At 40.0% G+C, this 72,089-nt stretch overlaps 3 protein-coding genes and 1 pseudogene across 6 annotated transcripts; 1 reads left to right on the forward strand and 3 right to left on the reverse strand.

Annotated features, from left to right (window-relative positions):
* Nucleotides 1–9,465: 9,465 nt before the first annotated feature.
* Nucleotides 9,466–13,189, reverse strand: LOC137258442 (uncharacterized; annotated as a pseudogene).
* Nucleotides 12,846–18,854, reverse strand: LOC137258441 (uncharacterized). Its single transcript, XM_067796125.1, has 2 exons — nt 18,816–18,854; nt 12,846–13,930 (listed from the first exon to the last, which is right to left on the reverse strand). Exon 2 carries the CDS (start codon nt 13,918–13,920, stop codon nt 13,180–13,182), a length of 741 nt encoding a protein of 246 aa, XP_067652226.1. The 5' UTR covers nt 13,921–13,930; nt 18,816–18,854; the 3' UTR covers nt 12,846–13,179.
* Nucleotides 18,196–48,520, forward strand: LOC137258439 (nuclear factor of activated T-cells, cytoplasmic 3-like). Of its 4 annotated transcripts, none has more exons than XM_067796117.1 (15): nt 18,196–18,406; nt 24,006–24,136; nt 24,736–24,858; nt 25,438–25,527; nt 25,888–26,355; nt 27,749–28,571; nt 28,948–29,191; nt 29,436–29,626; nt 30,450–30,631; nt 31,378–31,571; nt 32,705–32,828; nt 38,153–38,230; nt 38,561–38,932; nt 39,211–39,426; nt 40,304–48,520. In XM_067796117.1, the coding sequence occupies exons 2-15, from the start codon at nt 24,007–24,009 to the stop codon at nt 40,351–40,353; spliced, it is 3,285 nt and encodes a 1,094-aa protein (XP_067652218.1). In that variant the 5' UTR covers nt 18,196–18,406; nt 24,006; the 3' UTR covers nt 40,354–48,520. The 4 variants fall into 4 exon arrangements, with proteins under 4 accessions (XP_067652218.1, XP_067652221.1, XP_067652220.1 ...); XM_067796120.1 differs by having other exon boundaries at nt 18,207–18,406; nt 28,951–29,191; XM_067796119.1 differs by lacking the exon at nt 18,196–18,406 and adding an exon at nt 18,433–18,455.
* Nucleotides 48,521–58,389: 9,869 nt separating this feature from the next.
* LOC137258473 (sodium-dependent proline transporter-like) lies at nt 58,390–71,007 on the reverse strand. Its single transcript, XM_067796159.1, has 14 exons — nt 70,912–71,007; nt 70,604–70,778; nt 70,333–70,464; nt 69,846–70,125; nt 66,310–66,442; nt 65,794–65,928; nt 65,088–65,191; nt 64,207–64,331; nt 63,564–63,676; nt 63,042–63,173; nt 62,656–62,755; nt 61,704–61,804; nt 60,772–60,939; nt 58,390–59,775 (listed from the first exon to the last, which is right to left on the reverse strand). Exons 2-14 carry the CDS (start codon nt 70,755–70,757, stop codon nt 59,407–59,409), a joined length of 2,046 nt encoding a protein of 681 aa, XP_067652260.1. The 5' UTR covers nt 70,758–70,778; nt 70,912–71,007; the 3' UTR covers nt 58,390–59,406.
* Between the last annotated feature and the right edge of the window lie 1,082 nt (nt 71,008–72,089).

Consider the following 72,089-nt stretch of genomic DNA (forward strand, 5'->3'; position numbering starts at 1 on the left):
TGCAACATTACGCTCCTTCTCACCCTTGCAAACACGCGGTACAGCGTGCTCTGTTGTACAGCGAGCTCTGACAAACGGAAATCTGGAAATCGTGGAAATCTCAAAATGAGGCTCTGCCGCTAGAAAAGTTTGGCGGTCTGATGCGGAATTTATGTTATATCAGTCACATTGCACGTTACAGAACTACACTGAACAGGTTTAACAAGTGAACCAGATGCATTGTGAATCATGTTGCGACCTCATCAAACAAGATAAGTCTGTGGTTTCTTCGTTAAAGTATGCTGCCTAACCTCGACATTACATATAGAAATACGATGTTATTAAAATTGTAAAGTAAAATTCATGTGTAAATACCATTTTATTATGAAACAAAGATTTGGAATTCAGTGTAACCAGGGTTGTTTGTGGTGTCTACTTTCACTTTCACGGGAGAAAATTCGGATCGGCTGAAAAGTAGGTCATTGTCTGAATAGGTTAATGAGACTCACGTTTCGGTATGCAAAACGTAGCTGAAAACGAGTGTTCAATATTATTTCTGCCACTTATTCCTGTCATTTTATTAGAAAATGTCGAATATAAATTGTGTTTTAAAAAAACAACATTCAGGTATCAATGAATTTGATAGTTGATCAGTTTAAGAAACATGTGTTTTCTTCTTTGAGAAATATTTTACAAGAGACATCAGGAATATTTCAGACATTGGTTACGTGAAGTATTAAACAGTCAAGAACAACTGACAGGAAAACCCTGGGCAATTGTTACTGTAACATATTATCATTAAACATTTTCCGGAATATCCTCGATTTTTACTTATGATATTACTGAAGCGTGACTTTCATGAACTTTGGGCATTTACATCAAACACGGAATCTAAACTCTTTTTCCTTTTAGAAAAAGAATGAATAGTTATACTACCTTCAGAAACTATCCGAAATCGCTAAAAGAATAGACCCTACGATAACCGCCTGGTGGTTCGGATGGGAAACTAAATTCACAGTAAACAAAAACAAATGACCAAAATGTATACAGGTTTGTCAGAATGTGTATCGATGATCGTGTTATCAACCACTGGTTGGCCGAGGGCAGACTTGATTATTTCCAGGCAGGTATATAGTTGGAAAACTGTCGACTGAGACACAACACAGCATCGTCTTATCATTGTCATACGAAACTCACAAAACATGTGAATCATATAGTGAATATACAATTACCTGACATGGCAAAGGCAGTAGTATTACGTGTGTCTGTTGGAAAGGTCCGTGAAAGTGTTTTGTTCTGTTTCAACCTCCGAAGCATGCAATCAGCACATAACATTTACAAAATTATCTTTCCTGGCAATGCACCTCTCAACTACGGTATCTTTTGATAACCGTATGTTTTATTTCCAGACTAAATTAAGCCCATACCACTTCTCCAAACTGCAGAACATAGCAGTTGACGTGGCGAACGAGGTACACAGCAGCCTTATTCATTCGGAACCACTCGTAATATTTCGACAGGTCGAAATATTGCGGACAGATACGAGTGATACCGACTATTCATTCCGACCCGGGTCGACCAATGCATGATGAGTGAGAGCTGCTGGGCATTCTGACATCCCACCTCCCGTGTTCTCTTTCCCCGATGTCTGTGCAAATGTTTAGCCACAACTGTCCCTGGATTTAAGGCGCCAGTGTCAACATGATAAGTATTGTTAAATGTCATGCCTCGCCTAAGCCTGTGATGAGTTGTATAGAAAGGCAGTAGTCACTGGGTACATGGCGAGCCCGAGTGTAAGAAGGTTATACGGCTGAAAAACTGTTTATGGAGTCATTTGGATGAATGTTAGTTTTGAGGTTACCCAGCCAAGTCGCGCGTTGGTGAGAGACAGGCATACCTGCAAATTTATAACACAAAACTTACATGAAAAGAACGTCAATTATTACAAGAGAGAATTGCAGGTTGCATTTTAATACATTGGAAATGCTTTAAATTGCATGAGGAGCAGTTGAATTAGTGGTTAATTTGCGTTTTTCTTCGTTTTTTGTTCAGTACCTGCCAGTTGGTGAAAAAAGGTTGTGGGCTGTAAAGTGTTTGTGCGATGTATATGTGAGAGGTTAGGGTAGGGGAGTAGAAGGGAGGAAGTATGTGTATATGAGTGTGGGGCGGAGGTTGAACGTGTGTACGCGGTGTGTGTGTTGTTGTTGAGGGTCAACGTGCATACTATCAAAGGAACTCACGGTGTTTACGGTAAAAACGTTCATTGTCGACCCAATTGTCAGACAAGTGATATTTGTGGTGGCCCACCAGTTCGACAGTTTGACGCTGATCCTATCACAGATGGAGATTTGCAGGGTTCTGAACCAGTCTGTGTTTGTGGTTAAGTTGTGATCTGGTATTCAACTCCAACTGTGATTTCCTGATTTCTTTGTTTTTAAAGCCGCACTAAGCTGTATTCCAGCCACATGATGACAGCCTGTAAATAAATAAATAAATCTGGGTTCGACAGTCAGGTGATCGATATTGCAAGTATTAATCTCCGCGGTCAGGGTACCACGACATCATCAGCTAAATGCAAGTCACCAATCCTAACGACCCGACCACAGGTTTGCTTTGAAATCAAATCAAGTATAAAGGTGTACACCCTAGGTCAAGGTTTTCGAAGTTGTCTAAGCGCTAAGGTAGTCGTAAGCTAATCTAAAAGTATGGCAGTTACGACTAACTTAGCGCTGATTTGACCTTCGAAAATCTGAATCGTTACTAAGAAAGTCTGCTTTTGTTTTATCATGTGCCTCTGTTGTGGCGCTTCGCCGATTATGTACTATAGATGAGAGTTCGGATTTGCCCCAACCGAGATACCCACATAAGGATGTTGAGACAGCTCCACTGAGAACCTTGAGGTTTTGATTGCATCCCAACTGCGTAGATTGATGCTCATGGCGTCAGTCACTTGGTTGTCTGGTCCATACTCGATTATTTACAGACCGCCGCCATATAGCTGGAACATTGCTGAGTGCGACGTAAAACTAAACTCATTCACTCACCCATTCAGATGTCATCAGTCGACAATGGCCACTGGACATCGGTCAATCCTAGAGGCTGCCAGTGTGGAACTGGACATCGGTCAGCTGTGTAAGTACGTACCCGTTGTGTGTCATGTCGAAACTGCAGCAAGCTATGTTACGGAGGCCTGAATACAGCCTTCGGTTACAGATAATCTTATGTTAAATAATTAAGCACACTGCATTCCAGTTGTATGCACGTTACAACAGTGCACACTGCATCATTACAATCGACGTCACAAAACAGCGGCATATGTAAACTGCCACATGACGTTGCCACATTTCATGTTTGTCTTTTCATGTAATGTGTATGTGAAAAAGGACGTGATTGCGTTTAACATGAAAATCGATAACCTAGTGACATGACAGTGTGTATTTTTCCAGTTAATGGTGTTTAGTTGCCTAAGAATAAGCCGCATGATTCTTTGAACAGAACTAAGTCTGTCGTAACACCTAAACACTGTCTAACCACTGTCCTTACATAATATATGACTTGGAATAATGATTCTTTCATGAAAGCAAACATAACCAGGCGTCTGTGAGACCGACAGTATCTAAGGTAGGACGTGATGGTTGAGGGGATGAGAGTGTTACTTGTCAACAGACGCTTGGTCCGGTTTGTAAAAGCCAGCATTGCGCCACAACTGTTATAATAGCAACGTTTCGGATACTTCGGATATCACTTGAACGGTGCCCCCTTTTCGCTTCTAGAGGTCAAATGATCTATATCACTTGACACGAATGTGCATGCGATCGGAACTGTAGTTGCTATTCAGCAGTCATGGTATCGATCTTAGAAAACGCCGACTGGCATAACTGTCAACGCGTGCAGATGGCATCCAGACATGATTAACGTCTGGTGGTGACGCCAACTTATGATACAGGCTGTGTAACCTTAACAGAATACACGTTATATCTCACGGGGATATTCCATGTCAAGGACAGGACACATCAGCCTATCGCAGATAACGTGATTCAATAAACACAGTTGTCGACACATTATGAAAATGGGTATCATTACAGCCTGTCATGGGGGTCGCCGACAATGACGCGCTTCCAACCCAGTACAACAGGGTCAGGCGGCTTCAAGCTTTTTCAGTGTGAAGACTTGCATCAAGACAATGAACGCCAATGCCGTGTGTTTGCTCACGACCTCATGGGAGTTGTATGATGATTTTCCGTTTTATTCAAACAACAAACCCCTTGAAAGCACTGATCAATATGTAGCTTTGTAGTATGTCCGTTGAAGTGACTTCGAGTGTTAGGTTCCTTGGGGGATGTTTCAATACGATCCGTATGTAGACATCTCTGAAGATCCTGAATAAAATTGGTCTTCAGTAACCCATGCTTGTGATGAAAGGTAACTAACATGGTCGGGTGGTCAGGCTGGCTGGCAAATCAGTGCTAATGATGTCTGTCACTGGATTATCTGGTCCATCCTCGATTATTGATTGGTAGGCATCATATAGCTGGAAAATATCTGAGTTCGGCGTTCAACAACAAATAAGTATACATATTCGTATCTTGATCCTGTCAACTTGAAGTTATTTCAACAGAAGCTCGGTTAAATCCTAACTCGTCAATCCTAACTCCCCATACGTAGCGTTAGACAGCTTGCTGCAGACGTACGGGAGAAAGCGCTACGAGGAACAGAACCAGTACTATTCCCTTTAACAAAGCGATCGCAGCGCTAAGACTGTCGTAAGTCTATGGTAACGTATGGGAAATACGATGACCTTACCGCTAAAATTGGTTTGAACAACGGTACCCAGATGTCTGATTCAACACAGCACTAGATTGAACAGCACATTTCTTACCGGTATGCTATTTCCTTGTAGCTAGGTGGGCACGATGTGCGAAGCGTGATATTGCTGAATTATTTGATAAATCTAAACTCACTCACTCCATGATTTAACATAGCTGACTGCGGCATTAAGCAAGCTGAACTCAGTCAACGACAGAGGTTGTGAAAGGACACGTCAGTGACGTCCAACGCTGACGTGAATACCGATCAGCAACTGGGTCGGTGTCCTGGGGCTCTGCACTGTCTCACTACACTGATGGACCACTGATAACACGTCAGGCATCCGTAACCACTCGTACTAAGTTAAAACAGGTATGTTGCAATGCCGTATGTTGAAACAGAGATGTCGACATAAGGAGACGTGGGAAAATATTTACATGAATAATGCCCAAAACACTTACACACAATACAATTAGCCTTGAGCACCTTATGTATCCTTTCGAATGGGGTTCTCAATGTTTCTGTAGACATCTTTACTTCCTATTCGAATACAGACCTAACTATGAAACCTCAGATGCAAAACGAAACACTTTTGTAACGGTGTGAATGAGTGAGTGTTTGGCATCTTTGAGAAGAATTTAGAAGTGGGAGCCACACTATCAGCAATATTACACCAGTATCACGGAGAGAACACCAGAGATAGGCTTCACAAGATATATAATGGCCATTAAAGGGAATAGAACCCAGGCCCGTCAGGCTGACGAACCATTACGTGTGTATGGTTAAGTGAGGCTTTTCATCACTGGGTTATACTTATTAAAACGTAATCCTTTCAGACTGTTAATGCTAAGGTGACCGTAGCTCACATACATTGACGCAGGCTTACAGTAGGCTTGGCGCTAAGGTGACCGTAGCTCACATACATTGACGCAGGCTTACGGTAGGTTTGGCGCTAAGGTGACCGTAGCTCACATACATTGACGCAGGCTTACAGTAGGCTTGGCGCGAAGGTGACCGTAGCTCACATACCTTGACGCAGGCTTACGGTAGGTTTGGCGCTAAGGTGACCGTAGCTCCCATACCTTAACGCAGGCTTACGGTAGGTTTGGCGCGAAGGTGACCGTAGCTCACATACATTGACGCAGGCTTACAGTAGGCTTGGCGCTAAGGTGACCGTAGCTCACATACATTGACGCAGGCTTACAGTAGGCTTGGCGCTAAGGTGACCGTAGCTCACATACCTTGACGCAGGCTTACAGTAGGCTTGGCGCTAAGGTGACCGTAGCTCCCATACATTAACGCAGACTTACAGTAGGCTTGGCGCGAAGGTGACCGTAGCTCCCATACATTAACGCAGACTTACAGTAGGCTTGGCGCTAAGGTGACCGTAGCTCCCATACATTAACGCAGACTTACAGTAGGCTTGGCGCTAAGGTGACCGTAGCTCACATACATTGACGCAGGCTTACAGTAGGCTTGGCGCTAAGGTGACCGTAGCTCCCATACATTAACGCAGACTTACAGTAGGCTTGGCGCTAAGGTGACCGTAGCTCCCATACATTAACGCAGGCTTACGGTAGGCTTGGCGCTAAGGTTGTGTTGAACAAACACTGACAGCACGCTGGTCCAAGCCACCAGTAAGGCAAGAAAGTTGAATAGTGTCCAGAGAGTTTTCGAGTCCATGCAGGTGATCCTACCAGCAACGTGCACGTGTGTTCAGATTTAATGGATGTGTTAATTTAATGTGAAAATACTAAGAGAAATCCCCAAAATATGTTACTACTACTTAAGGGGAGCTTAGGGAACAATCAACAGACGCAACATATGAAATTCACAACCATGTGAGAAGGTTCTGTAACACGGTAAAAGAACGAGGTATGATAGGAAGTCTTTTCGACCCTGTGGAAATGTCAGATAGTATGTATGTATGACTATTAATAATATGAAACTGTTTACACATGTTCTAAAGGCTGAAAACTGACCTTTCTCCCTTATTACCCAAAGAGCCTCAGCTGTTTTGACATCCGGAGTAGTCGTAGAAGTAAAGGGGTGTTTTGAAAGATGTCTGAAATTAACTACAACTGTCTACAAGAAATACCCTCTAACTATTCATTATCGCTTTCTCCTTTTGTTCAGTTGCTAACGAAATCCACAGTGATCCCCTCCGATACTTAGGACCATAGTTTACAATACACATTTCCAGAACATATGCCCCCTGATCCAAGTCCCTTTTCAATTGTCACAAGAGCAGTTCTTTGAACGCTGGCCAAATGTGGTCCACTTACACGTGCAAAACATTGGAGTGTTGAAATGAATTAAATCTGATTCGTATTCCCATAAACACATAACTCGCTAGCCTTAGGTCAGTTTGGCAAAGTTTCCAAGAGTGTCAAGATTAGTGCTGTTAATGCTGTCATATCTCGTTTTTTCCCACGTAGAGACCTGGAAAAGGGTTAATGTCGCCCGTGTTCTTGAGAACCAAAACCTATGAAAACAAAACATTATTAAAGATCATCACATGTAATCTCGTCTGTATGTAATAAACAGAAACGTGGTGAAGTAGAACAGAGGGGATTTGTTTTATGCAAATCAAACTACTGAACATTATGGAATCACAGCGATCAGATGTCACTGATTATGATGTAATTCTCAACGAGTACGTACTTTGTTTATTGATGGTTGCAACCACCTGGAGTCCGCTTCACAAAGCTGTTGTAGAGCTACGACTGTGATACCTCCTACGACACATTTCCGCAACGAGGTGGTGACCCATGTTCATGAAAAGAATAATAATCAACAATCTACAAATGGTGAACATAGTCCGAAGAGCAATTATGAATTTGTTGTGCCCTACAACATGCTGTGATATATGACCCAAGTGACTATATACATGTCAGTACCATTGCCCAACATGCAACATTACACCGCGGAACCCCGTACTGCACTATAGTTTGCAGCTGTACTAAGTACCCTGTAAGTCAAACCTCCACCTCACGACATGCTGACATGCAATGGGCCAAACATGTCAGCGTCTATCCATTGTCGGTGGCTACACACAAAACTAATTATATATTTGACCTTGTGTCTGATATAAATAAACCTACCGACTAAATTTTATCAGCGGAACAACGATTCGCTCTGGGGAGCATTTGGCCACCAAATGTTACTTGGCAAAACGACCGTCGCGGAATGTCGGTGAGGCTTAAAATACTTCCCCCAACTGGTATAGTTCTCAAAAACATTTACCGGTAATTGGCTATGTCTGCCAGTGAACAAAAAGTTCATTTTCCCATAAATTGCGTCAATAAAACCGCACAAACAGACCGTGTTGTTTTACAAGCACGATGTTTTACTTCCAGAGATGAATGGATAAACCATCACATGGATATACTATAGGCCTGCCATCCGTCAGTCGACTGGCTTCGTCATAGGTAGGGCAGTCTGGTAGTGTTCTTGTTTATAGAGACGCAGACATGCCACACAGAGAAATCATTACATAAACTAAAACGACACACGAACAAGGGAAGTTTAATCATGCAGAGATGAAAATACGTAGGCTTTGTTACCTGTAATTAATACTTACTTATGTTCCTGAAATCTCTTCGTCATAGCCTAGCGTGTATTTCTTATTAAATATCACGGTATATACGATGGAGCTGCTCTTTACGTGCGAGGTTCGGAACCAAGTGAAGTACGACACAATAGGTTCAGTATATACCTGTATATGTACACATTAACTTCGTTTTATCAGCCGACCAATATGGCGTATTAAGTGGTATTATGCTGATAATGTTTTAAATACTGCACAGACACGGAGGAGAGATGAAGATCAGGAAGAAACGTGCGAAAGGTAAGAGGTAACGGTACTGATGTTATACCCGATCCACAAAGCATTCGTAACGTTACGACCTGTCGTAACTCTATAGTTTATCATAGACTCGCGAATGTCGTAGCCCTACTGGTGAACTGAAACTTCACATAAACTCTAAAGTCATTTACGCGGTGGATCTTAGATCACGAGCTGATTTTAGATCTGTACAGTACAGAGGTGCTCCTCCTACCAAATCAGCCATGTTTCATAAGACATCTGGATGCTCCTTGTACTGATGGAGTATTCATAGTCGCAAGTCGTGACGAACTCAAATCAAGGTCGTGTCGAGCACAGACGGGTGACTGTTGGCCAGGGGTTGGATGGGAGTGTGTCACCTTTATGGAGACGATCATTCTTTTTCAACTACAGCTGCTGAAGAAGATATTTTAAATTTAAAGTGTAATTCAATATTTATTTGAAACAAATCAGTGACTATCAAATATTAATCGGTGTAATTTCGCAAGGTTTTTTCTTGTTTTTTGTTTTGTTTTAGTTTTTGTTTTTTTGTTGTTGTTTGTTTTTTGTTTTGTTTTGGTTTGGTTTTTTTGTTTGTTTGGTTTTGGTTTTTTTGTTGTTGTTTTTTATTAATACAATCTATTCTTTCAGTAAAATCCCCGTCACCAATCCGAATCGACACTGCTGAGCTGTCACTAGTTGAGCAAAGTCTTCTTGAATTCAGATAGTTGAGGTGATCATCCCCAGTCAGCTTTTGGCTTATTCCAGACAGCTGGGCAGATTATGAACCATCTGTGGTTGCCCCCAGTCACTCCAGACAGTAATGAACAATAGATCTCCGTGTGACTGATGCCTCAGATTTTAAATGGTGACCGTCAGTCACCTTCCAGTTTATTTCAGAGTATTTGTCAATATCCGCTGGGAGAGATGTAGAAACAAGGCTCTACAATTTCCATAAACATACTAAGTATAGAAACGTTATGAATATAATCAAGTGAAGAGTTCGTTATCCAGGGAAAGATTCCTGCGCCTAAACCTTACGTAGTCTATTTGCAACCAGCTTTTGTTATTCAAAACAGTCCTAACTTTCCATAGTATTTCATTTAAATCAGCTTGTAACTCTCGAGAATACCAATGAATATGAAAAAACTTGTGACACACAAGTGATCATAAGTGATAATTACATTCCAAACAATCAGAAGCTCGTGGCAGCTGGCTAGGGGATACAACGAAGTGCAAACCTTGCTCCCAATCATTACGTGGCGTAATATTCTTGGATAAGCAAAGTCATTTCACTTCCTAAAAATCAAAGTGTGTGTTGAGGCTTTGTGTTTTCACACGTGTATGAAGAAATATTGTAGTTCCTCCGCCATGTCCTCTGTCTATCTGCATTGAGACACTGAATGTTACTTGGTAAACGATCGCAGCCACAAATACACATATCCATGCTGTTGCTCCACATACAGAAACATCCCCGCTCTCAATCTAGCACGGGAAATGGTAAACCAGCAATTCTAGGCCTGACAATGTCGTTTCAGCGGTCGCGAAGTCTTTTTGTAGAAACCTCGCAAAAGGAACAGAGAACACAAACTCAACTTCATCGGTATTGGGAACCGGCTTGAAACCATCTGGTATAAAACCGACTACTGGGAATACGGAATAATATTGTTGGTAGAAGGTTGGGCCCAAGCAGCTGACCAACTACTTCTGACGGGAGAAGTCCTATTTCTTCCTCAGCTTCTCGCAGCGCTGTTGCAACGTCATCAACATCGTCTTCGTTTTTCCTCTCGCACGTACGAGCACGCTGCTCAAGCGGAGATGAGCATGCACTGAGTCAGGGGTGGTTTGAGAGGCCCGGATGTCGTACCTTTCCAAACGTGCTCTTACTTGACTAACAGTCGGTGAACTCAACGTGTAACTCGCCATCTACTTCCAGCAGCATCAGAGCAATCCTGCAATATGTTAAAAACACATTAGATCGCCCAACTGCTATCTCGGTATTTATAAACTGTAACAGACAATGACTGTTATCGGTTCAAATACACAATCTTTATCAACATGTCAATATGACTATCTAAATAATGCAGCTGATAAAGATGACGAATGAGTCACCCATCGACATATTCCATACTGGAGCCTCACAACACATTGACTTCCTATTGTAATAAACTCACGGTTGAAAGACATCGCTTTTTAATATCATAAATAACTTTGTCAAGTACTTAGAACATGTATATTCTGCTCCTGTTAGCGTTGTTTCATGAAACTGGTAACCAAAATCACTATTGTACCATCTTGTTCTATGGGTCATATGGCCTTTATACAAATACAAATAAACCCTTCTGCTTTTTAAGATGTCACAAAATATCAAACTCAGATTTTGGAAATGAAACAATCATATTTGGAATGTTAACGGTTTTACAACATTCTGAAAGAAAAGTGTGAACAGCAGTGTATAACGGAATCAAAGACAGCTGACTGTTCGGTATTTGAGCACCATCTGTTTCACCATAACCGACTCGAAAGTGAAGACATACATTTTAATACAGCCAGTATCTTGTGTGACCAGCCCTGGCTTGCATGTCAGCACAAACACGACGTCCATCGAATACCGTCAGTCCTCTGAACACATGTATCAGGATTCCCCGCCACTCTTCATGTAGCGCTAACGCCCTCTATTCTGTACGGATTGCTGTCATTTGCTGATTTGTTGTCCAAGGTGACCCCACATGTGTTCAATCGAGGACAAGTCGGGAGATCCAGCTGGCCAAGGTAGCGTCGTCACATTCTGGGCATTAAGGACGTCCATTCTGATGCGTGCCCAAACAGTACGTGGGTGATTCTGGATGAACGACACTCCAACTGGTCTTAACAATTCATTGGTGTACTGTGCAGCTGATAGATTACCGTGAATCACAAAAAGATCATTCTTCATTTCGCCACAAATCCCTCTCCAGACCATCACTCTTCCTCCGCTATAGTGGTTGTCACTTGTACGAAGCAACGTCGTGTACGTTCTCTCCATATGCGGTATACGCGTTGTCTACCGTCAGGTTTAAACACTTGGAAATGCCTCCCGTCGGTAAAGGGCACTCTGGACCAGTTTCTAGCTTGCCATAGCTCAACAGGTCTCGCCCATCTCAGTCTATGACGACGATGCTCAGGCATCAACTTCACAGCCTTCAGCGGTCGATACGCACTGGTGGCGTATGCGTCTGACAACGGTCCTTCTGTTGACTGGATGGCCAAGAGCAGTTCAGGCTGATGACGTAACAGTTAAAAGAAGCGGTTCCTCAAGTGAAGCAGTCGTAAACAACGGTCCCCCTCGGGGTCGTGACTCTTGAATTGTTACACCCATATCTTGAAATGTTAGAAACCATTATGTTATCATTGGTAGGACAAGTTGACATCTATAAAGAAGGTGGAACAATGCAAAGATGATGATGGATGATTACAAAGATCTGAGCTGACGATCCCCGGTCACCTTTTGGCTTATTCCAGACAGTTTGGCAGATCACGGAAGCATTTTCGTACGGCTTAGTCCAGAGTCTTGATGACCCTCAGTCACTTTCTGGCTAAATTCCAGACGGATGGGCAGATTATGAACCATCGTCGTATGGATAAGTCCAGAGATCTGAGCGACCCTTTGTCAACATCTGACTTATTGCAGATGGATGGGTAGATCACTAACCATCTTCGTATGACTGATTCAGAGATCCGACCACATGACCATTATTCACCTTCTGGCAGCTGGGCAGATCTAGAACCATACTTGCATGGCTGATTTCGGCGATCCGAGGTGACGACCCTCAGTCACCGTCTGGCATATTCCAGATAGTTGGGTAGATCATGAACCATCTCCGTATGCTGATTCCAGAGATCTGAGCTCATGACCCTCAGTCACGTTCTGGCTTTTTCCAGAGAGATGGGCAGATCATGAACCATCTTCGTATGGCTGATTAAAGAGATCAGAGCGGGGGGCCCCTAGTCACCTGGCTATTGCAGACATATGAACAACGATCAGCAACCTGGATCGTCTTAGACAATCGTCTTAATTGTCTGGCACAGGTCGTTACTTAAAGTCGCCCTTTAAAGCTTCAGTGGTGCTTCATCAAACATCAAACATTATCTGACTGTCCACCTGCATATCAGTCCACCCACAACGTGTAACATTCATGAAACAGTGTCGACGCGATATGTAAACCAACTTCGAATAAACATGTAGAAAAAGCTCTGCATGAAAACATGCTGCAGTGCACACACACATACGCATATATTTATTTCAGAAACAACCACATTTCTCAATACCCATATATATACAGAAAGAAGTGTTGAAACAAGGCTCTACAATTTTCATAAACACACTAATGAAAGAAACGTTAAAAATACAATGATTATCAAATGAGTTAATTGTCCAGGGAAGGATACCTTCGACCAAACCTTACATAGTCAATTCGCAACTAGCTTCACTTGTTCAAAACGGTTAAGGAATACATATTGCAAACCTTGCTCCTGACCATAATTTGGCGAAATATTCCTGGATGCCCAGTCATTTCACTTCTTAAAATTCAAAGTTTGTGTTGAGACTTTGTGTTTTCACTCATATATACGAAGAAATCTTCTAAATACTTCGCTAGGTCACTGCTCGAGGCACTGTTGTTGTAAAGGGGGATACTTAATGTTTCCTGGTAAACAATAGCAGCCAGCAATACACATATCCATGCTGTTCCCCCCCATACGGAAATCTCCCCCCTCTCAGTCTCGCACGGAAAATGCCAAATAAACATCTTTCGGCCTAACAGCGCCGTTTCAGTGGTCGCGAAGTCTTTCTGTAGAAACCTCGCTAAAGGAACAGAGAACACAAACTCAACTTCATCGGTGTTTGGAACCGGCTTGAAACCATCTGGTATAAAGCCGACTACTGGGAATGCGGAATAATTTGGTCTGAAGAAGGTTGGGCCCAGGCAGCTGACCACCTCTACTTGCGAAGGGGGAAGTCCTATTTCTTCCTCAGCTTCTCGCAGCGCTGTTGCAACGTCATCAACATCGTCTTCGTTTTTTCTCCCGCCCGGAAATGCTACAGTCGAGGCATGATGACGTAATGAGGCTGAACGAAGCGTCAGTAATACATGTAGGGTGTCGTTCCGGAAAAACAAAGGTACGAGCACGCTACTCCGACAAAGATGAGCATGCACTGAGTCCGGGATGGTTTGAGAGGCCCGGATGTCGTACTTTTCCAAACGTGCTCTTATTTGCTCGACAGTCGGTGAACTCCAAGTGTAACTCGCCATCATCGACTCTAGCGGCATCAGAGGGATCCTGCAGTAATATCAACATGTTAGGGTGGATATCTCATCATACATAAACAGTAACAGACAATGACTGGTGTCGGTACAGACACACGGTCTTTATCAATATGTCAACATAACTATCTACTAGCAGCGACTGATAAAGATGAGGATGTCATCTATCGACATCATGCATGCAACACCTTGACTTCGTGTGCACATATTATTATACAATACAATACAACTAGATATTTGTATAGCGCCGATATCCAGTTAGTTCAACTGCTCAAGGGCGCTTTTTCCAGTCGATCACTGGATGTCCATAACAACGACTCGTCGTATCTGCAATCTCAACTCCCTGGGGACCATACATCTCTTGCAGCCTTAACAGGCGCACCGAGTTAATGTGGCTTTGCCATCCTTACGAGGTACCCATTCACAGCTGGGTGGACTGGAACACATAGTCACAGTACTTTGTCCATCTTTACTGAACGTTGCTCTGCCCGCAACTAGGTGTTTGTACGTATTCGTGTGGCCACCATCTGGTCATCTACCAACGGATTCGTGGGTTCTTTTAAGTGCACAGGGTTGTGTACTGCACACTAGGGATTTGTGACAACACTGAAAGAGTCTACACACAAAGTTGACTCTAAGGTTTTTACACCCGGTCACAGGTGGGCTCGATCCCGGCACCTCCAGGCTCGCTGGATTAGTAGCCTGGCGCCTTAGACAACTCGCCCAACGCAATTCGCTAGATAGAGATTCGACAGATCTAATGAAATAAATCGGATGAACACCCCCGGCTATTGTGTACATGACAGGCACATTCTGTTTGTTTCCAAATGAGTACGATAAATTTGAAAATAACTCAAAATTAGGAGCAGTCTCTTAAATATATACGGCAATGAATCTTTTAGTGGTTATTTTCATACCCATCACTTGAAATGTTATTGTGTGTTCAAGTATACATCTTCAGACAAACCGGTACTGGGATTGACATTCGTCTCATGAACATAGTTTTCTGAAGCTGACTCGCTCGTCACCTTTATCGTCGGAATTGCTTGAGCCATCGATGATGTTACAACTGTAGGTGGGACTGTGGCTTACTGAAGTCTTCCATATGACCATAATTTAAAATTTACTCTCGTAACACTGCCACGTCTTCACTGTTACCCGACGAAGGGAGTCATCCACTTTCAGTTCCGCAACGTGGACAGTCCAAATGATCTCAATTAGACTCAGGTCGAAACTGTATGATCCAAGCTTGATTATTTACAGTTCGCCGGAATATAGCTGGAACATTGGTAGGTGCAGCGTAAAACTAAACTCACATACTCATTACTTATCTGTGTCTATACCCGAATGCGTGCAAAGGTTGCCATAATATTTTGTAACAAATGAATCATGTTCAGTTTCAGGTTATTTTTAATAGTCTAGTATCCATTGCCATGTAGCGTATTCACTTTTAATATGCTATGCCCGGTTTTGAGTTGCATTGCAATTGATCGTTCTCATTTCGAGACAAACCGACGGCGGGTCTTGTCTGTCCCTGTAAGCACTACTTTCGCTCATTATGTTTTATCAGACATGTATCAGTGCTATCTTCCTTAACTCCAGAACAACTTCCTTAGCAATCTGATAAAACACAGAACAGACTGGCCGCTTTAAGCTTTGAGGTCATAACAAGTGAGGGACTTTGCCATGTGGGTAGAAGGTAAGAACCCGTTCTCAGTCGTCAGATCATCTAGTATGTGATACCTATAACTCATTTTATTTAATGGGTTGTTCGAAGTAAACAACATAAGTGAACTGTTTTGACTATCATTCCTTGCCAGTTTGTGTGGTGACCCCCCGGATTGGAGTGCGAAAGTAAATCAATCAAAGAAATATCCTTTCTCATTTTCCTCGACACACTGGACTGAATCTCATTTGGAAAGAGTGATATCAGAACAAATGAGTCACCCACCGACGGCCTTTAAACAGCATTGATCAAATTTTATGAATAGCAACGTTTTTTTTCATATTTCTTTCAGTAACAGAGGTTGTTATCCATAACGTTTGTGCAATAGTGTACGAGCCAAGTCTAAACTGCCATAATCGAATACGGGCTTGACAACCGATGAATACAGACATACGGCATCGGTCCCTTAATCCTGAACCCTGATTCTTGTTCAGTCCGGTCTTCTGACAAGCACTGAGGCGGGCGGATTCAGAGAGTGAGACGCCGTAAGTCTCCATATACCTGGCCTAATTGTCCCACCATAAAATGTCAGACTAACATACACATATCCTTACCAGTTCATTAGGCACATCTGACCCGAGTGAATATCTGGGTTAGAAATAATCTTTAGTAACCCATGCTTGTCGTGAGAGGTGGCTAACGGATCCAGGTGGACAGGTATTCTGACCTGGTTGACAAATTGTGTAGATCGATGCTCATGCTGTTGATCGCTGGATTGTGTGGTCCAGACTGGATTATTTTCAAAATGCTGCCATATAGCAGGAATATTTCTGAGTGCGTTAAACTACAATCAACAGTCACTGGGCATACCTAAAACTGATGCATCTGTCACTAACCTTACTCATCTAATTGACTTCACTTTGCATGTGTTTGTGACGGATGAAGGAGGTCACAGGTCAAGCTCATCTTCCACTTCCGTTTACAACTGTCATCACAGCTGATTCAGAGAAACTCCAACATTGGGAACATTGGTGGGGAGCCGGGGGGGTCCGCAATCAAAGTCACACATCACATTAATTGTGTCGACAATACCTTGTGCGAATCCTGTTCACCCGTGAGCGTTGTAGCCGTGCGTTGGTTTCACTAATGTGATACACAGAAAGACATTAGTCTTTCATATGGTGTAATGTACATGAGCGGTAGTTAATCCATGACTCGGGAGCTCACTACGTGAACTGCACGTTTTTCACTGACGTAACACGTGTAGGTCTAGGTTACTTGGCGACCTTTGACACACTTTGTCCCGTTCAAATAACGGTGAAGTTCTGCCACACGATTGTCACTCGATAAGATATGAGTATCAACTGCTGAATAATTAGATAACACGGTGCAATGCCAGATTAGTCCTTATAATTATCACATCGGCTCGGCATATTATGTCATAAGCCGGTTGTATGTTCGGGTGAGCGGAGGGGGGATGGGGTGTAGTATAGACAGGGAAGGTTGGGAAAGGCTAAAATCCCTATCCACGTTTCAAACTAGCACTTGACAGAAGTCTCAAAAACTTATTATTCTGAGTATCTGTTAATATCAACTGCCATGCTGGTTCCCCCGATGACGTACGATGTAAGAAAAAGTCTGGACTCGATCCTACGTAGACCAGGAAGTTGTTCTTCCAGGTTACCACCATGAAAACAACTGATCGTATTGCGAAACGGTAGTCATTCACGACTCAAGGTCGCCAATATGCTGTCAATGTTTACATGAAACATCACCCATACGCCGTGCGACAAAAACGTGTCATTCATTTCGGTGTCCTGTCATTTGTACTCTATTTCTCAGTGAAATATATGTGAATTTAACGTGCATCGGAGATAAAACTTGTTTGAAGCCCCATGCACTAAGCAGCTTTCTAAATATATGACGGTTGTCTGAAACGAATTGAGCCAGGACCAGATAATCCAGTGACTGACATCATGAGCATTGATCTGGGTTATAGTGACATGTATCAACCATGTGCGCGAGTCTGACAACCCGATTCCGTTCGTCACTTCTAACGACGAGCATATAAAGTTTGCTTGGCACGAGTTATATATAACTGTACGAACATATGTTTACTTCAAGGACTGTTGACATGTTAATTTCAGTTCGGGGGATGGGGGTGGGGTGGGGGAATCAGTCATGGTCCACGTATCGATTTACACAGTCCTCGTTATTTATGCATGTCCAGATCACAATTATGTGAAATGGTTCGGCGTTTATACTTTGCTGTTTGAAAAGGTATAGCGTTGATTTAGAAACGTATGTGTAATTCAGATTCACCAACGATGAATAACATTTTCGTTCTAACAAATTAAAGGAACAGGATAAAATATCACTGCATAACAATTCGGAAAGATTGCGAATTATCTACTTAAATGTTCAGCGTAAAGCTCCCCCAACTTAACTGTGCTTCCATATACAGAGACAGTTCCACAGAATGTCGCTATAAATAAAGAGTGACGTCATGGTTACATTATTAGTGCCAACTGAGTATCCACCAGTAGGATATAGGGTATAACAACACGGGAATATTTCAACCAATGAAAATGCTGGTTACTTGTAGTTAGGTCGCTGTGTTCGTGATAGCGTATTCAGAAACGACTTGACGAACAACAGCTCACATGACCCTCCGCAATAGGGAAAAGGATTTTCAATTGGACAATTAAAATTTGGAAAGACAGTATTGGATTTAATCATCCTGGATTAAAGGAATGTTAGTGGAACGTTTACAACAATAGGAAATTGTACAAATGCAAAATAAGAACCCTTTTCTCCCAAAACAAGGTACGTGAAAATATTCAACATGGCGGCTGCTCATGAATTAGACTCTACGGTACGGCCTCGACCTACTGACTGACTTTTACCGAAGCAGACGATTTTGTCTTCTGTCTTTCAAATAACATTGTCATCGGTATTGTGTGATTTGAGTAAATAAGAAAGGGACATTAGATACGGAAATGCCAGTAAGTAAGTAGCTGAATTTTACTGCACGATGGAGTCACTGTCTGCGAGTGCGATTGGTAGATCTCGCCACATCCACTTAACGATGTCTGGTGCCTGTAAATGTAGTACACTGATACATGGAGGCATGACAGCTCTGATTAGTAACAGAAGTGTTCTTTGCTTTAGTAATGTGACATGTTTTATGCTGTTTCATTGACAGTTAATCATACAGAATGCTCGTATATCTTACCGATATGTGGCCCTTTCGGGAGGTGCGACGGGTCACAGGTCAAGGCTGTCATAGTGCTTCGTCTATTAATAGAAACACGTAAACAAGAGACAGTGAACGATCTTTTCTTGACCAAAATCTGACAGTGTGTTCGAAGAATTTAAACGTAGCATTTATTTTTTATTTAAAAATATACTACTGCAATCATGTGAGACAGTTTTAATTTTTTGTGAAGATAAGGTGTGTAATGTGTAACTAGATCTCTCGTACACACCTTGTCACTGTATAGATGTAATTTACTTTTAAGTTCCAGTGACATACACGGTAGTCCTGATTTACAGGTTGAATAATGCATCAGTCTCACAGATCGTTGATGAATATACATCTCTAATATAAGCACATTCACCAGAGGAAAAATAATGTAATTATTTTAATTTGTTTATGCTTGTTTTTCAAAAAAAAACAGTTTGTAAAAGCATATTACTTTTGATGCGAAAGAAATGAAGTTTGATTCAGAAATGAGTATCTTATATGATAGGACATGAGTGGTACTTAGAAATTCATGGGTATCCGAACCTTTTATGCATATGTAATGAATATAGTTAGTTGTTTACATTTCAGTGACATTAAATTTTAACTCACTCACCCACTGTTTCCATTTCATGTTGTCTGGCAGGGTTGTTTCAAATAGGGCCGATGCAATCAGAAGCAACTGATGAATGTGGTGGTCATACTGATTGATTTGGTTTAGTCCATTGATTTTGAATGTTGTTCTGAACAACAGTCACTGGATTCTGTTTGTGATTGCTATATTTAGCGTGATGTTTTCAGTGAGTTTACTTTTACATGACACTCAGCAGTATTGCAGCTATATGGCAGCCGTCTGTAAATAATCTAGTTTGGACCACATGGATCTACAGCCTGACCATTGATCTATCCAAATGCGATGACATGCAAGCCAAGTCAGCAAGCCTGATCACCCAGTCATGTTAGTCAGTCACGACAAGCGTGGATTACTGAAGATGAATTTTTCACATCCTGTAGATCATGGTAATTGGTGTGTGAATAGTAGAGTCGTATGACCTGTGTTTGTCTTGATAAGTCATTGAATTGATTGATTGTCTTGGTTGTTTACCTCTCAATATGTACGTGAATTGCAAACATAGATTCTCATGTTGTTAATCAACTGATTGTTGGATTCTGATCTGATATTTTACCACCATCCCATAGGTAGAGCATTGCTGAGTGCAGCTTTAAACAAATTATAATGTGCAACTTAAATAGGCATACCACAGGACATGCCATTAGGCTGTGTTGACTGCACAGAATTTGAATAGCAGTACATGTATTGTTTCACAGCTTGTATGTGGCCTACCACTGAATTATGAATGTTGAAATTACTTTGTTATGTGAAATAGTTGAAATTTTGATATTTGCCCTACACAAGACCAATATGACTCCATGGTGACCTACCCCCAGCCTAATAACCTTCTGAACAAGAAACAACATCTGTCTTTTCTGCAAGTCATGATTAGTGTTACAGGTTCCTGTGAAGTGTCACCAGCTGTGATACTGCTGGAATATTGCTAAAAGTGGCATAAAAGTATACTCATTCACTCTTGTGTTGAGGTTTGATTGGTTAAATGTTGATCAGTTTTCATGCAGTTCCTGCTGCTCTTCACAACTACATGATCATAGATTACTAATTGTCATGTGCACATGTACTGTCTTGTCATCATAAAATACACTCGTTTGGGGCATTTTTATGGAGTCTACTACAGGGCTTGTCAGACTATTGACTTGCAAGTAATTTTATTCCTTGTTTTACATATCTGCCATTCAATTTTTGTTTCAATTTTTGTAATTTTATTTCTTGTTTTACATGTCTGCCATTCAATTCTTTTTCAATTTTGCTAATTTTATTCCTTGTTTTACGTATATGCCATGTAATTTTTTTCAGTTTTTGTAATTTCACTTCTTATTTTATGTATCCACTGTTCAAATTTTTATCAAGAATAAGGCTAAAAAAACATTTGTCCCATATACAGCCTGACTCTGACCTGTACAATTAGAGCTGTAGTATAGGTATAAGGCCAGGTTACTTCAGAACTTTATACAGATTATGTTTTGGAAATGATCAGACTTTATAGAAGGAAACCCAAATTGTACTTTGTGTATTGCATAATCAGGTGTAAACATGCATCATTCATATCCATCTGCACATCCCTTAAATATAACAGTTACTTGGAATTAATGGTCAGGGGAACTTAGGAGAGTTATGTCCTTTCAGACAATAAGGATCTGCTGATCATTTATTGGTGTTGTGCTAGGATATTGGATTTACAAAAGCTTTCTTCCTGTACTCCTAAAATTGACATTTAAGATTATTGCACCTTTCGTAATGTGTATAGTTGACATCTTTGGATGCAGTTGAAATCCTGTTTTAAGTTACTTTAATCCCTGGTGGAGTACTTAAACCTATCTAATATAAAATGTGATGACTTCATTTAACAGCGCTTGTCTTTAGCTCTTCCTTATTTCAATCATGTTGAGCAATTATCCCTCCTTTGATATTAAGTCAGACATGAAGGGATGGTAGATTAAATTGAATGTCAGAATTTTGTGTTACCTTTTGTTAAATATGTGAAATTCCTTGGAAACTTGGTTTTATTCGACTTCATAAGTAATTTCAATCTAGTAGCAGCCATTCCTGACAAAACTTTATCTGTTTTGTCCACACCCAAATGTATGAGACAGGTGACGTTCATGTCCTACTTTGTGTGGACAGATATTCGTGTAATGATGGCACAACTAGTCTGTGAACATGTATGCTGGAGAAATAAGATAATGGCGCTCTTTACCAGCCTAGGTAACTGGGACCAGGTGTTCGCCATGGCTGTCACATTCTTCCAGTGAGGGTATCTCATCAGCTGATCATGATGCCCTACATCCAGACTAAGATAAGACTTGTCATGACAGCTGACCCCAGCTTCATGAATGGTGACCTCCACACAACTGGTTAAAACATGCTCTCTGCTCCCAGCAGAAAATGGGTACCTGGTGGGATAAGTAATGTGTCTATAACCTTCTATTGCCTAACAGGCAGCTTAGATTATCTGGGGTAATGATATGGCAGCTTTGAATGTTAGCGCTATGAGCATTCACCTTGTGAGTGGAGTTTGGTGCAATATAAATGCACATATCATTATTATTATGTTTAACAATAATGCTATGTAGTTTCACAGTGCAGGTGTTTGGTAGGTAATCAAACTGATAATTGTTCATGGTCTGTTAGTATACTTAGGTATACTTTCAAAACACAGATCCGTTAAAACGACACTTGTTACAGTCGGTTGCATTCATAATTAGTAGACTGCACCCTTGATTAAGGAAAATATTATCACCCATGTAAAGAGTTTTGACAATGTAACAAGTGATCATTTATTTCATCAATATTTATTTAATCAATAATATTTTCACGATGTAAAAAAATATTCATCTTGGCGATCTGATAAGAACATTATTTTACGAGAAACATGGCATACATATTTTAGAGATTCATAAATCCTGTATTACGTGATGACTTGACCTGGGATGCTTATGTTGGAAACTACATTACCAAATATAGTTACCAGCATTATACTGATTGTGTAAATGATGAACTGTCATGTGCTAAAACAATTGAAGAAATTGTATCTGCAACAGACAACGCTGAACTGAATGAGTCATCAGGACACGACAGTATTACAACAAAATTTTTAAAGAAAATTAAGGATATGATTGCACCCTATCCTACGTGGACTGCTGCTACTATAATACCTATATGAAGTAATAATGAACCTGATAACTATGGGCTGTGTGTAAATTATTTACATGTATCATTAACCAGATAATTAATACCTTTGTCGAGAATGAAGGTGTAATTGGTGAATACCAAGGGGATGGTTAGAAAACATTCAGCAGTGATAACGTATTCATTCTTCAATTTGTTGTTCAAACTCGAAGGAAATGCATATTCTCCTGTGCTTTTGTGTATTTCCAGAAAGCGTTCGAGGTGGTTAACTGGAATAGATTACTTTATCATTTTGGAAATGGTATTCATGGAAATATATTTCATGTTTTTCAACATTTATGTTACAACGTGAAGTTGGAGAAGGGAAAAAAACGATTAATTTTAATTGTTCCAGTGGTGTTAGACAAGGATGTTGTCTCAGTCCTTTGTTGTTCTCCATATTCATCAAAGTGGGGACCGGGCCATTCATTATGTAAGGGTGACCATCCTGGCTGAATTAATTACTGAGCTACTTTTATCTGCATTTTTGAAGGTCTGTGTTAAGGGAGAAAAACCCAATTACATGAAGTGCTGACTAAATAATAGGAATCTATTATTTCAATGTAGTATACTTTTATACCACATGCAAAATTAAATGATATCAGATAGCATGAAAATGTCACTCAGACTATGTAGCAGAGGTCACTAGATAACTGAAGTGATCAGGAAGTGTGAAGTTGGGTTTATCGTCATGCTTAAGAATATTTCACTGAAATGACTTGCATGCATGTGTATGTGTGACGGCTTGTACCAGCCCAGACTTCAGCTGTTTTCTCAGCGCTAGTTCACTGAGTCACCACGCCACAGTTAAGCATGAATACCCTACTCAGACACATTATACTGACTTCATGCCGACTAGTCCCAGTCATACCCATTAATGCCAAGCATCGGGCAGGGACCATCAAGTAACACGCTAACCACTACTCCACAGAGGAGGTTTGAAGACATGACACCAGATATGAGAATGATACACATGCACTTGTAGTACTGCCATCAAAACAGCAGTTTAGTTATTGTCATAAATTTATTTTGTCATAAATTCCAGAATCATAAACATATACATGAGTCTTTGTTAACAGAATGATAATAGCCATTGTTTTCTCATGAGATGTATATTTCAGCCTGAGTTGTATTTATATGGTGGTTGGTAGTGATGCTGTGTGTGTGACTCAGATAGCAGGTCAACATGTATCATGTTATACATGTATGGCTGTGAGGACTCCATACTGATTGTGTGACTGTGGTCAGTATCATTTTTCTTTCACATGAGCAAGTCTTTTCTTGTTTGTGAAATATCACATGAATATGGGAATGTTTCTAATTATATATGTTTCGACTGAATATGTGATGACTGGCTAGCATAATGTTTTCATTTCCAGAATGACAATGACACCTATATCAAACAGTGAAATGCTTAATCAGTTCCTGGAGGACCAAGTGCAGAATGGAAGCATCAACCAAAGTGACAACAACCCCCTGCCCACAAACCTACCATCACCCATACAACCAGGTATGTTGTTTATGTTGTGTATGTTGTATCCCAAGTCCTAGTATCAGGGAAGTACAATACAGATTACCACAAGCTAAAACCCTAGTGATATGGTGTTGTCAGTGTCACGCTTGACCTGAGTACAGGGAACGTAGGATACATAGTACCCGAGCACTTGCGAGTACAAGGAAGATAGGGTACGTAGTACCCCACCACATGACCCCAGTGCAGTGAAGGTAGTATACGTTGTACCCCATCACATGACCTGAGTACAGAGAAAATAAGATGGGTAGTACCAACATATGAAATAAGTCCCAAATCCGGCCAGACATCAGGACTGGTTACTTCAAAATGTTGCCCGCCCAAAATGGAATTTACCAGACCAGACAATCCAAAGAATATTATTTGAACTTGTTTTCTAAAGTTATGACCGTACAATCTGGCTGGCTAGTTGTAACATTAGACCATCCATCAGAAATCAAGCTCATCTTGGGCGTTCACAGGGCACCTTATTTCATATACTGATAAAACCCCAAAACTGGGAAAGTGGGCTGTATACATCCATGAACTATGTAATGTCGTGTGCACTGATGTTATGTTTGTTGTTTTTGTTTTTACAGCTGCCCCTCAGACTCTCCTCGAGCAGGACCTCATCACAAATCTACTTCAGCAGTCTAACGGTGACCAGCTGCCCCAGTCACTCGACACCCAAGTCCTCAACGCACTGCCCACAAACTGTGCAGGTACAGTGATGATACTATGAACCCAGTAGTAGCCACACTTGTTGCATACATGTTGTATTCTTGTTTGCAGATAGTTTATTTTTTTAAATAATTGTTAATCCTGAGACCCATGAAGATCCAGGTTGTTGTAAGAGGCAACTAACAGGATAGGTTTCTCAGGCTTGCTGATTTGGTTGACACATGTCATCACATCCCAGTTGCGTAGACCAATGCTCATGATTTTGATCACGGGATTGTCTGAGTCGGACTAGATTATTTGCAGACCCCACCATATAGCTAGAATATTGCTGAGTGTGCCAACAGACTAACAAAAGTTTAGCATGATTCTTTCTTCACATTTTTTTTGCTAGTTTCCACTTCAAATGAATTATTGCATATATATATCTTTATATTCACTCTCTACACCTGTTGTAGAAAGTTCTGTTGATTAATAATGTACATGCATTCTTCTCTGTTGAAAATTTTGCTTTATCTGCAGGAAATTATGTATAAGGCTGTAGTTATCAGGTGTGCTGTATTTGACAAGTTCTTGAAGTTAACTTTATGTTAAACTAACAGAATCTGTTACGTTATTTTAAGGTTTACAAGGAGGAAGTCAGCTGTTCAGTAACCTGTTGAAGCCTCCAGATGGTAGTGCTTCACCCAGTAACACACCCATACAGTCAGTCAGTGAGTACCACATTCAGTCCATTAGTTGCTGAAATCCCCGGACGGTGGGGTAGCCTAGTGGTTACACCTGTTGCTTGTCACACCGAAGACCTGGTTCAATTCGCCACATAGATATAATGTGTGAAGCCTATTTCCAGTGTCCTCTGCCATGGTATTGCTGGAATATTGGTAAAAGAGGCGTAAAACTAAACTCACACTATCACTACTGAAGACCCCTGAGGTTACTTACTACTCCACACAGTAAAACCTATGCAGTGAGTCCACTTCATGCTGAAGTAAAATTTAAGATATTAGATGTAACATGTTACTACTGTGCAGCATTTTGTGTCATCCTCATCCATGCGTGACCATGTGTTTCAGATCTCTCTGACCGGAGTATAACTGAAGTGCTGCAGCAGATGTTGTCCTCCAGTCAGCCCAAGATGCCCCAGGAGACAGCCCAGGCAGAAACTGTACCAATGATAGCCACCACCTATTCTTGTACCAATACAAGCAATTCAGGCTTGGTAAATAATGGGTTTTCTACAGAAACTGTCACCATGGTGACAACAAACAGCATCACATCTGGAACTTTTACGGCCAATCCACCAACATCTGTGCCAATGACAAATACATGTATGGTTAATGTTCTTTCTGGGCATGATAACTTGATTCCGGTGAAAACTGAGCCTAGTCCAACAGGATGCCAGGTTGCCTGTGATTTTCCTGTGAAAACTTGTAAGGCTTCTCTTTCATCAGCAACTGAACCTGTGAACCAGAGTCAGCAGACGGCTATTACTACCGGAATTGGTAACAATGTGTCTTCAAACAACATGAAAGTGGTTACCAGTAAGTGAATGTGTTTGAATTCATGTTCTACCTCAAATGTATTCCATCTCATTGTCATTCAAGAAGGTGTTGATTCATTTTTATCCCCCCGGCATGTAATGTCTGTCCGTTCGTCCATCCATAATCATTTTGTTTCCGGAGCATAACTCAGAAACCATTCGATATTTTTAGACCAAACTTGATAGATATAATGATCTCAACCTATAGTTGTGCCTTTTGCTATTTACAGAGTTTTGGCATTTTTAGTTTTTTTTGTTTTTCCGTGGAACATTTTGGTGTTAGTCTAATGGTGGGGTGGGCTTCGTTTCTGAAGCAGAACTAAAAAACCATGCAATATTTTTCTGCAGAACTTGGTGCCTTTTGCTGTTTAGAGGTTTTTGTGATTTATCATTTTCTCGGTTTCCATGGAAACGTTTCGGACTTAGTCTCAAAATGGAGGGATGGGCTTTGTTTCCAGAGCAGAACTCAAAAAACGTTCAATATTTTTCTGCAAAGCTTGGTAGATGTGGGTGGCAGAGCCCAAAGTGGTGCCTTTTGGTATTTACAGGTTTTTGTGATTTATTATTTTCTCGGTTCCTCTTGAAATGTTTCGGACTTTGTCTCAAAATGGAGGGATGAGCTTCGCTTCCAGAGCACAACTCAAAAACTTCTAAATGTCTTTCTGCAAAACTTGGCAGATATGTAGGGGAGACCCTAAAGTTGTGCCTTTTCTTATTTACATACTTGATTTATGATTTTCTTGGTTTCCATGGAAACGTTTCGGACTTCGTCTCAAAATGGAGGGATGGGCTTTGTTGCCGGAGCAGACCTTAAAATCCGTTCTTTGTTTTTCCTCAAAACTTGGTAGATATACCAATCAAAAGCTAAAATGGTGCCTTTTGCTACTTACAGGTTTTGGCATTTTTATTTTTCCTGGTTTCCATTGAAACAATTCTGACTTAGTCTCAAAATGGAGGTATGGGCTTCATTTCCAGAGGACAACTCGAAAACCATTTGTTATCTTTCAACAGATCTTGGCAGATATATGAGACAGATCTTGAAGTGGTGCCCTTTGCTGTTTACAGATATATGGCATTTATATTTTTCATGACCTCCTTGGAAACGATTCAAACTTAATCTAAGAAAACATCAAGTAACTCTCAGATGATTTGTCCAAATATGTGGGGGCCGGGTGATGTGTTATCTTCTGATGATTCTTTTGTGCATTTGCTGTAAATCAAGATGGCGGCAGTATGTGTTTTTACAACAATTCAACATCCCAATCTCAGGCTATTTGTTCAATTATATCAGTAAATATAACAGAAGAAATTAGCATTGTGAGATAGCAATAACTTGCTAATCAGTTTTAGATTCTGAGATAGGAGGACTGAAACTTTTATTGTCTTCTTCCTAGGTCCGATGTCAGGGCAACACCCACGTATGGACCTTCCTGCTGACCTGGCGAACGTGAAACTACAAATGTTCTCACCTGTCTCCTCCTTGGCATCAGGTAATATAGGTCCACAATCTGTCCTTGAGTCCATCACAAACAGACAAACCAATACGGAGGCACCGGCATCAGATCCACCTGCCTCCTTCAACCAGAGTCCTTTTACAACCAACACCAACCTAGTCACAACTAACACCACTAACTTTCTTAATGTGGAGATCCCAGACCAGCAACAAGCTGCTGTGTCAAGTGAGATTCGGGAGATTCTGATGATGGACACAAGTAAACAAGATATACCACACCAAGTGAATCCTGGCCGCAGTGAACATTCAATGTTGAGGCAAATGTTGACTAATAATGAAGTTGACAACAGTAGTCTGAGCCCAAGCCCTGTGTCAAGCCCTGAAGAAAATGTCCCAGAATCGGCTTCTTCAATATCTTCTCCCAATAGTGTTTTCCACGACCCTACAAGTCAGCTGACACTCATCAACAGGTCAGCAGAACTGCATCTCCAAGACGACGATGCTGCCAATGACTTGTGGAGTGCGGTGACTTTCAAGCAGGACCCTGTTGAAGCAGATGTCCCCAACAAGGTCCAGAAGTCCACTCACAACTCTGATGCGCACACGAATCTACAGTCTGAGATATCCGTTGAGAAGTTGTTTGATGCAGGAGGGGCAGAATCCACGATGAACTTTAAGTTTACTAAGTTTGGGCAGGAAAACCAAGCTTTGTTTACTTTCGGTTCGAACAATCAGACTGTTAGCTCGAGTCCTGCAGACCCCAGGTACTATAGGATTGGACATTGTTCAGGCATTTGTTAGTGTAGAGTTATGTAGTGTAGGGACTGCAATGGCACCACCTCAGGTTGTATTAACTTAGTAGTAGTGTTATAAAGCTATTGAATATATTCATTTGTTCTGTTATTGTGTTGTTAGCTGATGTAGTGAATGGGTTAGCAAGTAACAGATAGATATAGGTTTGTGACTAATTCAATATGTAAATTGATGTTCTCAACTATATGGAAGACCGATGTGATTGTTTGGTTTGGTTATTTCTGACAGCATCTTTGCCTCATATAAGTCTGATAGAGTACAAAAATTAAGTGATGTTACAGATGGCTGGTTCCTCATCACTATCCTTTTGCTCCTCTTTTGTCTCAGTAGGCCTGCTCAGCACCTCCCCCCTGCTGCAGAAACTGGGTCCCTCAAGTCCATGGCCCCGCCCATACAGAGACCTCGCAAGGTGAAGGACACAGGGTTGGGGGCTCAATTCCCCGCTCGTACCCAACAGTATGAACTGCGGATTGTATCGCAGCCAGAGGAGCAGCACCGAGCACGTTACTTGACAGAGGGCAGTCGTGGGGCCGTCAAGGATCGTTCCCAACAGGCGCATCCTGTTATAAAGGTTTGGTTTATGGGTTATGATGGCAACTTTGGCATGGATTTGTTCAGATTTGTGGCCAAAGGGTATTCAGGGTGTTTGCAAGACAGAATCATAGTGATCATTACCAAATGTTTGATAACAACTTTAATGTTGACAAAGACAAATGCCAGTGATACAACATTATTGTAAAAGAAGTAATATGTTTATGAGGTCTTAGTGATTTGTCCTTGGTCTTTTACATAAATCTTGAACTTTGACTTTTCAGCTTATTGGCCACAACGAGACCGTGTGTCTACAGGTGTTTGTAGGTAATGAGACTGGACGAGTGAAGCCCCATGGCTTCTACCAGGCCTGCAAAGTGTGTGGCAAGAACTCCACCCCGTCCAAGGAGAAGGAAATAGATGGCACTGTCGTCATAGAGACGGAAATGACACCAGCTAGTGAAATGACAGTCAGGTAATAAGTTTGTTTTGTGTTCAATAAGAAGACTTTTTGGGTATATCAGGGAATAGACATATAAATCTAGATACACCTTTGCACACTTGTGCTGTTTGTAATAAGTGACTGTGCTAGAGCCAGTTGTCATGCTCAGTGACGTGTTGACTGAGGGGCATTTCTACCCCATTGAAGTGGGGTGATATTCATAGTATCAACCACTGGTTTGTTGGACCCAGCCTTATGTAACATCAACCACTGGTTTGTTGGACCCAGCCTTATGTAATATCAACCACTGGTTTGTTGGACCCAGCCTTATGTAACATCAACCACTGGTTTGTTGGACCCAGCCTTATGTAACAGTTGAACATTATTCAATACAGTGTGCCAAATAGTTCCAAATTTCCGTGCCAGTTGGGCTAGCTGTGTCTTTAAGTTACTAGCCCACAAAATTTACACACAATTTTAATGTAGAAGCGACAAGGGATTACAAAAATATATGAGGATTAGATCTTGTCATGATACAGGTTTCAGCGTAAACCTGCAAATGTGATGAATATTTTTATCAGATTATTGCATGATTTAAAAGGGTATTATAACTTAACAAGTCATGAATATTGATACACTTACAATACGACCCCATGAAAATTCCCTAGCCTTTCGGGCCATTGACTGTGGCGATTTACTGGCCATTAACTATTTCGCACACTTATACAATATATAGCTGATAAGCCTTTTTACCAAAACAAAAACACATTATCAGGCATAGTTAAACTGAAAGTAACTTCCTCATGTTGTGAATAGTTGTAATGGATATCTACAAATCCAACTCTCTTCTCTTAAGTGTTGATTGTGTTGGCATCCTTAAACTGCGTAATGCTGATGTGGAGAAGAGAATTGGGGTTGCCAAAGCTCGAGCAAAGAAGAAAAACAGTACAAGAGCACGGCTGATATTCAGAGTTACCTTCCAAAAACCTGATGGCAACTTCCAGACGCTGCAAGTGGCTTCATCGCCCATCATCTGCAGTAAGTACTTACTTGACTGTTCACTACTGTGAACACAAAGGTTGGAATTGTTCTACAGTAACCCATGCTTGTCGAAAGAGGCAACTAACAGGATCGTGACTTTATTGACACTGACATATTCTGTTGATCTGTGATGTGATCATTTTAGCAGCCAGGTGTTGCACCAACTGAGTATAAATTTGGAACCAACTGCATGTGGATTACTTACACTTTCAAGGGACTAGAGTGAGAGTAAATAAAGCATATGCCATAATCAGCAGCTAATGCAATGTGTTGTTTGTGTGTTCAGCACAATTTTGGACAGTCTTAGTCCTAGTGAGCTTCAAGTGATTACCCTTCCTGAACTGGTGAACATCTAAACCTTTTATCACTTTGATCTTTATTCCAACACTAAGCTCAGGTGCTGTTGTGCTGAGCTGAGTAAATACTTCTAGTTCAGCTTAGTCACTCTGCAAGTCTTCGAGTCAGATTGTTTAGATCAGTCTCCTTTTACATTGATGCTGTCTGAGATATCTATGAGAGTTATGTGAGAAGCTTTGATGAGTCTTCATGTTCTATATGAGATGTTCATGTGAATGATGTTTGATCTACATGTGAGAGTTCTGTGTGAAGCTTTGCTGAATGTTCATGTTCTATATGAGATATTCATGTGAATGATATATGATCTACATATGATAGTTCTGTGTGAAGCTTTGCTTAATGTTCATGTTCTATATGAGATGTTCATGTGAATGATATTTGTTCAGCTCAGCCAGTGGGTCAGCCAGAAATCAGCCGGATGAGTCTGGAAGAGGCACCTGCAACTGGTGGGCAGGACCTGTTCATCATCGGGAAGAACTTCCTGAAGGGCACCCAGGTAAAGTTCCAGGAGATCTCGGTTGAGAATGGCAAGACGCTGTGGGAGAAGGAGGCTGACATTGACCAGGAATATTTCCAGCAGGTAGGCACAGGAAAAACAGATTATGTGTCACTATGTTACATGGTCCTTGTTGACAAGAACGTATTAGGAGCATCTTGCATAATAATTGCACTGTTTTGACACAATACAGCTGAAGGCTGTTACCTGTGAATCAAACCATAGAACATGCATGTGATGCAGCTGAACAGCATGATGCAAGTGTTTCTGTGACGTTTCGTCATATCCATGGGTCATGGATGTGGTAGAATCTTTTAAGAACATGGGTGGATTTTCGGTCTATGTCCCCCACGGTCATTACACGTCATAACAGGACAGATGGTCAGGCACAGTGAGTTTATTGTAACCTGTGAGGATCTGTATTAAAATTTGTCTTCAGTAACCCATGTTTGTTGTAAGATGTGACAAATGGGATCATGTAGTCATGCTTTGCTGACCTTGTTGACAAGCTGCATCGTATCCCTTGACCAATGCTCATGATGTTGATTATTATAGGATATTTAGGATATTGATATAGCGCACATAGTAGCAACTAGTGCTCGCTGACGGCGCAGACAAATATTTCCCACGATCATTGAATGTCAATATCAACGGCCCATCATATTATCAGTCTCAACTCCCTTGGGAGTATGCAACACTTGCTGCTTCTAGGTGCACCAGGTATTTTTGTGTAGCTGTCGCGTCCTATCGAGGTACCCATTGACAGCTCGGTGGACTAGAACACAGTCACAGTATTTTTCCAAGTTCACTGCACGTTGCTGTACCTGCAACTAGGTGTTTGCACATATTGTCACCATCTGGTCATATACCAACCTATTCGTAGGTTCTCTTAAGGGCACAGGGTGCTATATTGTACACTAGGGGTTGTGGCAACACAGAAATAGTTACACACAAAGTTGACTCCAAGGTTTTCATGCCCGGTCACAGGTGGGTTCGATCCCGACACCTCAGACCTCGCTGGATCGCCAGCCTGGCATATTAGCCAGTTCGCCGACCATGCCACCGGTGATCACTGGACTTGATTAATTACTGACCACAGTCTTGTAGCTGAAATAATGCAGAGTGTGACATTAACAAAACCATGTTTCTAATAAACCTTAGTCGTGGTTTTGATCTCATCAACATGCTCTTACTTTTACTCCAAAATCTACTTGCAGACACATTTAATCTGCAAGATTCCTGAGTATCAAGAGAAGAGCATCTCGAAACCCATCCTAGTGCAGATCGTCATCCACTGTCGAGGGAAGATCAGCGACCCCCAGGAGTTCTATTACAACCCAGGTAAGTACAGCAGTTACCTCCCCTTGTTCTTCCCAGCCCCCACTGGCCATAACCTCCTTCATACTGTGAGCGGCTTGTTGTCTTACCTTTTAAAATAGATCTAAAACATATCTATCTATCCACAGTAAATCTAAATGTAGTGCTGATCATCCATCCACTCAGCTCTATTCACCATTCAACAATGAGCATATGTGATAACTTGCATATGTATACTATCCTAGCTATGTGACAACCTTACCCCACTGACTTTTCAATGAATTGATTTTCAAATGGTAATTTGTAAATTATGGGGTTTGAAATTGGAATGAATTCATGTTGGTATCTATGTGCTGTGAAATTCCCCCTTCTATATCTGTGTGTGGGGTAGGATCGGTTGTCAACACTTCCACTGCTACCCGAATTACAGGCGTTGTCCATAGCAACAAGCTCCTTTTGCCATACAAGCACTTGATGCCAAGATGAATCCATTCCGAGACAGCTTCTTTTAGACACATCTATGCCCTTACAGTATTAATGAGGGATGCTTGCCATCACAGCATTACAGTATACAAGCATGAGCTTTTGCCCTATGGCGCTGAATACCGCCATTCTTTGGCTCTAAAGTAATCCTTCTGCAATGTTTTCCTGCATAAGGACAACAGTTTGGCATCGGAATTGGTAAGATTATGCGTGTGTCGGCAAGGTCAGTCAGTCCCAGCTCAGGCTCAGGCAGGTTCTACGTCATCGAGATATAAGCTGACCAGAAGTAGGGTGCATCCATCGCGGGGTAGGTCCTCAGCATGTGTTGTGGATGTTGAACACTGTATGCTTGGGTGTGGTTTCACTGGTTCCGAACTTAATCAGATCTTGAAACAAGTTGACCGCACGGCAGTTTGAAATAGGAAGGCGAAAAGTGCTTCATAAGCCCTTGTAACTACTTTGATTTGTGAATGTATCTTATCTCATGATATCGGTTGTGTAGTCTGCTTGAGCCTTAGCTGTTCCTGTTTACCCAGACAAAATTAAACTGGCATCCATTGCTTAAGCAATTCATGTGCTCATGTTATACAATGTTAACCTGAAATGTTAGATTTCAGCCTGTTAATTCTAGCTGCTGAGTATCTCCCTTGCCGTTAACATGAAAAACATTTTTCTGGTACTTTTCCCCGCAGATCTGAACTAGGGAATTGTTCAGGAAAAAGGAGCATGTTTTGGTCATAAGGTTCACAAATTAATCAATTTCCCGAGCAGTTCCTTGGTTTCAGTACTGACAAAAAATTGAAACAAATGGAAAATTAAAACCCTTAAAATCTTTTGTGGACATAATCTTTTTTTCCAAATAAACTTTGACAGATTCATATGTACAACAGTAACTGACTTTGTTTCATTCGGCACATTTGCCAGCTGGATAATGGTAAAGAAAAAGGGAGAGACTTGGCAGTCTAGGTTGCTGAGCTCTTGGATGCCTTGATCTGATCTTATTAAAAGATCGATAATTGGACGTTGATGTTAGCATCATTGGAGAGATGGGAGTCTCATGCTACGGAGGTACTGTAAGAACAGATTTTGTTGTTTATTCTTTATTTGAAGCGTGAGACATGTGGGTGGGCAGGGGACTTTAGGAGTTCGGCTTCCTCCTCAAAAAACAATCTTCCTGGTCTCACCCATTGAAAGTAATTTCTTAACCCTAGAATATCTCTGATTGTTACTGTTGTGGAGCAGCTGTAAGTCAGTATTTTCAAAAGGAAAGGTCGCTTTTTCGGTTTTGAAAAGCAAAGTGATCTGTGGAAAATCTTGTCAGTCAAATGTACGGAAGCAGTGGTCATTATGGAGAGTGGTACCAGTCCTGATGTTTCCTAGCCAACATTGAAGCAGCTCAACTTTCCTCCTGAGGGCATGAGAAGGGGACACACCTATACACATGCATGACAGATTGTCATTCTATGGCCCTCACCACGTCTTGTTTTTGTCTGTACACATCACCGAATACTAAATGGAAGCATGCAGAATGTTGGTAGTGAGAGGTTCACCTGAAGCAATGTTTTTTCTTAACTGTTAATACAATATATCATCAGCTTGATATGGGTATCTAATAACCAGATTTCTTCCAAAGTTTATTCTACCTGTCTGAAGTTACTAAACATTCTGTGGAGTAATTAGTCAGTCAAACCCCATAGTATGCTTCTATATCTACATCTATTTTTCAAGTTATTGTGTCTGCTGGGATATTTGACAACTAACCATGGTAACTGCTCATGTAAATATTATCATGTTCATGGTATAAGACAGCTGGATTTTCATGTTCTAGACTATAATACAGTGATTGTTCAGCTCTAGACTATACTACAGTAATTCTTCAGTTTTAGACAGTACTACAGTGATTGTTCAGTTCTAGACTGTACCACAGTGATCGTTCAGCTTTAGACTGTACTACAGCGATTGTTCAGCTCTAGACTATACTACAGTAATTGTTCAGTTCTAGACTGTACCACAGTGATTGTTCAGTTTTAGACTGTACTACAGTGATTGTTCAACTCAAGATTGTACAACAGTGATTTTTAATCTTAAGACTGCACGGCAGTGTTGTGGGTAAAAGTAAATATTGCATTAAAGATTTTGTACAGATACTAATCAGTGAAGTGCATTGATTTCCAATATCCTTTATGAATGAGGGATGGGTTCATTTTACAGTATATTACTTCACAGCTACAATCCATTCAAAAAATTGAATTCAACTCAAGATTTGTATACTTCACATATAGATCCTGTGTTTTCAGTATAGAAGAATGTTTACGTTTTGATGAAGCTAACTGACATTTAAAAGCTTGGTTTAAAAAGTTAAGTCAAATCAAAGCATTGTCAACTCTACTGGTAAAATAGCTTAACTTAAGACTGATTTACATGGCAAGGAGCAAGGGAGATAATAAAATATTCACCTTTATGATCAACTTGAGCTGTTGCAGAAAATGATGTTGTCATATATGAGATGAGGTTGTCTTAGTATTGTGGAACAGCAACCTCATGAGGAGTTATGGGGTTTGACTGTCAAGGTGAAAATTCATACACTGCAAGTAACTCTAGAAATTAATGTCCAAGGAAATTATGTTCTCAGCATGTGAGCGTATTTAAATCCAAAACAGTGATTGTGATGTTTTCTGAATGTCTGTTGTGGCATGTTGTAACCAACTAACATGCTGTGTTCACCCAAACTACTCAGAGGTAATGGTTCCAGCTGATCCTGCCAAGTACAATGCTATCATGTGACTCTGCTTGCTACACAACCTGCCCCTGCCCCCCACTGTGTTTCATGCTACTTATGTATCCAAACCTTTGTATATCGGGGGGGTAAAGGGGATTCTTAATTATCTTGTAATCTTCCCTTAGACTTCCGGATCCCAGGCTGAATTGCCTTTGTGTTCTGACCTCTCGAGGTCAAAGGTCAAAGTGCAAGTGTTGGTTGTTCTTCTTCCATGTGAGTCTCCTCACTCGGATGCAGGTGGATCGCTAGAGATGCTACCTTCTCACATGCCCTAGTCCATTGCCTCAGACCTGTACTAACATCACCTCTCTATAGCAATGCAGAGAAAACCTGATGAACACTTACCCAGTTAAATCTGTAACTTCGGGAAACAAACATGATTTAGTCTATATAAGTTCTAACATTTTAACCAAATGCCATTTTGAAAACTGAATCCAAATCATTCCTTCTCACCCTCGTCTTTCTGACCTGAGCTTCTGTGGTTGTGAACTATCTTTCTAGTCAGTCTTTTACCTTTGGCTTACTTTGGTCTGTGCAGGTAAAGGAACCAGGTTAATTCATAGAGGTGATCCTGCTGGAACCAACATAATGAAATCAGGGCCTCTAGGACTCTGTGTCCCAGAGATTTGGAAACCTGCAAATCTACAAACAATTCTTTCTCCCACCCACCCACTCTGCAGTACACCACTGACATGACAAAACACACATTTTACACAAAATGGTATTTCCAGGAATTATTGAGAATTTGTGATATTGGTAGTGGTACTTGTGGGCTCAGCAGATTAACTTGATACAATAATCAGACAGAATTGTCTCCCTTGTCAAAGTAGCTCAGGACATACAATTTATGGTTGGGAACTGATTGTTGATTTTGAGGGAACAGATAAAATTTTGAAGTGAGATGTAACAAGCAGGCATTCTTTTCTGAGTCAACAGATATTGCTCAGAATTCTCAATAATTTCTAGGAATGCTAAACATGCTACTATTGACACCAACACAATGATTCTAATTGGTTAATCGTGTATCAGACCTGTCTCATGAAGTTGTTCAATGGTAACAATGACAAAGTTTGAAATTTACATTTAATGCTACAGTGGTGTCCTTTGGTTGGAAAGTGATTTGTTATTCCTCGCTATTTCATCTTCTTTTCATTTGAGTGTTATCTAAAGTCAAATGTCAGATTTTTTTTCTGTATTAATAAATAAGTTCCTTGACTTTATGACTCTAGCATGGCCAGTTTTAACCAGACAGTGGTCAGTAACACAATGTTTCTTTGGTCAGCTTTAAAGCTTTTTTGCTATGTGACTTCCAATAACTCTGTAACTAATTTTAACAATTTTATTTTGTTCATCTGCGCTTACATGAAATTATTTTGATTTTAAGAAAATGTAAATATCAAACTTTGTATTCATTGTTGCCGCGGTTGTTTGTGTAGTCATTGATCAGGAAGCAGTCTTTTGTTCACTTTGACAATTTTGAATGCTAATTACGCAATGGAATTTCCAAGTTCTTGATAAAATGATTTAAACAACAAACAATTATTGGAAATAGTTTTGTATCATCACTGTATGCTTTACAAAAGTGATGGGTATATTTCTGTAACCAGCTTGAAGCCAGTACTCACACAGCCCTCTCTGCAGGAAGAACCAGTTATTCCCCTTGGAGGGGATGGGGATGCAGCTTGTGGGTCAAGGTTAGGGAGGGAATGAAGCCTTTGGGAAATAGAAGGTACGGAGGGGACTTCATATTGGATGCATCTTCAAGTAGTGATTAATGTAAGGGAGGGGATTTCATATGGATGCAGCTTGTGGGTAGAGGTTGGGATGGAATTTCATATGGGATGCAGCTTGTGAGTAGAGAAGGGATTTCATTTGGGATGCAGCTTGTGGTTAATTTGAGGGAGTGGACTTCATATGGAGGGAAGCATGTTGGTATGTTTAGTGGAAGGTATTGTGTAGGGATGCAGCTGGTGGGATGTGTGAGGGGACACTTCATCAGCTCCTGCTGCCTGATCCTGACTTATGTGTGTTGATTACCAAGGCAGTCTGGGGACCCGCACTAATCTGTTTCTTTATCCACTTGAAGTTCCAACCCAACAAGTGGAAGTTCCAATGGAAACAGATCAGAATCAGAGCAAGAACTCTTTGCCCTGTGTTTCACCAGGTGAGGACTTCTGACATTCATTGAAAATGTAGATTGATCTTATAACATATGGGGATTGTTTTTAAATTGTGATGAGTCCTGTTTTCCTTTCAGTTGCCACCCACTAATTCTTTTCGTGTAAATGAGGAGTAAGCAAAAGTATTCACGAGAGCTTCCAAACATTCCTGCTTGTTATGAATATCTTTTGCTATATTTGTATTATACAAATAGCATGACCAGTTTCATCCAAAACAATGATTAGGTTAATTTTGAAAAGAAAAATTTCAAAGAACATTCCTGTTTCTTTATAGCATATATAGAGCCATGTTGACAATGTATTTTTGACTTTAGTTGCTCTGGAGTTGAACCGACTGGTGGAAAGGACTCAGAGCAGCCCATCCCCCAACACCAGCCTGTTCCAGCTCCCCCCAGGGACTGTTGATGGCATCACCCCCATGGCAGCTGTCCATCAGGGTATCCCCACCCAGGCTGTACAGCCGTTTGTCAAGCAGGAGCGAGGCTCCACTCCCATGGAGACCTCGCAGCAGCAACAACCCCAACATCAGCAGCCTCAACTGCATCCACAACAACAGCCCCAGGTGCAGACGCAGCCTCAACTGCAGACGCCACAGCAGCCACAACAGCAGCCCCAGCTTGCCAACAATGCGTTTGGCAAGACCCTGCTTGACTTATTGAATGCTTCAAACCAACCGGTTCCTCAAAGTAAGACATATCTGATGACCCGACTGTGATATTACTAAAAGTTGCATGAACTAAGCTCACCTCAAAGTAAGACATTTCTGAGGCCCGACTTTGATATTGCTAAAAGCAACATGAACTAAACTCACCTCAAAGTCAAGATCTGGTGTCTAAATGGGAATGCAAGAAAATATCATGCACTGTAGCATTCATTCTTTTATACAGAAAAAATAACTTTCAAAGGAAATGTTCAAGATATGTTGTTGTAATTTTGTAATCATGTAGTCTGATCTGTCCTTCAGATCTGCAGACAGGAGTTAACCAGCCCAACTCTCAGATCATTCTCGTGAGCAACAACGGCCAAACTAACTCCACTGCTGTTGCTACAGAGGCAGGTGTAGCCAACCAGCACATACAGGGAATGATACAGTCATCACCAATGATTGTCATCCTCCCGGGAAACACCACGAACGCAACAGCCCCAGTTCAGGCACAGGCTACAGTGAATAATATACCAAGTGAGTCAGTGTCCACCTTCTTTTGATAAGACAGACAACACAATCCAAGGATAGTAGGAGAGGACCTTGGTATTTCATGATGATTTGTCTCTTATGTTGAACTGGATTTTGTGGAGAACTAAGGCACACATCATTGCTTAAGTAACAGTGACTGTTTTGCTAGGCCCAAATGCAAGAAATATTTTGGAAAACATGCAACAGTCCACAAAGAAAACTTCCCTGTGGGAATGTTGAAACTCGCATGTATTTACTAACATAAACTTACAATGGTGAGTCTTTATATATGGCAATGTGGAAATTGTTTTGTTTTGTTAATGTAGTTTATTGTACGCATAACACATGTTAACACGTTTTCATTGAGGTGAAACCTGTGAAGGTCCCAGGGTAGAATAGGCATTCAGCAACCCATGCTTGCCACAAAAGGCAACTATACATGTCGTAAGCTGGGATATTGCTGAGTGTGCCATAAAAATAAACTCACACAAGCACTCAATCACTTCATGGAGGTGAGGTGAAAGGAGTTTAATGCCGTACTTAACATTTTGCTCATATGATAACATACATCCATATTTTAGCTTCTTTTGGTATGATGCAACCATGAATCAAACCCGTGACCTTCCACTCTCTAAGCCTATGCTCTAAATGCTACACCAGGGAGGTTGTCTCTTATTCATGAATGCTACTTGAGACCTCGTGTGCTGTCTGGCAGTTTATGCACAATACAGTATATTTACAATTTAAATGTAAAATTGAGTTAATCATTCACCTGAAAATGTGTTTCAAGCACAAAGTTCATCTACCTATGTTCTCCACTGTTATTGATCTTATGCAAAACGTTTAAATGATCTGATTGAACAAGTTGCTCTTGTTTTGACAGTGGAGTCAATCCTGAAGTCTCTACTTGGCCATCAGACTGGCCCAACATAGAGACTACCAAGCTTCCAGCCCGTGACATGGCTGACTGACAAGTGACCGTGGTTTGGAGGCTGTATTCTGGTAAGGTGGGCCAAAGATAGCCCACAGCCTGCCTGTCCAGGGCGACGCAGCTTTGTTGCATATTATATAGAGGCCTGGTACTGCCAGCTCTCTGGTCATAGGCAGCTATGTTTTCAGCATTTCTTTTTATTCGTAATGTTAAGGGACCTTGAGTTCATGTTAGGGTTGTTGAATGTGCCATGTTTGTTAATGCTTTATCACCAGTTTGTGACTACATAACAAAGAATGACATCAATGCACTCAAGCAGTCATCTTCATATCATATCCCATTGAACATTCATAGCAACTCAGAGCATAACCGGAGAATGACTCTTTCAGTCAATGTTACATCTGTAGGTGTGAGAATGGCGTGTATTTTACTTGGTACAACATTATCATGATAGCACTGCCAAAGACATTTCGGTGAGAAATACATGAGGAATACACTCTTTACTTAACATTAAACTACCCTACAGAATGAAACACTGTGTGTTAGATGACACAAGCATGTATACATCAGATAATGTGTTCTATTGAAACCAATTGGATATGTGATGAAGCTGAAATTAACCTTGAGTCTTTTGCAAGTGATCATGTCATAATCCTGACTGGCTTGTATTGGAGTCATATCAAATGGATAACTTCTAAAATATTACAGTTTTAATCATATCATGCTTAATAGCCTTGATGCATAATTGCGTAGCTTTCTGTTGGTGAGTTGTGTTATGTATGTGTCTTTCAACACAACCATTGCTTAATACGTTTGTATTTGTGTCTGCGGGAGACAACTTAGTGCTGGAAGTGCATTGTGCTTCACTTATTAACTTTGTTGCTTTTATCTTATACTTTCTATACTATATTTGTATTCTTGTTACCAAGCATGGAGAGTGTGCATGGAACACTGGCACTCTTATATACAGCCAAAGAGAGCTGGTTAGATGTCCATATGGTAGCTTTGGTTCAAACGTTGTGACGTATTTAGTTAATCCTAAACATGAGTGACAAAACATGCAAAGCTATCACAATGATGGTAACACTGTCAAATCCTTATTATCCTTATTATTGTCAAATTATTGTTTGGGCTGATGACTGACAAAGTAAAGATACTCAAAATATTTTTTAAGTGCTTGGATTCAAATGGATAACATTTGTCCTTATTTATACGTTCATAGATAAAAGTGTGTCAAAACATGAATGTTAATTTTTTCATATTCCTAATTGTAATTGTTCATCATTTCATTTTGTTCCCTAAGCCGTTCATTGAACTCATTCCATATAATATTGTCCAGTTGCATTGTTTTTGTGTTGTTCTGGTGTTGAAGTGCTCTTCCTCTTTTAGGTGTTGTCAGTGGCACTTTTGTATGGGAGTACTTGGGCATGATATGATATTAGTGAATGCAGTAATGTTTTGCCATATTTTTATATGTCCCAGTGACACAAAGTTTGGTTTAATACAAGTATTTGACCTGTTTGTAATACTGTAGTTTTTTTACAAACATGTGAACTGTTCCTTATAGAGGAGCTTTTACACCTGTCAGTTTTTTCCAGTATTGTTTTAATGGTCACAAACATCAGTTCACCCCACGTCTCACATTACATGTGGTAATATCACCCTGTTTTATGTTCCTGACAGTTTCTTGCCAACTTTTCTATTTGAAAGCACAAACAGATATTACTTGTTCATCAGGTGTCTTCAGTGTTGTCAAACTGGTCACTGCTGACATCTCTTACCTTAAAATGTTGAGTTCCTCACTTTTCCAACAATGCTGGAAATTTGGAATGTCTCATTGGACTGATATGTCAACATGCTTTTTTCACTTTGGCTGATTTCTTCTGCAGAAGATGCTGTGATTCTGAGATTTTGATTGCTGCAAGAAATTAAATGTTGTCCCTTTTCTAGATGTATTTGCACATCCATCTCGAAGATAATTTCTCACAATGCTTATCCTAAGCTTTTGCTTAGCTGTTTGGGAAAGAGTTGTGTAAGTGGAATAAAATCTTTAATAGGAATGGAAAACTTCCCAAATTTTACTTCAATGACAAGCTTTGATCAGAATGCCACATGCTGAATAGAAAACATTTGATACTCCTCCAGGGTACTGATATGTGATCAGGAAAATAGCTGAATTGTTATAGGTATAGAAAACCAGGTCTGTCTGAAACAGCAAGACCAACCCTGCAACTGTTACTTACTTTTACTTTTATCAACAACGAACTTATTAAGAGAAACTCATGTAAGCATTAAAATACCAGTGTAAACCATCAACAATATCACCACCAGCCCTGGTATTATTTATTGCTAACTGGTATCAGTTTCGGTCTGTTAATATGTTTTGGGGTTTTTTTTACATCCTTAAGGCTAGACAATTGTCATTTGTTGGTGCGTGTCACAACGTGAAGTTTGATTTACAGCAACACAAGGACAGTGTTTCTTCACATTTCTGTTTATGACCATCGACCTTCATATGAAATTTATCCAAACTGGATTTATCCCAGTGGTTTCTATAGCTACCATGATGGAAATGTTAGAGATCAATACACCAGGAAATATCAGTGTATAATATCACTCACTTTGTATATTTGGCAATAGGTATAGTCTGCATCATAACAGAATGCTGTATTCTTCTATCAAAGTGAGCAACAGAACCTAATATCTGTCAGTATTTTATCACAAGTTCAAAATATTGTTTGAATAGTTAACCCAATGAACTTGATATAGACATAAGAACTTGAAGTAAGCCCCATAGTGGACAGAGTCGACGTGTAGATATATATGTAAATGAGTATATATAGTACTTGTATATATTGTACATAATGATGCAGTAAAGTATATAGAGGGATGCACTTTTGCTTAACTTCATGAACTTGATACAATATCTGTCAAAATATTATGGTTGATCCAATTAAGTATAATATAAGTGTTACTTTTCTGGTGAGTCATAGTTGATAGGAAAGTAGTATGTGAAGAAATTACACATGTACTCTTTAAGTCGCCAAGACCCAGCTGTTAGGACTGACGAGGTGCTAACTGTTACAAACCTAGAAAGGGCCGAGTGGTGTATGACTCATTGGTTCCTCCTACCATGGAATATTTTGTGCTCATTATTTGTGTTAATATGGTTCAGAAAAATAAAGGAAATACAAGATTAATTAATTACACTTTACTTTCAGAAGTGCCATATGTACTCTAATAAGTGCTGAGACTCTAATATCACCAGGATTCTAATAAGCAACGAGAGCAGTTTAAGAAATAAGTACTGGGTCTCTCATAAGCACTGGTTATAATAACTGCCAAGTACATTTTTCTATGAATGTATTCTCTTTTGATCCAAAAGTAGATTTATTAAGGAATGGTCCTTTAGTCAAAACTTTCTTTCACCTAGTAAGCCCAGTAAGCGCTGGGCTTCCAATAAATGCCAGGTCTAGAAATTCATTGAAAAATTAATCACTCAGGTGCATATTAGAGGAAATGTGGTTTACATCTTAATGTTTTTTATCTATCTAAGAGAGAATTATAGATAATATTTCATACAGAAATTATACACTAAGAAATGGTTTGATGTAATTGTGATGGAGGTTTTTTTTGTAGTGCTAGCTGTAAAGTTTGATAATTGGAAATATCATTGATGGGAAGAATTATTAACAATTATCAATATGAAAATTGTGTCATCAGTAATATCCTTCATACGCTTTTGATGAAAAACGGTTTCATGGGCCTCCAAGAAATAATGGTCAGAACACTATTTTTGTCAGTAATCATACATAAACATGTCTTCACTCGCTAGTGGTGTGAAATTTTAATTTCTTTTGGACTTCTACAGTTTCGCTGGAAGTTACTTCTCTGATATTGATCTATAATCAATTAAGCTATGTATATAACCAGTCCTATTTTTAGGGCACATATTTTAAGTTTATCAATATTTTGAAGCTTTAGTTTTTATTAATTAGCAAATGGACAGACTACATTCAAAGTAAGTAGTATGTACATTTAAGGGTGGAAGGTACATATGTCAGCCTTTTTGTGTTCTTTTTTTTTGTCAGTTTTTAATATCATTTCAAAGATGTCCTTCCTTGGGACTTGACCCTTCTACATTAGAGTTTTCCATGAAATTTATACGTTTGACAATGATTTGTATTATTTTTCAATTTACAGTTTGTTGTTGTTGAAGATATTAGTATCAAGAATTCAGTAACTGGAGACTTATATATGCTTTAATTTGATGAAAAATTAAGACTATGAAGGATTGAAAATAGCAGATTACCAAAGAGATTTTATTATTTTACTCAAACATACTATGTAGCAGCAAAATGGTGTATACCAAACCAGTTTATATAATTGTAACTGAGAATTTGTGTTCCTACATTTAATTATCATTATTATGGTATATCTGACTAATCATTACCTAATCACCAAAGATGGGAGTTTTGAAATGATGCCATGAGATTAGTTAGCTCAGTGATAAATTAAATTGATAGTAGTTGGTTTAGACGACTGCGGTAGTTTTGAAATATTGGTTCAATCATGAAACACTGAAATAATACTTAACTGGAAATATTTAAGTACACATTCTGTGTGTGATTTTTCATTCATAATTTATGTATTTTTTTCGTAGTTTTATTCTTAGTTCATTTTTAGATGATTCGATTTTCAGATTGACAAAGTTTTTACTGAGTGTTTGATTGTAATTGTGTGTTACATTTGTGATACAGCAGTGCTATTGTGAATGTGAATGTTTTAATCAGTGTATCAGTTAAGCTTTCAAACCCAGGAATTTATCAACACTAAAACATCCCTGACTGGAATGAAACATTTCTTATTCTAGCTATCTGCTATGAAAGTGTTTCACAAATGTGAAGTCTGAAACAAAGGTTTTCATAAATTTAATTCTACTCGAATGTAGTAATGCATTATCAATACCTCTGAATTTAGGAAAATATGACCAATCTGGAGAAAAATTACACTCATGTCCTCGATAAATCACTGAAACGTTTTCAGCATGCAAAATATAAATTGCTGTTAAAGACTTTATTACTTACAGAGGTTATGTTCTGCTTACTGACAACTGTGATTGTGTTGTTTGTGTCTTGTGTATACTCTCTTGGTTTGCAAATAGTTAAACTTGAATCTCATATTCTTATTCTTCATATAATACGAGTATTCGTACATGTTGAGATGTCTTCTTCTATGAAGTTGGGGTAGTTTTCTGGTCAGTTAGTAGATGTGATAAGGATAGTTCTCTGTCTCTCTTCATTTGCTCATATTAAATTCATGAGGAGGTTTTCTTAATTATTCCTTGAGTCATTTGACTAGCCTAATGCCATTTGTAAAGTTTTAAACATATATTCATTCACAACTTCCCAAATACTCAAGACTAAATTTTAAATTTTTATCTTTTGGTGTTTATATACAAAACAAGGGAAATATGATTTTTTAAGATTTCTGTCATGTTTGATGGCTGTTATATGCATTGCTTCTGGCAAATGTCCCATCTTTCACAAGGAAGGGAGTCACTGGCTACCAAAGTCCAGTTTCACATTTTGGAGTTATGTATTGGTTGACAAACGAGTCTGCAGAGTCCAGTCACAGTTAATTGTCTGAATCACCATTTGGTCTGTAGACTGACCTGCAGAGTTTATGTCAACTTGCAAAGTATATGTACCATCCACTCGTCAAACAGTATCATGTAAAAATTTTGATGCTTTTACTCAAGGTGTTCAACCACCTTTTTCTTTGGAGAAAATATGAGTAATATGAGAGATGGAATCTGATTGGCCAATTGGAGAAGACACAGAAGGGGCATAACTTTTTTAGTCCCTAGTGTAACTATGATCGAATAACGAAATTCAAGATTAGTTCACCAAGGGTTGGAACTGGACTTGTGCAGTCATTAAAACCCTGCAGGAAGGTTGTCAGTCCAGGAACTGACATACTGCTCATGAAAAATACATCTCAAAACTAACATCATATTTCATTGGGTGCTACAAACTTTAGGGCAGTTTAAAGATTAAAATTGAATTCTGTAAATAACCAAATGTACATCAAGCTGATGATCTTGTTGTAATATCTGAAATGTTTTTAGATCTTTAAGAAAGATGTAGTGTACATAGCAACATGCAACAGGAATTCTGTCTTCCGACAGCAAGTATTGACATAGACAAGGTTTAGATGGCTGCAATGAGCAGTAACATTTTCTAGTCCAAAGGCGCCGTGCTTGTAGTGGCACTTTCAGATGTAGTCCTGTTGTGTTGTATGTATTTCCTGTGTTAAAAAATGTAAGGCAATCTGGACTATAAAAAGACAAATTAATCATCAAACATATCTGAAAGTGGTCAAAAACTACATCATCAGGCAGCCATCTTGAATTCCATATAATTGTGTATGTGCAGGTGGCCATGTTCTTTTCTAAATTTGGTTAATTAATGAATCAGGATGGATTGCAGTTGTTAACATTGTTGAAAGGTCAAGAAGTGATATGTGTTGTGAAACAATAGAACATGGTTACTTTGGCATGGAGCATAGCCATGCTTGTGTACAAATTGATGTGACACTATTTATATTGAATATAAAGCATATGCTAATTATTTTAACATGTGCAGCTTTGTTTTCTACAAGTGAACGAGTATTACATGTTTGACATGGGACTATACTTTTAAATGCATTATCTGTGATGAATTAACTAAAGAGGACAGATACAAACACAACTGGCTAGTAACTAGTGTGCCTTATTCCAAAACTACAACTATTGTGAAGCCATTTTCATCTTTAGAATAACTGGCGAGTGAAATCATAAACGTCATCATATCCAGTATAGGTCAGCATGGCTTGGTTTGACGTGTCAGCTAGTTGATCACAAACCTAATTTGAGGCTTGTGTCATTTGACATGAAATTGGTAACCTTTGACCCTTGTTCCATTTAGTCAACCTAGATGTTTAATCATCCATGACACATTTTCAGAGATTGAACTCATTAATGATTTAGTTATTTGTGTTTGTATCTGTTCATGCGTAATCAAAATATGTGTGCATTCATTGATCACATCATCTGATCATAGCATTAGACTTGTCTGGTTACTTTGTAAATATATATTTGAACATTTGAAAACATGTGACAAATGTGTGCAAGTTTTGATGTCTACCCTCGAAAGAAAAAAATTAATACTGTTTCCCTAGAAACTTCTTCCAAGAATGTTAATAAAAAGAAAATTGGATTCAGTTAACACAGAATAGTTAATTTATTCACAATTTCACCAACTATGTGAATACCATGTGTTTTTCTGATGATTGATAGAAGTTCTGTACATTCAACCCTGTGAAGGGTGTAGTGGTTGTTTTGTTGTGTTTAGGACATGTCACATGTTCTGTGGCGCCATGCCTCCAACAAGGGGCTCAGACATCAAGCACACAATGTTGTCAAAAGCTCTGTGTGAATATAACCAAATCAGCATGGCCATCTCGGTGAAATATTTCCATGAAGGAGTTAAACATAACAAACCAATATTCAGATGCATCAGCAACACGGAAAGGGAAGTTTTATAACAACCCCTTGTTTTATCTAGCTGTGGTTGAGTATACCTAGGTGACACTGCTTGTACTTCCACTGCAATGTTGTTACAAGTGTTGTGATTGGCTAACTACACCAAGGTGTTGTTAATGGCGTGTGACATCAGTCTCTGATCATGTGACAGGGACTTGTGATTACAGTGGTTATATCTGTGCGACATGCAATCCATGTCAGATGGAATACAACCAGTGAAACTTTGTTAAATTTTGAGATTTTTATTTTAAATAAAAGAACTTTTAAATGTATGTATAGATATACTTGTTAGCTGTCAGATTTGTCAAGTTAACATTTAGAAGGAAATTGGTATCTAATAATTTGCAATAGCCTCCTAGCATAATCCCGAAGAATACTTAAAACCATTAGATTCTTGTTTGCAGGGTGAAAAATTGTACACAGCTTTTTGGTGAAATACTGACTAAGCATTATTACAGTGATGCAAAACTGTACAGAATAGTGTTTGCCAAATACTTCTCATTTATGGTATTCATTCATACATATGTTGCAATTTTTTTATGTTTTGTGTTGTCCAAGCTAAATAAAGAAAATATTGAAAGAAACACACCTTATGTTTTTCTCTATGCAGACAAAGGGGCATTATTTATTATCTTTCTCAGCACCAGAAATATACTGAAGGAAAAAAGGGATCGCATGAAAGCACAAGAGTGCCCTTTTTTGTTTTCAGGTTACTCTGCAAGCTTTGTATCACTTACAAAAGAAGAAACCTTGAAAAAAATAAAGGAACACATGTCTTTTCATGTAATCCCTTATTTTTTTCCCCTCAGTATATTTCGGCTACCGGTTACTGTCTGTAAATAACGCTGGTTTCGACCAGATAGTTTGGTTATTACAGATCCTGGCAGTTGCATTATCTCTGAGATTGGGACATCAGTCACAAGGTCCAGCCACCTGATCCCTTTGTCCCTTCTGACGAGGTTGCTGGAGTCAGTGTATGAAGGTTCTGTGGTGTTTTCAGTAAGGAATGTGATTTCTGTGCAATGTCATATCAGGCAGTGATGCACAGTCTTTGCCCACTGTGGCCTACGATGATGATGTTCCTGGTTTCCACGCATGGGACAGATACCTGCTGCCAGTCTGCTTGTAACGCTGGAACAGCCTGATCGTGGTACACGTGTACAGTTCAGGGCCCTTGCAATATGGTTGTTATTGGCACCCACCTGTCTTATTCCTTTGGTCCTCTCTGTCTCAGGAACTTTTAGCCGTGGCTTAATTTCGGTGGTTTTATGTCAGCTGAGATGTATTGCCTTTTATACCATTTCTCAACAAACATATTGCAAAATCTCTGAGATGTATGTTTTTGCCATTTTTCACAAATTCACTTCTCCAAAGTCAACATGGCGACGTTTGGGTGCATGCTTAGACAGAGTGGGCGAACTGTTCTGCCTTAAAGGATTTTACTAACTTTACAACGTTGCCAAAATTTTCAAGCAAAATGTGTTCACTTTCTTTTGCCCACTACTTCATGAATATGTATATTTAAAATATATTATAGGTGTTTTTACTGGCCCTTTTTCCATGGTCTGTTCACTGTCCCTAGTATGGAGTGTTGTCACACCGGGTGTCCAGACCCACCAAACTGAAAGTGTGCCATTACCAACACATCTTGAAACACAGATGATCAGTCTGGAACATTCATCTTTTAATACTGTTCTTGGATGAAGTCTTAAGGTATGGAGGATCATCATTGTTGAGGCAGTCATGGCTTGATAAAGCAGACCTTAAATATGACTGAGAGGAGATGGGAAGTAAGTGCAAAGTTTTGAGAGAAGGAGTGATGTGTTCAGTTAATAATAATAATAAAGTAAACTCATAATGCGCAGAATCTATAGGCACTAAGTGCCTGCTCTATGCGCTACAGAATATGTACAAATGTATTGTCATTGGATGTATTATACATTGTAGAGTCGTTTGAAGAGATATGTCTTCAAGCGGGTTTTGAAGATAGTCAATGATGTAGACGCCCTCAGTTGAAAAGGTAGATCGTTCCAGAGTGATGGGGCAAGAAATGAAAATGACCTCTGTCCAAACTTTTTTAGGTTTACTTTGGGCACTTTAAGAAGGAGCTGATCTGCAGATCTCAATGCACGAGATGGGACATACTGCTCAACTAACTCTGTCAGGTACTCTGGTGCAGTCTGGTGAAAGCACGGATATGTTAGAGTCAAGATTTTATACTGGACTCGAGCTTGGATGGGGAATCAGTGTAGTGACACAGGTGTGATATGTGCCGTTTTCTTTGTTCTCGTCCCAATGCGAGCAGCTGTGTTCTTGTTAAGTGACCAAAAAGACTGTTCGCGTAGTCCAGTCTGGACAGGACATGAGTTCTAGCCAGCATATGGGCCATACCAGTCAAGAGGTAATCCCGAACTGATCCAATATTCCTCAGGTGGAAGTAGCAGGTTTTACACAGATTGCCTTTATGATCGTCCATAGAGAGATAGCTGTCAAAGAGAACTCCAAGATTTCTTACACGTTCAGAGAGAGGAATGTAAGAGTCCCCTATTCGCACCGTGACTACATCAGCAGCAATATGTTTGCAGAAGTGCCTCAGTCTTGCTATCATTTAGCTTGAGTTTATTCTGGGTCATCCATGACTTGACCCCATCAGCACAAGCTTCAAGCGCACTGACAGCTTGGGCAGAATCCCCAGGTTTAAAAACATTGAGTAGCTGAGTATGGTCGGCGTACATGTGATGTAACATTTCTGTTGATGAGATATACTTCCCTAGGTTTGAAGTATACAGACTGAACAAGATTGGCCCGAACACTGATCCGTGGGGAACACCATACTTCAGACCCGCTGGTTCCGAGCTGCAGTCGCCAAAACAAACAGACTGGACTCTGTCAGAGAGATAGGACACAAACCATTTCAGCACAGTCCCGTTGACACCAGTGGAATCTCTCAGTGTCAGAGCTATTCCCTCATGATCAATAGTATTGAAGGCCGCGGAGAGATCCAACAAAAATAATAAACTTGGGTTTTGTTAGGCCCTTATCCACAGAAATACGCATGTCGTTCATTATCCGAAGTTGCGCAGTTTCCATACTATGTCCTGACCTATATGCAGACTGATATTTGTCATACAGACCAAACTTGTCTAGGTGGGAAGACAATCGACATTTAACTGCCCGCTCCAGCACTTTAGATAAGAAAGACAAGTTTGATACAGGCCCATAGGTACTGAGAGCTCATGAATCTAGATCCTGTTTCTTTAGAAGAGGCTTCACTACTGCTCTCTTGAAACATGTGGGTACAGATCCAGTTACAGACTCTTGGTGATAATCATTGTAATCACGGGCAAAAGGATATCAGAGTACATGAGCAGCACTTTTGGTAGGTAGCGGATCCAGCTCACATGTAGTACAGTTACAATCGTTAATGAGAGACCGCACTTCACTCTCAGAAAACTCTTTGAAGGAATCGATAGGAGCAGCATTGAAAGATGGGACATCACACCCGACACTATGACCTGAAGTTGCAATGTCCAATTCCACACGAATCTTCTCAATCTTGGAAAGAAAATATCCATTGAAATCATCAGGTAAGTGCATTTCACAGGAGTGTGGAGGCAAGACACTTTTCTTTTCTTTCCCCATAAGAGAGGAAACAAATCGATGTAAAGATTTTGGATTGTTTGAAGGTTTGACAATCTTAGACAAGCAGTGAGTCGCTTTTGCGTTCCGAATTACTTGTGAAACTTCATTTCTAGCTTTCTTATAAATTTGGCTATGTATTTCTAGCCTTGACTTTCGCCACTGACGCTCTGCTTTACAGCGATGTAGTTTTGCATTTCGCACTACCTCAGAGTACCAGGGAGATGAACATTTAGGTTTGATATTTTTCACAGCAACAGGAGCATGCATATTGATGAGATCGGATAGAGTCTTATCGTAAGCGTCGACAAGATCCTCAAGATCATCAGGCGGATGCTGGACAAGTGCAGAATTGGCTAAGTCATGCCTAAAATGGTCTTGATCAATTGCCTTCAGATTCCTACACTTGACTTTAACACGCTGTGAGGGTGGTATTGTTAAAGATAATTTGAATGTTATAAAGAAGTGATCTGACATTTGTCTATCATGGACCGCAACATCAGTAAGAAGATCACTGAGACCTTTTGATACGACCCAGTCAATAACATGACCATTTCTGTGGGTCGCGGTATCTACATGTTGGGTCAAGGAGTGACTATCTAGAAGTTTGAGAATCTTCTTGACGTCTGCATTATCACTACACTCATAGTTAATATTGAAATCACCAAGAAGGAGGAAATTCGTCTGTAAATGTCTATCAAGAATAAGAGCGAAGTCCTGAAGAAAATCTGCCTTAAGAATCCGATTAGACTTAGAGGGTGGAGGTCTATATATACACACTGTGCGTAAGCTAATGTCTGAACATGAAATTAGAATATCCATACACTCAAAGGAAGTGTACAGATTGTCTGCCAACTTCGTTACACTGACTTGAAGAGAGTTCCTGTGGATGATTGCAATACCTCTGCCAGTGGAGATAGTCCGTGGGGCATGTAGGAGTGAGTGTCCGGGAGGGGTCATTTCTGCCATGACTGCCTCGTCACCACTAGCCCTTAGCCAAGACTCGGTGATAAATAAAATGTCACGTTTGTCATCAAAGATAATGTCATAAATGTCAAAAGTCTTATTCCTAGATGACTGTGCGTTCCACAATGCAGCTTTAAGTTTAGCTGATTTCTTATGATGGTCAACATTAACCAGGTTGAGAAAGTTCACACCTTTGCCTCTTGAGCGAGGTTGCACTATCCTATTTTCACATGAAAGAGTCAGTGTTCTTATTTTCCTTTGTTTTTTGCTTGCTCCCCTACAATTTTCAGTTGTAGATATCTTTGCGGTGCATCTAGCTACAGAATTCTGATTACTCTGTAACTTGGCCAGGACTTTATTTGTGAGATGTACATAGAGAGCACTGTTTTAACCAAGCCAGGAAGACACAAGGCACTGCATCAACAATTTAGCTCTTGCTGATGCTGCAAATGCAATGAAAACATACTCTACGTATGAGTGAGCTGTGAGTGTCCATTGTCATTGCTGAATCAAAAGAGACCCCGAAGATTACGTGCACTGGCAGTTAGAGAAACAGTTGTTTCCCCAATCAATTGTACCCATAATTATGTTTTCTTAGCTGCTACCGGGGCAAGACGATCAAAATCTGTCTTCTCATCATTCAGTTAGTGTTAATTCAGACTGTCCACTGTCATACGCCATCAATGGGCTGCTCTATTCCTGCTATGTTGACTATGGAATCCGAGAAAGGACCTTTTCGCCCTCTCCAAAACAAGCCAAATTAGGCAAAAATTAACCAAAGCGCGACAATGCAACAAAGCAACATTCCACCCATTTGTTGCATTGTCGCGTTTTGAATAACATTTTCTCTATTCCTCTAAAGCGCGACACGCGATATAGAGACAATTTTCAAGGTGAAAATATGTCGAGTTGCCGCATTGTCGCCCTTTCTAAAGATGTGTGTGGAAAAAACCAAAAATTTACTAAAACGCGACATTGCAACATATGGAAATGTAGCATTGTCGCCTTGCCATCCTTTTCGATTACCAGTGCACATGCGTAGGAAGTCAATTATAATACGCATGCACAGGAATAGTTATATTCTATTTCACACGTCCATGGTCTTTTTGCTACCTCTCGAAATGGCTGTTCGGCTGCTTTTGTTGAACATAATGCAAATCTTTCATTGTATTATATATGAATGTATTCAGCCTATCAAGTATGTTTCAGCAGCAAGATAATTATTTGCGCAAATATTTATTGTGATCAGGGCACACGGTGGCCCTCACATTCAAGGCGGGGCAATTTGCTGTGCAGAGTTATGTCTCTTAGTCACACCAGATAACTATGATCATAAGTTCGAATCCCAGCACCATACACATTAATCACCTAGCATATTTCGCCGATATCGAGCTGACAGGCTGTAAAAAACTGAAATATTGTTAAAGTTCAGGACCCATCAGCAGAGACATCAAGTGATATCATCGAACAGGTCACTTAGTTCAATAGTGTGACTCCTGACAGTTTCATGTTACAGTCCTGTCCGACGCTGATGAATTTGTTCGAGATCTGCCTCTGTCAGCCAGCAGTAGATGAGATACCAGGTAGAATGAGATATCACTTAACCATCCGACACCACAAAGACAGTCGTCTTTGAAAGTGATATTGAGAAAACGCCCAAGAAATGGACTGTTATCACCTAAAACAAGAAACGCATAAACGAGAAAATTTTCAAACATGTATAACTCTTCCACAAATAGACTTCATTTTACGAAATTTTACATGAGTAATGATTGCATGAATTTGGAAGAGGGTAATGTCTATACAACAAAGAGGATACTTTTGGATAGCGAAGACGTTGAGCGCGATGGTGACGACATAGCATGACCCCAACGTCAGGTTTTCTGGCTCTCAAACCAATCTCTTTCAACCTGTTCCATGCAGTTTGAACGGATATCCTCTGAAGCCCAGGTACCCTGATTGTTGTGCTCTCACCCGTGGGAGTACGATCAGGCAACCGTAGTACCTGGATGCACCAATCCTGGGCTGCAGTGGTAACCGATTGAGGTCTGCCTGCACGGGGACGGTGATTCTGTTATACCTGTTTGTTTCAACGAGATACAAGTCATTATATGTTGCTCAGATTAACATCCACACGCCTGGCAAAAGAACATTGGTAATCTCCAGCATGCATTCATTCAATGGCGATGTTTTGTGTCGAGTCAAGACTTAACGTTGTGATTTGACTTTGAAACTCCTTCCACTGCCAAGAAGATATTCCATGGACAGAAGTGGACCCAAGACTCTTCTGGAGGTAGAGCAACTGTCACAAGGTCGACAGAGGGCTATGCTGACAGACAAGTTTTATAAACAATGTTTTGAAGACAACATAAAACATTCTTGTTCACCAAGACGCGATCTGCAAGTTTCAACCTGTTTTTCAGGTTACAGTATAATACACTTGGCATACATTATCGATGTAGTATCATTGATGCAAAACATTAAATTATTCTGTACCTTTACTATTAGGACCGTGGACACCGTCATCCTGGTGGCGAAATGAACCCTGAAGTCCCCCAGAGACAGGACGACTGCCAAGAAGACATTCCATGGACAGAAGTGGACCAAGGACTCTTCTGGCGGCTGGACGACTACCATAAAGACCACAGAGGACCAGGCAGGCATATGTTTACAGGCACTCTGATAAATAAACCATAAACAATATCCTTCTTCACCATGACATCATGTGCAAGTTATAGCTTATTTTCAGGTTGCAACGTTTTTCTCACGTAAAAACAGCACACACTTTCGATATTCATTATCTATGTAGTAAGTATCAGTGATGTGAAACATTAACCTAAACCTATTCGGTATCTTTACTATTAGGAACGTGGATGCCATCGTCCTGGGGGCAGAATTGTACCTTGAAGTCCCCCAGAGGCAGGACGACTGCCAAGAAGACATTCCATGGACAGACAGGCAGGTGTTTCCAACTCTATTTGGAAGAAAACATGCGTCTTCATGAATGTTTCTTTAATAAACTGTGCACACCCATTCTCTCATAGTATACAGCCATTTAGGTATAGATAGGAAAGGTTAATACTGGTTTCTGCATGTCAACGGACCGGTAGTGCAGCCTAGTAGTTCAAGTGTGGGCACGCCATGTTGATGCCAGTGTTCGAGTCCCCACTTAAATACCATGTCTCACGCCCACTTCTGATGCCCGTCATCAGAATATTGCCAAAAAAACGGCATAAAACCACACTTACTTGCTGTTGTTAAACCAATCTACATACTTGAGAAATGTTATTCCTGATACTTATTCTTGACTTATTTCTTTCAGCCGCAGGAACCCTGGCACATTCTGGAGTTGGTGTTGTGTCTGTCCATCCCCTTCTACACGGACTTCAGCACACTGCCTTTCCGAGAGACCGATGGGATGAGCTTTTGTCTGATGGTGGCTCTACAGTACGTCCACTCTCCGTGTAGCCCCCCGCCGACCGTACATTGAGTAGGTTCGCTGCTAGGGCCTGATTGTAAGTCAGGGTGGTTGTTACAGCAACCCAGCTGGTTTAGGGTTGGCACACTCTGTGGCCCCAGTCTTTTCAACATCCCCAGTAGGCCCAATGCTGACTGCACTTGACTGGCATATTTAGGTGGTAGTGTAGATAGGGTCCCTTCGTGCATGCCCTGCATGATGCTATCTATAGATGGCATAACTTAGTGTTAACCCACCATTCCGTCCTTCAGTAGTTAGTTTCCAGACAAAGCAAGTCCCGCACGGTCTCTTTGAGGGTCAGTGTACTGGCCGACTGCGCGACCACCTGCTGGTAAAGTATTTCAATATTCAGATTAAATTTTGTTTTGCACGACCCGACATATTTGTTTTGCATTTAAATCTATGGGCATCGTAGAATAACAGAATGGTTAAAACGTTCGCTCATGACGTTCCAAACAAGCCTAATTCGATTTCCCATATGGTTACAATGTGTGAAGTCTGTATCTGTTGTTTCCCGCTGTAATATTGCTCTAATATTGCTAACGGCAATGCAAGGACTACACTCACGCAGTTACAATATGTGTGGGAAGTATAAATGTAAAAAAGTCCATTTGTGGACGAGTTATACATGTCTGAAAATGTTCGCAACAGATGCGTTTATGCGTTTCTTGTTTTGGATAGTATGTCATAATGATAACAGTCTGTTTGTTGGGCGTTTTCTCAATATCACTTTCAAAGACGACTGTCTTTGTGGTGTCGGATGGTTAAGTGATATCTCATTCTACCTGGTATCTCATCTACTGCTGGCTGACAGAGGCAGATCTCGAACAAATTCATCAGCGTCGGACAGGACTGTAACATGAAACTGTCAGGAGTCACACTATCGAACATAGTGACCTGTTCGATGATATCACCTGATGTCTCTGCTGATGGGTCCTGAATTTTAACAATATTTCACTTTTACAGCCTGTCAGCTTGATATCGGCGAAATGTGCTAGGTGATTAATGTGTATGGTGCTGGGATTCGAACTTATGATCATAGTTATCTGGTGTGACTAAGAGACATACCTCTGCACAGCAAGTTGCTCCCCCTGAATGTGAGGGTCACCGTGTGCCCTGATTACAATAAATATTTGCGCAAATAATTATCTTGCTGCTGAAACACGCTTGATTGGCTAAATACATCTATATATAAACCAACAATGAAATGTTTGATTAAGTTCAATAAAAGCAGCTCAACTGCCATTTCGAGCACAGCATTATTAAAACCATTGGAGGTAGCAAAAAGACCACGGAAGTGCGCATGCGTACTATAATTGACTTTCTACGCATGCGCACCGGTAATCGAAAAGGGGGGACAATGCGACAACGCGACATTTCAATATGTTGCATTGTCGCGTGTGGCGTTATAGTAAATTTTCAGCTATTTCTTTGCGACAACTCGACATATTTTGACCTTGAAAATTGTCGCTATATCGCGTGTCGCACTTTAGAGGAATAAAGAGAATGTTATTCATAACGCGACACGCGACACGCGACACGCGACACGCGACACGCGACACGCGACATCGAGACAATGCGGTAAATGGGCGAAATGTCGCTATGTCACATTGTCGCGCTTTGGTTAATGTTTGCCTCATTTTGCTTGTTTATGAGAGGGCGACAATGTGACATAGTTGATAGAGGGTTCTGCAGTCGCGAAGAAAGTACTCAGCTGAGTATCATCTGCATACAGAAGTTCAAAGAAAGTTTCTTGATAATATCTACAATGTGCAGAATGTATAAAGTAAATGAAAGTGGTCCAAGAACAGAACCCGAGGAACACCATGTTGACTTTTGAATGTGAACGAACGTTCTTGAAATCTTGAACTTTAACGGATATGGTACGGTCAGAAAGATAAGATCTGACCCACTGAAGAGTTGTACCACGAATGCCAGGGCGTTCATTGAGTCTGTGTGGCAATATGGTATGTTTACAGTGTCAAAAGCAGATGGCAGATCCGAGAGCACAAGAGTTTTCTGTCACCCCATGATGTCATGATATCATTGTGGACCTTTTCAGAACAGTGGCCTGACTTGTATGCAGACTCAAGTGTTTCAGTAAGGCTATTTCGTTTTAAATGTTGCTCTAGCTGATAAGTTATTATCCTCTCAAGATACAAATGAGTGAATTTAGTTTAGTTTTAAGCGCACCCAGCGTTATTCCAGCTATATGGCGCCGGTCTGTAAATAATTGAGTCTGGACCAGACAATCCAGTGACCAACAACATGAGCATCGATCTGCGGAATTGGGAACTGATGACATGTGAAAACACTAAGTATGAGAGAGGTTAAGGAATGAGAGCATTCTTAACAGTGTCATAGACAGCATTCATGCGGTATAATGAAGTTTATTCATTTTCCCTCCGAAAATATGTCCGCATCCAAGCAAAATTCTGATTCGTCAAGATCACGTTCTCTTGCAAACTGTTCCTATTTTCTCACAGAAGAAATATAGCAACTGATTTGCCAATACAATAGAATTACTTCTTTCAGGAAGTATTGCTCTTATGACAAACAATTATGTTGTTTCTATTTTGCTTAATGTTGTCCCAAACTGGCGTGGCTTTTCTAAAAGCACAATCACAACCTGATTGCGACGCTTGGAAAACACGTCAGATGTGTCTATGTACTGGAAACGTATCATCTTATCCTCACCGATAATGGATTGTGCAAATCGAGCTTTGAGCGTTTCAGTGCAGGAAGTAATCTGACTTTGATAGATAAACTTGACACTGAATAGTACATGCATCCGTGTGTGACCACGTGACCCACCATTTGCAAAACAAAAACCACATTTTCACCCGCAAATTTCGTGGAAATGAAGAAAAGAAGAAAACGTTTCTCACGACATTGACTGATCATTGTACTGTCATCCAAAATCACACATTTTACTATCTGTAGTTCACCCATCAGCAAAAGCTGCTTGGGTCATTTGATTTATATTAGTGACCGATCGTAATGCCTTTTCTCTCCTTGTACAGTGCAAACGTTTCCTGAAAGAAGCAACATCTCTTCCACATGAACGATGTCAATTTGAACAGGCCCCGTCTTTGACCATGGTCTTTGTAATGTCGGAAACAGACTCAATACATTGACGTTCCACTAGAAAGATTGCCAACATCTTTTTTTTTGGTCATGACATTCAAATCTTTCAAAATATTGTTGAGTGGGCGAAACTATGTCATGTAGAGATTGGATCGGAGTGCATTACCAGAATGATTTAAACAGTTTGGGCTTGTCTTTTCTGATAATTATTATCAGTGTTTGTCAAGGCATATTTTGGAGGCATCAGTCCATTGTTCATGTGCCCTGACTGTCCTTCCGTCTGGGGTATCAGTCCAAAGTTCATTTACCCTGTCCTTCCGTCTGGGGTATCAGTCCAATGTTCATTTGCCCTGACTGCCCTTCCGTCTGGGGCATCAGTCCAATGTTCATGTGCCCTGACTGTCCTTCTGCCTGGGGCATCAGTCCAGTGTTCATGTGGCATGACTGTCCTTCCGTCTGGGGCATCAGTCCAATGTTCATATTCCCTGACTGTCCTTCCGTCTGGGGCATCAGTCCAGTGTTCATGTTCCCTGACTGTCCTTCTGTCTGGGGCATCAGTCCAATGTTCATCTTCACTGGCTGTCCTTCTGTCTGGGGCATCAGTCCAATGCGATCCTCCACAATCAAGGGCCTCCAACTAGCTGTCGGTTTGCTGGCGAGGTAAAGGCGCTGTAAAATAGAGGTCTTTTGACACTCGACTTGGATAACGCTTCATAATTAGTCACCCTTAACAAATTCCAATATTCTTTCTTTAGATTACAGTTTGTTACTATGATGTGAGCATAACAGGAAATAAGACGCTGCGTTAAAGTATTGCAGGTGGTGTTCTATCATATGGATTCTGAAAACATACGTTCATGAGTGCGGAACAATAATAACCCAGCCAAAGGTGTGGATACAGGTTTTTGATAAAACAGGGGCGGGTGTTGGAGTTGGTTGCACAGTACTGAGGTTCTAACTTATTTTCACCGGATTTTCAATGGGCATTTAACAAACTTTCTGGACAATAAGGGGGGTGGGGGTGAGGTGGATCCCCCTCTGGATCCGCCTTTGCTAACACACGATGTTTTCGCAGCCTTGTGAGAAGGTTGTAGATTGGTAACGTTATGACATGACGGCAGTATTACGCCATTTCATAACATGTCACAACGTAATAACAACGTTGCAAATTCATGCTGAGGAAGCGTTTTTCTTTAGGGCCCTCACGGAATTATAGCAACGTTTCTTATGTATTTTGGTTTTGCAATAGTTTCCTGTTGTTTTTCTTTTTACTTTAAAGATTCTTTCTTCACCACCCAGAAACATATTCAGGAAACATACGAACAAAACAACATGCAAACTGACGAATAAACTTTGAAGTGCATTTCTGCTTTGTTTCTTACGTACTGTTCCCTACAGAGAAAACCACTAGCGTAAAATACGCTAGCATCTAATAACGTAAACACTGTGACGGCGTGAAAATGACAAATGACAACGTAATCCAAACGAGAGTCCTCAGAATAACATTTTAACAAAGTGAAATTGTTATTTCAGAGAGCAAGAATAAACTGGACATGACATAGTAGTTTCACGTAATCCAGGGGAAGATAGAGTGGGCAGTGAGTGATTACCAGCAGTTAGATGAGCAGTATCAAAAGGTGACTCTGATAGCAGTGTTTACCATACCTGTAGTAAACTTCCCTTCCGCTTGAGTGTCTGGAAGATGAACATGAACGGGATTGGCAGAGAAATCCCGACAGCCAGTAGAATTCCTATTATTTTAGCATATTCCGGATACATGTATTCTCCATAGCTGGGTGGATCATACTTAAACAGCGTCAGGATGAGAGCACCCTGCCAACACAGATACAGGGGTATTCACTTGGACATTGTAAACAAAATGGACAATTAATCAGATATAGAACATTAATGTCACAGTGACCAAACAATTGATGGTTCGCCTGCGATCGAGCAGAACTACTTCATTTACCTTTTTTAAAACTATTCTGATTAACGGAAGTATTTTTTGATTAATGTAAATGGTGGAAGATAACACACTGACATCATTTCGAATATGGTCGGCCTCAATCAGTTGCAAATTCACGTTTTATCTCAATCTTCATTGAACCATGTTATGTTTGCAAAAACATATCAAGCCACGGGATATTTTTTTACAGGCTGGTGCATGGATGACTGGTTTATTAATCTATACTGTATATATAATAAAATTTATATAGTTCATTGCCCCTAGTTTACCAAACGAAAATAAATCCCGCATGTCATTCTGTGACTTGCGCTAGGCTTTTAAAGAAATGTGTTGGACATTTGTACGTTTTGAATATTGCAAAGCACAATTAGATTAGTGACATGTGCAAGTTTCGTCCCTCTCTCTAGCATGGCAGACGCATAATCAATCGCTGGCCAAAATCAGGGCAGGACACATTTTGCTCATGTATGCAAGGATATTGCACGTGGTTCTGGTAAACTGGCAGTCCATTCTCCAAATATTCAAGACATGTATACTATCTGGAGACCGATATATGCACGCTAAATGTGTCCAAGCTTCTTGTTACTTTAGTTGCATGTGATAACTGGCAGTCATAACAAACAGTACATACACTGAGAATGACGGGCGTAACATAAGACGCCACAAGTCTCAGAACAAATGGAGGACGACGACCCGTCATCCTTTCTACATCTTTGCTGAACTTATCAGAACCTGCAAAACGAAACAGTCTGTAGTATATACATGTAATTTTAACTCCTGTCTCTGCTGACTTACATTTTCTATTTTTCGAATATTCGAACTTCTCACAAAAAAACCCAAGAGAGCATAAAATATCATTCTTGACAATATGCGACAGTATAATTATTCTCAAGACGTTGAAGCATAATATACTGAAAAGCAAATGAAACGCCAGTGTAGATTACTGTTGAACAAAATACATTTTAGAATATCAATCTTTCAAAACAGAAATGAGCATGATTTGAAAACATCGCAGAAACCAACTAGCGCCAGCTCCCTTGGTATTCTTTGCACTAGCAATGTACGTAATAATAGAAGCACGTTCAATATTTGTGGTTTGTGATCCAGCATGGTCATTACACCTCCGGTGTCACCCAAAACAAATCATCACAATTTCTGGGAGAAGCATTTATTCAGTAATGGTCCCACTTCCGTTTGCCTAGTATTTACTGCACGACACTGTAAGCAGCGTGTGCGGCAGGCTTAACAATGTCATCTCAGTGACACACCACTCGTAATCTCCTCTGGGAGGTCATCGCGCTGCAGACGCTGCACGAGCCATTGTAAACATGTGATATCAAGTGAACAATTACATTCTAATGACATGTAACCCCTAAACGTATGAACCGACAGACAAATGAATTCAAATGTGTGGATAGTTTTATGCCTTACGTTTCCAAGTATTGCAAATGAAACGTTTGCTTTTCCTTTGCCGTTCAGCACCTCTTCATAATAATTGGTTTGAGTTATCACGCTAGGTTCCCGGTTTAGCTCTGAATTGAGAGCATATCAGAGAGAACATCTTTGTTATATGAGCCACTTACCATAGATCCAGTAGATGACCACACATTCGAGGACGCCAATAACAAGTGAGTTAAAGGAACCGGAGTACCAGTCCAGTAGCTGGACCCAGTACACTCCGCTCTGAAAGGTACAAGTCGTCATGTCACTATGGGGATATCTACTTAGTATCAGGGCAATTCGTATCACGACATTCAGTTTACCAATGTCCTCTTATTGTTGTGTGGTAATCGGATACACAGTTATAACTGAGCACATACCTCTCAGCATGACTCCTTGTATCTGACACCTGTATGAAGATGTCAGCCATAGCAGAGCAAAAGTTTGACTCTCCTAGCCTGGCATTCCTTCCAGTTTTGTTTCATATGACAGCGACAAAATGATTATTCCTACTTACAGGGACACTTACCCCAGTTACCAAGGGAATAGTAAGCAGAAAGCAGGCCAAGCAAACAATCAGGGTCACTACCACGCGGTTTTGTTGATTAGTCGAAGGAAATGCTTCTAAAATACCCGAGATTATGGTTTCTTCGAAACTAAACTGTAAGAAAATAAGACTTTATTCGTATGATACTGCATTTAGACATCAAAATAAGGAACATGTAAAACATATCATGACAGGAATATATTTATCCCACTTTCAACTTTTGAAACGTACATCTGATTCCGAATAAAACAATTTGCCCGCAGTAGCACATGACATTGTAGTATTGTAGGTCGACAACATCATGTGAGGAAATGGGGAAAACAACCGAATGGGGAGAGGAAAGCGCCTTCCGGCAAGTTGACGTAGTCTGAATGTTTCACAATGCAGTTTATGAAACCTCTCAACTATAACCAAATAATAGTTGATAATAACCTCGGTTAGTGCTGTAAATGTGCAGAAGACCAAGCGAATTTTCTGTGGCAGTGCTTCCTTTCTTCTACTTACCATAGAGTCGGTGCCAACAATGAGCAGAGTGAGGAAGAAGAGGACTGCCCAGAGTTGAGGGAAGGGCAGCTTGGCTATAGCCTCAGGATAGATGATGAAGCCAAGGCCTATCCCTTGTAAAGTACACGCACGATATTGTTATTCAACAATCGTTGTTATCTATCGTGGTTATCTATCTCCAGTTGCAACACAAACATTAAACGTTACGGAACTTTTCAGTAATACGAGTACTCTTAGAAGTGGTGTTCATCCACCAACTGCTAAACGAACATAGGAAAACACGTAGTGAAGTTGTTGATGCTGATCAATTACAACCCTCTTACTTTCGCTCGAAACAACCACCCCTGCTAAAATTAGATAATAATTTATATGATTTTTGTAGTTGTGAGGTCGTGATTTTAACTGCAGTGTACCATTATCAGTATTCACTGGTCAGGAAATTGAACGTGTAACGTAAATCTGTATCTAAATCTAAGTGTACATATTCTCAACAACATTGGTATCATACAGAAAATGATGATATGGCATGAAAGCAATTCGCACAAGGTAGCACAGATATATAGATTTCATTATCAGACATGGCCTCCGTGCTGCTAGGGGAGATGATGACATTGTCGCAGAGAGATGTTACACAGGTACGAACCTGATGTTACTACTTCAGATATTGGTAGGTGAGCCTCACTTGCCATGAAACCTAGGGTAGAGAAGACCACCAGACCGCAGAAGATACTGCTCAACTCACCGATGATGATTATAATCACCGTGTCCCTTAAATATAACATGAATGTATGAGGCGATCTGTTTTACCAAGTCTTGTGTCTTTCTGTATTCCATGTCCGGTTGGGGGTTTGTCCTCATAATGACAAATCAAGTGAAATACCTAAGTAATATGGTATAATCCTCTAAAGTATGTCGCTGGCTTAATGTGTTTTTTGTCACTTTTGATCATACCTTCCAGCACACTCTCTGATTGTAGCGTGAACACCCCACCTTACTCACGGTCTGACCGGTACATAATGAGCTTTGGTAGAAATAGGTAGGCCTCTTTAAGACCTCCATGTGCCGGGACCCTACACACCAATGTCTGACAACAACAACATACTGTTATAATCCACAAGCTGTTTGGGACAATATATACATTAGTCAGATAGCATTCTTTGAGGGGCATTTAGAAGATGGATCAATTAGGTAGGATGATAATATATGGGTGAACATCTCTATTACCGGGAGATAAAAAACTGTAATGAAGCTGTTCATCCATATGATGGATGGAAGGATCACAGTGTGTTGATGAACAATTTCCTTACTACAGTGAGAACAACTGTAATAAAGAAGGTGCTCATCCATATATCATCACCCTGTCTTACATCAACCGGGGCTTGACCTTGTAGTTCCTGCGACGATATGTAGATTGTGTGTTTAATCCTATGACCGCCACATAGCTGGAATCTTGTTGAGTGTGATGTAAAACTCACTCACTCACCCCCTTAATCCCATGATTTTCTAAGCGTCAGAAAGGATTACCTGACCATGTCATTGTGGAAAGAGTTGAAGCTGCCCATGGTGATGAGGCCTCCGTAAGTTGCATTGACGGAGAAGAAGCACTGCAACAAGGCCTCTAGCCACACCTAGAATGGAAATAAACTCAGTGAGGTCACTACAGAATACTGAATCAGCGTTAAACGCTGAGCATTCTTGACAGTCACACTTATCTGAATATTCCAGTAATGGTTGTCTGTTCTACTTATTACCTCACATTGTGTGTATTTAATGAATCATAGTCATGCAGTATCTATTGACATAAGTCATCGTTTGTTAAGTGTTTGTTGTTTTACGCCGCAATCAGCAATAGTCCAGCTACATGGCGGCTGTCTGTAAATAATCGGGTCTGGACCAGACAGCCTGGTGATCAATAGCATGATCATCGATCTAAGCAATTTTAATACGATGACATGTGTGATTCAAGTCTGATCACCCTATCCCGTTAGTCGCCTCTCACGACAAGCATGGGTTGCTGAAGACTAATTCTAACCCGGATCTTCACGGCTTACGTTGCCAAGAGTTGGTATCAGAATTACGCCTGTCACTGCCTGGAAGACATAGTGAAAAATATTTTCATGCATTTAGTGCGTAATGGTTGTAAATAATGATGAATCAGAAAACATACATCGATCCTTATTTATCAGACAAGATATCTGTTAAAAGCATTCACTGCTGCTTCTCATATGACCTGAATCGAGAGAAGATGTGAGAAATCAGGTTTCAGGAAATACAGAACGCCATCTTCTGATCCCGGCATCATGCACGACCTGATCAGCAGCACCGTCAGCAGGAGGTACGGCATCACAGCTGTCACATACACAACCTGTACGACATTTCGCATAGTGAGGAAAGTTGCATAGGTCGTGTTAGGCATTGTGTACATTGTTTTAAAACACGTACTCACAAAAAGACTACTTAAGTCAGATACACAAGTATTGTTTGTTGGTTTACTGCAATGTTGTCATAATTTGTTGTTTACTGTTTAATGTAGTAGATAATGATGGCTTACATGATCCATATTCCCAGGGTGATATGTAAACAATGCTGCATGAGCCAAACAATCCAAAGTGAACCGTCATACGGCTTGCATATTGAGTAAGGTATTAAACAACAAACCGCCAAACAAACTTATTTGAACACATTCTGTGACGTGTAATACATATGGTATTTAGGAGGGGACATAGTGATTACACATAACACCTACCTTTCCAACTGATTTAACTCCGAACATCTGACACAGAAACAATACAGTCCAGGATAGAAAAACACATACAACTAGGTGGACTTGGACTGGACCGAACTTGTCGATGCCATTGGACACTCTCAGAGCATTGTATCTGGAGACAGAAAACAAAGTTATCTACACACATTTGTCCAGTTGAACGAACAATAATTGCGGATTTTTTAAGCATCGCTCAGTTAAGGACTTGTTTGTTAGTATTTGTCAAGTTACCCTTTATGGATAACACTCAGTGGTCTACCGATACCGCTCTACATAATTACAGACATATTTTCGTAATAATACAATAGTATATGAATACATGAATGAAAATGTACAGTTGACTGAAAAAGTGTAATTGGCGGGATAATTTTCCAAGCAATAAATGTAATGTTGACAAACACTGCAAAAATAATTGTTCAGTTCCCGTTGACAGATAAACATACCCTGACATATCATAATGACAGACAATTTCTTATTTCTTAAATATTCTAACTTTGTTGTGAAACTGTCTGTGCTGCATCTGTAACTATATTGTTTGACCACTAATATGATTTCATTAATAGGATTGTTGGGGTTTTTTTCCTTTCATTCCCAATCTAAAGATTTTATTTGTAAGCTCCAGTTGTAACTGTACTGAGTTCAACCATTATTCTATTTCCTTCCATAATTTAAAAACAAATTCACATTCCCATAAAAAAATTTTCATCTTATATAACTTTCAATGTATGCATAATATAAAAACAACATGTATAGACTTTAAATACAATGTACAATACAACATATGCACCCTGTAGTTGTGCATGCATAGTAAAGTTCAACATATATCATATATACTTTGTACATGCACAAAACCACATGCCTTGAACCTGAATTACACAATACATCGTATATATCCCCTGTGTACAATACATAGAACATATACACTGCACCTTTACATACATAACATGTACATGGAACATGTATAACACACTTCTTCACATGTACAAGGTGCAGTTTTAAAACATTACATCACAGATACCTTGTAAATGTATATACCTCGCTATGCATCACAAATACACTGCACACACAAGGAAAGAAAGAAACAAACAAACAAACGAAAAGAAATGAGAAAGTAAAACAAAAACAACAAAATTGTTTCCAAATTATGTATACAAATATATATAAAGATATATGTATAGCATGTACATTGCAGAGTTGAAAAAACTTTAAAATAAAAAAAATCAAGGGTCGTCAGGTTCGAATACTTGGAGCAGTGGAGATCACTTTTGGTGAATTTTGTTAAATCACTATTCCTTTTGGAAATAAACTTTTCTACCTTGAATGTATCTTTTTAAAACTTTAAGGAACTGTCCAGTTTTGGGTATATCTTTAGTGCTAATTTTAATTGTGTCTTTATGCAGGGATAACTGTATGATTTAATCGTAGACAATAGTCACAAAAGAAACAAGGAATTTTGTCAGCTGCAATTGCTGCATACTTTGGTTAATCCAACCTTGAAGGTGATTCCAAAAGTTTTTTGTTCTATCACATTCCCAGTATACATGACACAATATCCCATACACATTATTACAGAAAGGGCAGGAAGCATTGTCAAGTCGTTTCATCTTCACCAATTCTTGTTTAGTATAAATAATTTCGTGTAGGAACTTGTATTGAAAGTCTAGAAGTTACTGTCTCTTAAATCTTTTTCTGTAGTTAGTAAAAGTCTTGTGCCATTCAAAATCATTATCATCAAATCGGTTCTCCCATTTGCGACATATTGTGGTTTAGCACTGTCAGAAATCAGTTTATTATATTTTTTAACCCTTTTACAGGGGTAAGAAAATCCCTTTGTAGTATATTATTAATGAGATCAATGCCATGAGAATGTCTGTATCCTTCCACTGATTGTTTTCATGATTAAGGTAAAATGTATGAAATATATCTGAGATCGAGATGAGTAACCCTTACATTATATTTCTTTTTCAGATCATGTAAAGACAACAAACCTTGTTCTTTATGTGAATCTCTCATGAATAACATTTCTTTATTAGCCCAGTGTCTAATAATGCGATTTGGGTTTTTAAAGTTATGGTTGAGCCATATGGGTTGAGCTAAGATTTCATTAATGTTATCAGCTTCTATTATGTTTCGGTTACAGAATAGCTTCCATGCCTTCAGAACATCCTTCAACAACGGATTTTCAGCATCGACGATATCCTGAAAGTTTGCACCATAATTTAATATATCCTTCAGTGGCAAATTGCATGGATTATTTAAATTTGATTTGTTCATGTACCTTCTCACTGCCATGGCTTTAATATCAACCATACGCAGACCCCCTTCAATGTCATATTTTAGTGTGTTCATTTTAATTTGGTCTATTTTGTCATCCCCAATAAATTTGAAAAATAATTTCTCTAGTGAAATTATAAATGTTTCCTAATTTTGAAATAGCTAATGTTTTAATGACTGTAATGTTACTAGTTAGTGTTAAATGCCTTTTTTTCCATGTTGCCAGGAGTCTATTGATCTCTTCCAGTCTTTTTCTTGTATTGATGACTCATAAGTCATTCAAATCAGGAGTAAACATAATCCCCAGGACATCAAATTCCTATTTTTGCCAGTCTATATCCAAATCCCCACGGAGAATATCTCTGCTACCTGCTTCAGAGCCATTCCAAATTGCTTTAGTCTTATCTATGTTCATCTTTAACCCTGACATGCCATAAAATATGTTAAGAGTTTCAATAGCAGTGTGTAAACTTTAATCAGTGTGTAATAATATATATATACACCAGCGTCTGATCTTTGGACCAAAGCCGGAATTTACAAAATCCTTCAAAACTATGTCAAATGCCTTTTCAAAGTGAATCAGGATTAACAGACCCGGTGTATCTCTTATTTGGTTTCAAACATGATGTCATATCATATAGTACTAGTCTCGTATTTTCACTTAATTTTCTACCTGGTATAAATCCAGTCTCGTTTTCATGTATGAGAGAATCAAGGGTTTGTTTTAGTCGATTAGATGCATACACTAATTATTTCATACAAAGCATTTAGTAACGTAATTGGTCTCCAGGTGTTAAATACGTTTCATGGTAAGAGACAGCATGTTCACTGTATAAACGTCTTTAATAAATCTGCAAATCCAAACTTTGAGGGGTTTTTTCAAACAAAATTGAAAAAATCGACTCGGAATCCATCTAATCCTGGACTTGTGTTATTTTTCATGGATTTAACTCCAAATGATATTTCATTTATGTCTATTTTTCCACTTTGTCCTGCTAGTCAACGTTGGGGTTAAAACCTGTCGTAAATAGTCCTGTTATGTTAAAATGTTTCCTGTCGTTTTTAGTAAAATCACTCTTTAGAACTCTTATCTTTTCGTCAGATTCCACATGACTCTAATCATACATGATCAAGACATGCTCAGGCATATCCAGCGTCTTGACCTGTTATCCATTACGTTTGTCAGTTTTGTACTTCCCAGCTTCTAACATGCCATTCAAATACGTTAACTGTTACAGACTCACTGCAAAAATTCCTCCGACGCTGTCAATGTCTCGTTTTCCTTCCTCCAAGCACCGTCACCGCCGGGGTTAGGGCTGGTAGTGAAATTCAGATGTAGGTGGCTGTATGTGATGTTGCTGCCGAGATCATTGACACACAGACCTGTGTTCCACCAGTTGGTGCAGGTTGTCCATGGCAGCGGTGAGCAGAATGACTTATATAGGTAGTACATGGTCCATGCAATAATCAGATTGTAGGAGATGGAACTGAAGAATGAAACTAGAGCCTGTGAGATTCCAATACCTGCAAAACATGTAGAAATTGCATGAAAAAAATATGACTCTCGTTCAAAAGCCTATCCGAACACCAAAACCCAATTCACGGAATGTCTACATGTTCATGTCAGGATGAAGCACTGTGTTGCTTAGATTGACGGATCTCGTACATTCATTTTAAGTAGTTGAAAGAGGAATACAATATCATGCAGACATACACAATTACAATTCGAACCTTTAAATAAAGGGCACATGGCCCACACATGGGCAGCGCTCCTACTGGAGAACTGACCAATGGAAACCTCCAGAAAGAAGATAGGAACAACACACAGCAGAAGTCCACAGAAGTAGGGGATGAGGAAGGCACCTGTAGATATGAAAGGAACCATTAAAGGTTATTTTGAACATCAGTTTTCTTGACAACCAGTGGTATGTTCATGAAAGATCGTCTGCCCACGTTTCACACGCACGCACGCACGCACGCACGCACGCACGCACGCACATACCTCCTCCATTTCTGTTACAGAGGTAAGGAAACCTCCAAAATGTCCCAAGTCCCACAGCAAAGCCAATTTGAGACAATATATATTCTCTTTTATTTGTCCAAAGTTCTCTATGTCCACGATGATCTGCCCTTGCCCCTTCCTGTTGCTGATGCATGATAGCCAAAGTTGTCGGCGCCTGTCAAATTATTTAAAGACTGCATTATGAGCTGCCATTACAAGACAACATATGCATGGGGTTTGTTTTCAGGTTCAATGGGTCAACATAAGCTGCGATCAAGTCGTTCACTCACTCACTTACATCTACTCACGTATCTTATACTTCTCTTAAGCACAGCCTTTAGTTGAATGTTCTCTTTATTCTCCTCATGTCCAGCTTTCTCGCAACGTGTGCGGTTAGTATCAGCCGGGGTCTGGTAGAAGCGCCAGGGTCTACTACACTTAATCATTTTGAACCTCCAGCTTCATTTATCTTTTCACTGGTGTGTAACGGTTACACTTCTTGTGTCTGCACAATCCTTTAACATTTTTCGCATTTATTTTTTGTTTGTTTTTAAAGTTTCATGAAGTAATTTATTCATGGGGCAAGGTATAATGCTTCTAAACGCAATCTGTGCATGTTTAAATGAACAGAACAAGATAAAAAAATATATGAAAACAACATTTAGAGCATTTCTATAATGAAAACAGTAGATCAATGAAAAAACAACTTCTGTTCCATAGTGATAATTAAATACGCAAATGTAATTTGGTAAATGTACCCTTTAAACTGTACTGGCATTCATACTTGAAATAACGTCTGTATACCTTGATACCAAATGTGGGAGTTAAGGACGGAGTCACGTGAATACACACGCATTTATACATTTATAATAATGCTAGTACGAGTTGAGTGTGACAGAATACCTTGTGCACATCAAAATCACAACCAGTAACACTCACTGAATAGATACGATTTGTTTTATCTATGCTAAGGTGATTTCATCACATAAAGCTTTATATCCATTCCACTAAAGCTTCTTTGTGTTTAAATACCACTAAATTCCTTTTTTTTCAAATCCCGAGTATTCATAAACTTGTATGTCTCGTCAACAGACGCTATCTAAGAGTATTTGTTTGGACTGTATCTGTACTGTGATTTACACATGCAGGGCGCTTCAGAAGCTGTCGATTTGATGTTTACGCGTATCCACTTAATATTTGGGGACGGGTAGCCTAGTGGGTAAAGTGTTCGCTCGTCACGCCGAGGACCAGGGTTCGAAAGGATGGGTACAATGTGTGAAACCTACTTATGATGTCCAGCGCTAGAATGTTGCGAAAAGCAGCGTAAAACCATACATCCCCGCTCACTCATTCACTTAAAGGGGAAGTGTACACGAAAAAAATCACATTGATTCTAATGTGAAACAAAGTAAAACATTCTAATTATTTAATATCAATGTTTGAAAATATACACTTATTTTTCTTACAATGAAAGTATAACCCTCAA

Source organism: Haliotis asinina, chromosome 12, assembly GCF_037392515.1.
Source record: "Haliotis asinina isolate JCU_RB_2024 chromosome 12, JCU_Hal_asi_v2, whole genome shotgun sequence".
Classification (NCBI taxonomy): domain Eukaryota; kingdom Metazoa; phylum Mollusca; class Gastropoda; order Lepetellida; family Haliotidae; genus Haliotis; species Haliotis asinina.

Coding starts and splice junctions, on each gene's coding strand:
- LOC137258439 (XM_067796117.1), top strand. CDS start 24,007: ATGACAATGACACCTATATCAAACAGTGAAATGCTTAATCAGTTCCTG. Junction 25,528..25,887: donor CACACCCATACAGTCAGTCA/GTGAGTACCACA, acceptor CATGTGTTTCAG/ATCTCTCTGACCGGAGTATA. Junction 26,356..27,748: donor CAACATGAAAGTGGTTACCA/GTAAGTGAATGT, acceptor TCTTCTTCCTAG/GTCCGATGTCAGGGCAACAC.
- LOC137258473 (XM_067796159.1), bottom strand. CDS start 70,757: ATGCATCAGCAACAGGAAGGGGCAAGGGCAGATCATCGTGGACATAGA. Junction 63,174..63,563: donor TTGTTGGCACCGACTCTATG/GTAAGTAGAAGA, acceptor ATTTTCTTACAG/TTTAGTTTCGAAGAAACCAT. Junction 61,805..62,655: donor GGTCATCTACTGGATCTATG/GTAAGTGGCTCA, acceptor TTCGTTTTGCAG/GTTCTGATAAGTTCAGCAAA.
- LOC137258441 (XM_067796125.1), bottom strand. CDS start 13,920: ATGCCGCTAGAGTCGATGATGGCGAGTTACACTTGGAGTTCACCGACT.